The following is a 70,098-nucleotide window of genomic DNA, read 5'->3' as shown; positions in this document are numbered from 1 at the left end:
TAGTTGATAATTTCTGTGTCATTTTGGTCTAATGTGGAGTGTTGTCTCATTGGCAATCATACCACATCTTCGTTTTTATGCAAGCGGTAACACGGTGATTTCATCCCGTCGAACCAAGATCCATCTTCAAACATACGGACATAAAGCAGTTAAAAGGTAGAACGTATAAAAAACAAGTAAGGAACAAATGCGTATCGAACATGAAGTAAAAGGATCGGTTGAGCACAAACACATATAAATAAGTCATAAAAAGATCATTTTACCTCAACCAATTCAGAACTATTACCATATGTAAGACTATTAACAACTAGATTTGTAATTGCTAGCAATAACGGAAGGCACCCCTTCCCCTATTACCAGGTGAGCGACAGCCATTTTGACAATTCCAAAGTCAAAGAGAGCATCTACAGATGTCTAGTAACATTTTTGCAAAGTTTCATTAAGTTTGAACATTTTGAATTTTTGATATTTTTGCTGTTTCCATGGTTACGGCGGCCATTTTGAAAATTCTAACTTCAAAATCCAACTCTGCCTATGCCAGTTACCATTCCTGTAAAGTTTCATCCAGTTTGCGGAAAATTCTTATTTTTGAAATTTTTGACCTTTTTGCATTGTTTCCATGGTAACAAGACCTATTTTGGAAATTCCAACTCCAATGTTGCTCATCATTACTGTGAAGTTTCATGAAGTTTTGAGCATTTTTAGAATTTTGAAAATTTTGGTGTAGTTTCCATGGCAACATAGTAGTTCCAATGATCGCCAAAATCATCCAACACCTGTATATAGTGGGCACCTACATTGTTTTAAAATATGACGATTCTGAGTTGAAGCATATCCAAACAGTTCACCAAAAACCAAAAGCTCATTTTTTTCACAATTGTGCCGTTTCCATGGTAACGGCAGCCATATTAAACTATTCCATGCCATAATTAAAAAGGGGGAAGGATATTAAAAATCAAATAAGTAACGAATAGGTAACGAATAGGGAATAGGGAATAGGTAACGAATAGGTAACGAATAGGTAACGAATAGGCAACGAATAGGGAATAGGGAATAGGTAACGAATAGGGAATAGGGAATAGGTAACGAATAGGTAACGAATAGGGAATAGGGAATAGGTAACGAATAGGCAACGAATAGGGAATAGGGAATAGGTAACGAATAGGGAATAGGGAATAGGTAACCAACTTGACGCCCATATTTATCACCCGGAAACCTGAACTTTACAAACAATCAAGTCCATTAATCTGGAATGGTAAAAGAAAAAAAAACGATGAAAATAAAATTTAAATCTAGGTTCAAAAATATTTCCATCATAATTTCCATTCATTTCAAAAAAAAGATTCACCATTTGTCACTTAGAAACAAAAAGTGTGACCGTTGGACTAAAAGATAGATATACAGACTGCAATACGGACACCCATAAGCTAAAGAACGAAACTATCTCTTTCAAAACTAATAGATCCAGGTAGGACGGGCTATGTGACTGGTAGCATAATAACATATATTGTATTTACTTATGTTTTGTAATAATGTATTTATGCACTGTAATTTGAACTCCAAAAATATCAATAAAAGATCAAAACAAAGTATTTGAAATGTCACTCTGAATATGTGCTTTTCGCTTTAATTTGCCTTTTTAATAAGCCTTTCCTCTTCACCATCCTTGGTCCTTGTGCAACTGAGTGTGCACTGTTTCAAACAACAGCATGTCTGTGAGTCTTCGCTAGTTTTCGTATCGGATTTACAAAAGTTTATAAAATCATATAAACACTCACAGCATTTTTCGTTTTCCTCTTCTTGCTCTTCACTGTTATAATCGTTAGTATGATATATAATATCCTTTTTATGATGATCAATTATTTCCTGTGTATCTTTTTCAAAAAACTTGAAAAATACTGAAGGAGTAACCACAACAAAAACATATTCTAGTATATTCGTGAGCCGAGAGGTTGAATCAAATATATTGCTTTGAAACAGCACAGCAAGTGCCAGTGAGAAAAACATAATTGTTATCACTATCTTAAATACCACAAAGAAAAAGTGTTCTCTGATAGCATAACATTGATCTATGACGTAATTAAACCATTTTTCTGATATGAAAATAGGTCCCTTTTTACTTTCCTTTGTAGAGCCTTCTTGGGTTTCAATGTTATTTTTTTCATATTCATCAAACATAATCTTTAAAATTGCAGAATATCTGTCGATAAACCTAGTTATAAACACGCCAAGATAAGCAAAACACGATGTTACAACAATTACGATCCGCAAAAGATGTTCATAGTTAGTAATGGCTATGAAAACTATATAAACTATAGATCGTATGATAAGTACAATTACGCTAAACTGTTGGTACAAGAAGAACATACTTACAATATCAACAGGTAAACAAATTAATTGGCAGCACACATTTTTTATTGTTTCTTTGGGACTGTTTTGTTCCATTGTTGATTCCTCAGATTCTGACTTTTTACATTTTCGTATCAATATCGATAAAATCATTTTAACTCTATTTAGTAAGGGATACAAAATAAACCAGAAAACGGGAAAAGCGCACGTAAAAACGATTAAAATGAAATTTATTGGAAGTATAAAGATAACACCTATTAGGCAGACAATTGTTGAACAAATGCAAGATAAAATGTCTGTACCACTTTTTTGTTCCTTGTCTTCATTCGGCTTTCGATTTCTACTTTCGCTCTTTTCTATTGTAATGACTTCATTTGGCTTTGCATTGCTACTTTCGCTCTTTTCTATTGTATTGACTTTATTTGGCTTTGCATTGCTATTTTCGCTATTTTCTATTGTATTGACTTCAATCGGCTTTGAAATGCTACTTTCGTTATTTTCTAATGTCGTGACTTCATTAGGCTTTGGATTACTAGTTTCGCTTTTTTCTATTGTTATGTCTTCAATCGGCTTTGCATTACTACTTTCGCTCTTTTCTATTGTATTGTCTTCATTCGGCTTTGCATTGCTACTTTCGCTCTTTTCTATTGTATTGTCTTCATTCGGCTTTGCATTGCTACTTTCGCTCTTTTCTATTGTATTGACTTCAATCGGCTTTGCATTGCTACTTTCGCTCTTTTCTATTGTATTGTCTTCATTCGGCTTTGCATTGCTACTTTCGCTCTTTTCTATTGTATTGACTTCAATCGGCTTTGAAATGCTACTTTCGCTATTTTCTAATTTCGTGACTTCATTAGGCTTTGAATTACTAGTTTCGCTTTTTTCTATTGTATTGACTTCAATCGACTTTTGATTGCTACTTTCGCTATATCCAATTGAAATGACTTCAATCGGCTTGAGAATACTGCTTTCGCTTTTTCCTGTTATAGTGACTTCATTCGGCTTTGGATTGCTACTTTTTCTATTTCCTATTGAAATATTTTCATTCGGCTTTTGATTGCAAGTTTTGATATTTTCTATTGGTTTGAATTCATTTGGCAGATTGCAACCTACGCTACTTTCACTATTTTTGAATGGAATGACTTCATTCGGCTTTGAATTGATACTTTCGCTATTTTCATTTGGCTTTAGATTGCTACTTTTGCTATTTTCTGTTGTAACGACTTCATTTGGTTTTGCATTGCTACTTTCGTTATTTTTTGTTGAAATGACTTCATCTGGTTCTGGTTTTCTACCGTCGCTACATTCCAATGCTTTGTTTTGTTTTGGTTCCAAGCTAAAAGTGACTTTTGTCGATAGATTGAAGATATGTTTCCAAAACTCAAAAGAAAACAGTAGCGTAAAACGCTTTATGAATTTAGAATAAAACTCGTTCTCGTCGGTATTAGGTAGATGTTGATTGTTTTTAGATATACGATTTCTTCCTTTCTTCAGTTTTGCAGTCATACAATCTACGTTCTCACTTAATGACCAACTATAAGAACGTAACTTGCCATTTTTAGCTGTAGTGTTCTCGTCTGTCACAATTGGAAATTTAAGAAATATTACGAAGTCTGGTGATTTTACGAATTCGTAATAATTCCATAAGTTCGCAAGAGAGGTCAATGGTAGCAACAGTAAACAAGTTAACAATAATTGATAATCGTACTTTAAACGGTTTTTTTTCCAATGAAACACGGGCAGTCCAAACTTATAAATACTGTTGAAATCCTCAAGTTCTTCTGTATCATAGTAATGATCTAACATCATTGGTAAAATATTAAAAAACAAGTAGATAAAATAGTACAAAATACAAAGTTTGATTGCTGGGATTAATCTTTTATCTTTTGCAAACTTTTCGTTCGAAAAGAAAAACTTCAAAACCACTCTTTTATAGCCAAAAGGTTTATCTCCTTTTAAATAGTCGAACAATTTCATTCCCTCTTTTGAAAGTTCTACTTCTTTCAAATGATTTTTAGTATGTGGATTTGCAATTATTTTATTTGCTAAAGGGTGATATAAGGCAATAAAAAAACAGAATAAAGGAATAAGTACAGATGCAGCTGCATGCGACTTCTCCTGATAACTTTTGTCAATAGTTGGAGCTATACAGAGTAAGTCATATCCTATCCATACAGTAGTTAATGCATAGAATGTTGACTTCCATTCTTGATGGTCAAAATAGCGATTACAAAGTAGAGAGCCACTTCTGTTGCTAAATAAATCAGACCATAAGAGATCTCGTACTTGCTCAATGCCAGTATCGCTGATGCAACAATTATCCGATTCTATTGCCTCGATTTTTAGTCTAATTCTAGAGTCCCCGACGTATGTGACATGAAATGACGCATAATCAAGGTCAATCGGAAGATTAATATACCATGAATTAGAGCTCATTAACCACTGCCATTCACGCATCTGATTTTGTTTTTTCTGGTCATTAGCCGGGGAGAGAGTAAGATTTGAGTGCGGGTCAATGTTGACATAAACAAGCATTGACTTCGGCATATTAAGAAATTTCGCAAATAGTTTATGTGCATCGGATAGTGAACTTTCTGTTATCACAAAAGAACAGTTTTTATGACAATCGGACGTTGAAGTTATATTTGAATTTGTATTTGTGTCACCTTGATGCGATGCATGCTTGAATGGAGCCCCATGTAAGCAACTGGTCATTAACAGAAACATAAATGTGACTAATGACACCATCTCCATCTGAAAATAAGAGATAATTTAATAAATACGACTTATACAAATAAGATTATATAGTATAGGGAAACTAGGAAAAGAAAAAAACAACATTACCCACTCTCTTCCCACCCCTGCATAAAAAAGTCCCCAAATCCCCAACGCGAAATAAGAATGAGGAAGAAATGGAACAAATATATTAAAAACCAACTTACATATAAATTTGGAAAAACATTAAAAAACTTAGGTGCCATAATTCCCCCGTGGCGACAAAGAAATCTTAGACGAATTGGTTATCTTGCTTATCATTTGATTATGTCTTATACGTCCTTGGTTTTCAAATGTTTGTTCCTACGTGCTCCTTATGAAAGTAAATCCAGAGAATATCATTTTCATTTTGATATAAATTGTTCATTAATGTTGCTGAAGCTTTTGGTTCATAGACATTGTATGAAATTTATTTTGCTCTTTTATACTTAGCCACTTCCCGTATATCAAAAGTTTCCAAATGCTGGCCTTTCAATTCAAATTTTCCTATATCATATTTATTTCCATGTCAAATTTATATAATATTTTGGTTGAAAATTTTTTTAATTTTTTGTGCAATTATTCCCTTATTCCTATGTATGATTATTATAATGTTTTGGTTTTGTTTTCATGGTCATCAACATTTTACTGGAAGACGATATGTAAATGCCGATATTTACTACACTCTGCTTTTTTCAAATTATATTATAAACATAACATATAAATTCTAAAAGATAAATTATTGCAAAATCTTCAAAACTTAATGAATATTCAAAATCAAAATGTTTGCAATATAACGAAAAGGTTTGCGTCATTTCGCAAAGGTTACCGTTATAACGCAAACATACTAGGAAGACTTATAAAAATAATTGTGTTGTGCTAATCTACAGAAAGGCCTTGACATGTTTTAAGTTTAATTTAACTAATTCTTTTAATTCTTGTACCATACATACATTGTATTGATAACTACCATACTGTCACTGAAGATATCTTTAACCTATTGGACGCACAACACACCTCTTTTTATGCCCAACCTACGATAGTAGAGGGCCATAATGTTTTCTGGTCAGTGCGTCCGTTCGTTCGTCCGCCTGTCCTTCCGTCCGTTCGTCCCGCTTCAGTTTAAAGTTTTTGGTCAAGGTAGTTGTTGATGAACTTGGAAGTCCGATCAACTTGAAACTAAGTACACATTTGCCCTATGATATGATCTTTTAATTTTAATGCCAAATTAGTTTTTTTATCCCAATTTCACAGTTCACGGAACATGGAAAATGACAGTGCAAATTTCAGGTTAAAGTTTTTGGTTAAGGTAGTTTTTGATGAAGTTGAAGTCCAATCAACTTGAAACTTAATATACATGTACCCTGTGATATGATCCTTCTAATTTAAATGCCAATTTTTACCCCAATTTCACGGTCCACTAAACATAGAAAATGATAGTGCGAGTGGGGCATCCGTGTACTATGGACACATTCTTGTTTTATGTATATGTTTGGTTTTTTCGTTTTGGTAGGTGAACACTATGTAATGTTAATACACTTGGTAGATGGTGACGACTCTGATAAGAAGGTATAGTTAAACGTGTATAAATTATATTTAAATTTGATAAGACATTATCAAATAAACAAATTTACCTATATAAATACAGGTTGAACTCCACCTGACAATTTTGTCTGCATATATCAATCTAAATAACAATACACCAGCAAACATTAAAGTCATATGAAACCTCAAATAAAAAAATAAAAAATGATGCATATGTTTTTTTACAACAAAATTTATAGTTTTCATTATTAAACTTATGTACATATATTTTTTTCTGAAGAAAATTCTTTAATTTGTCCACATTTAGAAGAAGTTAACTTTTTTTTATTATAATTGCTTGCTTCCAGGAAGCAATTCGCAGACATATTTTCTGTATGCAAAGTGACATTAGCGTGAACTCTCTCAACTTGGTAGCATAAGGATAACATTTGTAAAGTTTATCAGACAGGCAGTACTTTGTCAAACTTTAACGAAGTTTTATGAAACTGAGAATGAATTTATTTATGTCCAATGGGACAGTATCATAATAAAAAAAATAAACATTTTTGCATGTTTTCGTACTTTATTGATAAAAGTTGTTATGCACATAACAATTAGACATAACATGGGGTTACATGGGAAAGAAATGAGGAGACGTGGTATGGTTGCCATTAAACAACTATCCATCAAATTTAAAATGAAGTGGATGTAAATAAGGCAACAGTAGTATACCGTTGTTTGAAATTCATAAATCGAAAAAGCGAGACATAGCGATTCTACATTTCGTCCATGTCATCGTCGGCGTCCACAAAAATTCGCTCTGTGGTTAAAGTTTTTAAATTTTAATAACTTTCTTAAACTATCCTTGATTTCTACCAAACTTGTTTATGATCAAAAGATAGTATCCAGAAATGAATTTTGTAAAAAACACCTTTTTATCCATATTTAACTTATAAATGAACTTAGTTTGTCAGCCAGTTTTTCCGTATGTTACTTAAGTACAGCTCTTTGTAAGAACCAGGCCGAGTGCCATATACATGTGATATATGAGAGTTTCAGATTTTATCTGTAACTGGTCTAGAAGAAGCAGTAACTGAATACTGCTAAAAAAATTTTTATCAAAAGCTAGTAAAAAGTAAAATCACAAAAATACTGAACTTAGAGGAAAATCAATTCGGAAAGTCCATAATCACATGGCAAAATCAAATAACAAAACGCATCCAAAACGAATGGACAAGAACTGTCATATTCCTGACTTATTACAGGCATTTTCAAATGTAGATAATGGTGGATTAAACCTGGTTCTATAGCGCTAACCCTCTCACTTTGATGACAGTCTCATCAATTTCCGATATATTTACATTTGATGCGTTAAATAAACAGACACAATAAATAAAATAGTCAAAATATGGGTACATTGATGTGTTAAATAAACAGACACAATAAATAAAATAGGCAAAAGACTTAGTTGGTCGGCCAGTTAACATAACATTCACTCTGTGGTTAAAGTTTCTAAAATGTTAATAACTTTCTTAAACTATCCTGGATTTCTATCAAACTTGGACAGAAGTTTAGTTATGATCAAAGGCTAGTATCTAGAAGGAAATTTTGTAAAAAATATATTTCCGTTTTTTTCCGTGTTACTTAATCATGTACGTATTTTTGTTCCAGTTAACATTACAAACAATCTGCAGTCTAAGTTCCTAAAACATTTCTTAGCTTCATAAAGTTGACGAGACACTGTGTTCCGTGGAACCCTTACACATTTTTACCGTCAATATTGCTAATATGAGGAACGTGACGGATGCCACCTGAGCCTGATATCACTCCCATTTTTTTTTTATAAGGTTCGTGTTTTGTGTACTGTTGTTTGTCTGTTAGTCTTTTTTTAGGCCATGGAATTTGTCAATTAATTTTTGAATTAGGAATTAAAATGTCCCTCTTATATCTTTTTGTTCAAGTTAACATTACATACAATCTGCAGTTTAAGTTCCTAAAACATTTATTTGCTTCATAAAGTAGACGAGACACTGGGTTCCGTGGAACCCTTACACATTTTCACCGTCAATATTGCTAATGTGAGGAACGTGACGGATGCCACCTGAGCCTGATATCACTCCCATTTGTTTTATAAGGTTCGTGTTTTGTGTACTGTTGTTTGTCTGTTAGTCTTTTTTTAGGCCATGGAATTTGTAAATTATTTTTGAATTAGGAATTAAAATGTCCCTCTAATATCTTTTGCTCCTCTTTTTCATTACTGTACCTTTTACCCAAATACATGTGTATTGCTGTTTAAATTAACAGAACAAATTATAATATTTAAAAAAATACTAATCATTAACTATAATGAAAATCCTCCGACTAGCTAATCAAGGAATATAATACTTGTAACCATGTGAGTCATCGTAATGCGTTAAGATATTTTTGTTAAAATAAACTAATTGTTTAAAATTCCACGAAAATTGTATTATTAAACTTGAGAATGGAAAGGAAGATCGATGTATTAAAGAGACAACAACATATTTGTTTGAATGTCCCTTTTGTATTTTTTGCCTCTCTGTCACACTGACAGAAGTAATCGCAGGCGAGACTCAGGGTTCCGTGAACCCTTTAGGATTTAAACAAAAATAAATATCAAATTATACTATTTCTATATTGCTAAAATCGGATGCAGTTTAAATATTTCATTATTTTATTTATTATTTTTACTGTAAGTCTGTTTTTTGTTATATCTACTTTACGTGAGTCTGCATTTATGTATGCCGTCATACGACAAAATTATTTTTATGTCTACCTGTGCCAATTTCAAACGCGCAATTTTACACCAGTAATGAAAACCTTCTATCATTTATGGGTAGACTTTACATAGATAAATTCAGCCGTATTTGACGTGAAACTGTACTTATGTGTCCCGTCATACTTTGAACCACACAATTATTTTATTTATTATTTTTACTGTAAGTCTGTTTTTTGTTATATCTACTTTACGTGAGTCTGCATTTATGTATGCCGTCATACGACAAAATTATTTTTATGTCTACCTGTGCGAATTTCAAACGCGCAATTTTACACCAGTAATGAAAACCTTCTTTCATTTATGGGTAGACTTTACATAGATAAATTCAGCCGTATAAGAAAAGCAAAATGAGAATGTTAAATTTGATGTATGCCTTTTTGTGCTACTTTGTTACATTTGTTGTTTATGTAGTGATATTAAGATGATAACACAATATTGACTGTTGTACCCCTATTTTTGACATTTTTACTCTTTGAGTATGTTTGTTTTGTTCATGCAATGTAATGGAATTTGATGCGACTGTCATACAAGTGAGAGGTTTAGCTAGCTATAAAACCAGGTTCAATCCACCATTTTCTACATTAGAAAATGCCTGTACCAAGTCAGGAATATGACAGTTGTTATCCATTCGTTTGATGTGTTTGGACTTTTGATTTTGCCTTTTGATTTTTGATTTTCCTTTTTGAACTTTCCTCGGAGTTCAGTATTTTTGTGTTTTTACTTTTTGCTACTAATTCATGGTAGGGGAATTTAATAATTTAAAAATTAAACTCGCTTCTTTTATCATAGATTCAGGTACTGAGATGACTGTGTATGTCAAATTTGAGGTATAAGTATAAAAATGTGGTGTATGTTATTTCTTTAAATTCTAGTTCTGGAGGAATATAATAATGGAACCCAACCTGAAAAATTGGATTGTTAATAGAAAAAAAATCATCAATATAACTAAATGTGAAATTAAATTACCTGTTTTTTTTATCGTCTTGTTTTTGACAAGTGTCTGACGAAATTCCAATCTATATGAAGTTTAAAAAAGATGTGGCCCAGAAGTTTCAGAAGAGAAGATTTCTGTAAAAGATTGTAAATGATAACAAAAATTTATGAAAAATTGGTAAAAAAATTACTATAAAGGAAAATAACTCTTTGAGTGGTCAATTTACAATTTTGGACATGACGGATGACGACAAGTGATGAGAAAAACTCATTTGGCCATTTAGGCCAGGTGAGCTAAAAATGAGGCAGGCAAAGAAAGCCATGTCTTTTTTTTTGGGGGAATATATCAATGGAACCCAGGCATACAAAGTTTGGGTTGTTAATGGAAAGAACATCATCAATATATCTGAATGTAAAATTAAATGACCTGGCTTTCGTTGATCTTGCTTTTGACAAGTGTCTGAAGGAACTCCAATTCATGAGAGGCGCACAGTTTATTCCCGTAGGAATGCCGACAATTTGTAGAAAAAAACAAATTCAACAAATATGTTGTCAATAAGAAACTCAAGCATACCGATCATTTGTTCTTCTGTGTAGCATGTTTTACCTTTTTGTTCACTATTGACAAAATATGCCTAATGGTATCGCAAAGTTTTAATTTATGGTGTATGCTAGTATTTTTATGTTGAAAAGCATTGTTGATTATTTCTTTAAGACAATTTTATCTTATTGAGAATGGTAGTATACAGGGTTGAAAATCAAAATTTCAAAAAGATCGAGATTTACAAGTTTTGAGAATTCACATATGCTTACAGGCGTATAGAAAAAAGTCTGTATAACTGTGATTTTCAACAATTTTCAAAGTACCATTATTATTGGAACAAAGTATATTAAAGATAGTCAAGCCTCTTTCCTATTTTGATCTAGCAATAAGGATTGAGAATTGAATTTTACTACATAAGAGTTGATTTTATAGTATGTGCACCAGGTGGTCTCATGGATGTGGGATGCAATCACCTGGAGTGCTGGAGTTTAACCCCCTACTCTGTCATATCCCATTATTATGTTCCATTCCTGAATATGCATTTAAGTTGGCAATGTTTGTAAAACAGTAATTTTTCATGTTTGAACGTAAAGCTAAAGTTTCTCTACTGTGTAATGAATATCCAGGTCAAAAAAAATATAATCAATCTAACTGATTAGTCTTATAAAGGATGAAGTGCAGAACATTTGGGTTTTCATTGGAAAAATGTGAATGTTGGGTAAAGATAGAAATTTTTCCTTGCAATTGGCCCAAATATGGACCTCTCAAATTAATGTTGCAAATGAGATTACCAAACAGAAATGATGAGAAGATCAACAGATTTATTTTTGAACCTTTGAACACCTTAATATAAATACCATTTATGCCATATTTTCATGTCAAATTGCAAGTTTGGTGTAAGCCAATGCTCTGTTTAGAAGGCTGTATTCTACCCATAATTGTTTACTTTTAACCAAGGTGACTTGAATAGAGAGTTGTCTCACTGACACTGATACCATATCTTCTTATTTTTATTATATAGAGAGAGAGTATGATGATGTATAAATAAAGGCATATCAAAAATTGTTACAAATACTATTAATTTATTTATCATCATCTATTAGTTTGTTGTCATTGAAAAATTTGACATCAGGTGGAATGAATAGTCCAGTTATTTCATCAAGCCTACAATTGGTTGGCTCAGGAGAGGAAGGTATGCTATCAGAACTACTATCATCTGGAACATAGACAGAACCAGACCCTGAGGATGATGGGATGCTGTCTTCTGCTGAATCTAAGTTATCTAACTTAATTACACTTCTCTGGACTTGTTGTGGGGCGTTTGCCACTTTCTGCATGTGACTTGTAATTGGAATTGATGATGATGATAATGTTGTTTTTGGAATCACTGCTGATGATGAAGATGATATTTGCTGTTTGCTTTCTGTTGGCACTGTGACCCCTATTGCCTTAGCAACAGAATATGTTGTTTTTGATTTTTTGAAGTCTTCTTCATCATCAGAAGAAGATATTTCTATCGGTTCAGTAATCTTAAGTGGTGGTTTTCTCTTTGTTATAACAATTGTTGTTTTGGTTTTTGGATCTTTTGATGGAATACTAAATTTCAAAGTGTCTGGACAAGGTGTATTTGGAGATAAAACTTCCAATGACCCAAACTCTGGTGAAACAATGTTTAAGCCTCCTTTTGAATCATCAACTTTACATATGATTGGTTGATTGCTTGACTTTGACACAACAATGGTCTGTTTCTTTGTATATTTATCTGTAACTGTTGAAATATGACCTTTCTTGGCTGACCCATCCACTTCATCAGGGTTTTTGACTTTCTTCTGACCTTCAGACTCATTGCCAAACTCATTTGCTAATAATGTTTCAAATATTGATGCATGATTGATGTCCTTAACTAAAGTTTCAACAACTGGATTTTCAAATGGGTTTGTTGCTGGTTTTCTTGACATAGGCTTTGCATCTTTATGCAGAATTGAAGAGGTATGTATGGATTTAGGATCTTTTTGCTGAACAGTTGGGACAAAGGTCTTTTCGGGGAGCTTTTTACCCAAAACTTGAGACTGTGTGATTCTCAAAGTCTCTGATGGTTTTGTTAAGTTTGCCAACTGTGGTTGAGAAGGTTTGTTGGAGCCTGATGTTCCAACTGAAGCAGACGGACCTTTTTTTTCTTTGTCTACTACTAAAATCTGAGTAGGCATGGTAGATGAAAGTTGTTTTGATTGTTGCTGGGGTGATGATGTTACGCTTGGACTCTGAGTACTAGGTGACTGCATTATAGTTGATCTGACTGGTGAATATGGTGAAAAAGATAAACGAGATGGTGAAAATAAAGATTCTGATCTGTTCCCAATATTCTGACCTTCCTGAGTAGCTTTCTGCATCTGCAAATAAAAAACAAAATGTTTTTTTATTATGTATGTAATTATCTTTTCTTGATAATATATATTTCATTATTCACTACTGTTGATTCATTTATTTTGAGTATACTAATTTTTGTGGATAAATGTAAAATAAATTTTTGGTGGATTCCTTGGTTTTGGCAAAGGCTTCAGACTTGAGGTGGCTCGTGGGTACAAAAATTTTAGCAAAAAATTGAACCTTTATTTTTTCATTACAAATTTTATTTATTACACTTTTAGTTATTACTTTATGATATGGTAAAAAAATCAACCCAAAAAATCGATTCGGTTTGGCCCCAGATGACTTTTAAAATGTTTATATCATTGAAAAAGCTCCAAATTATCTCCCTTTGGTGCAAAAATGCCATTTTTTGGCATTAAATTTGAAATATATTTTTTAACTCATGGGTGACCTATATTTTTTATTATTGTTTTCATATAAGCTGTACATAAACTAAATAATTGTAAAATTTAAGCGATTTCAGTAATTAGGTTATTTTTTTATTTCGATAGAATCTCTATTTCTCCTATTAGTTCAACAGAAAAAAAGGACATTAACTAAAATGTATGCTTCTTCCGGAGGCAGATTGTGAGCTTAAATGAACGGTGACCCCATTTTTTTATTTCATTTTTCTTTTAAGTATATGATAAAGTTCATTTATAAAAAAATATAGCGGAATCCTATATTAGGAAAAAAAATTGATTTATACCCAGGAGCCCCCTTAAGGGAAAAAAGTAGTTAGTAAAACATTTAAATTCACTGTTTTCCTAGGACTATACCCATCAAATCCATCAAGATTGGTATTCCATGGATAATAAAGAATTGACAGTGATAAATATTTATCATTGAAATCAATTTTCTTGCAAGCTCCAATCTCCCCTCACACGGCCTTTTCTTAGTACACAAAATTTTAAGTTCAAATTCATATGTATTTCTATTCTTTATCTGTTACAAATTTATAATCTATCAAATACTGTAATATTTTACATAATATGATCAACCATTTGAAATTGTAGCATTTTACTAGATGTTTCTTGATAATTTTTTTAAGTATGTTTCAGGCACCACAACTATCTTACATTTTTCTTTTTTAATCTTGTTTTGAATCAAATATAATTCCTATACTGTTATTACAACACTGATGTTGTGATTTTGAACCCCACTCTTGCAGGTGCACTTGAGTCTAATCTTAATTGACTAGGATTGTCAGTTTTCCTATCAAGGTCATGGTTTTCTCAAGGCACTCTGGTTTCCTCCAACGATAGAAACTGACCGTCAGGAAATAGCCCAAAAGTGGCTCTTAAAAGTGGTGTTAATACACCCAACAATCAATCAACCATTGATATTGTATGTCATTGTAAGCAATAAAATAGCAATGTTACCTGAATTTTCACCTGATTGTAGTGCTGACAGAAATCTACAGCCTGCTTAAACAGAGGGCGATCTGCTGCAATCTGTAAAGAAAAGATGTAAAATGGTAAAATGAAGAATAAATTTTATTAACAGCATATTACATACAATTTCATATATCCCTTGATATATGTTTCATTGTAAAGCAGTTTTCGAAACAGTCTTTCATAAATAAATTATTTAATTCGTTCTTGATTTGATGGAGTCTTTTTATTCTTGTTGTAAAGCAACTTTTTATACATTTTTTTTAAAGATTCTAATCGCTGCTAGAATTTATTATTGTTGCCACAACCTGAGTGCCAGGAATGTACATTTGATATAAAATGGTTATGTGGTGTCCCATTGCTATACAATGAAACAATATGAAGGAAATCAAATTGCTACCAAAATAACAAATTAAGTAAACAAAAGGCATAAATCTCTAAAATTAAATGCCAAATCAAATAGAAGTAATGTGTGCTGTACTTCATGAATACATAAATACTATGGAAGAACAAAAGATTATCAGGGTTGCATTCTGTACTTCTTTGATGTAGTATAACTTATTTTTATATAAAAAAGTACCCAAACACCCCATTTTGCTTTCTCATCATAATCCAAACTCCATAACTCCTATTCTTACCTTATCTTTCATAGCAGCTTTGTATGTCTCCCCAAATATCTTGTTTGTGTCGAGCCCTATATCATTCTTCATCTTGGATGAATTCCCATAATTCCATATTTTATAAACCTCCAATAAAATTTTCTCCAGTTTTTCTTGGTCCACCATTTTTGACAATTCTACATTTCTTTCTTCAATGATTTCCCAACATAATCTAAAGGACATCTTAACAAACAGAATTCTCTCTGAATCTCTTAAATATTTTCTGCCAAAAAAAAAAATATTACGTAAAAAAACTAAAAGGATAACAGGATAACAAAACCTTTAAATAGACTTATTGTTATGCGTTTACTTTTCTGCATTGGCTAGAGGTATAGGGGGAGGGTTGAGATCTCACAAACATGTTTAACCCAGCTGCATTTTTGCGTCTGTCCCAAGTCAGGAGCCTTTGGCCTTTGTTAGTCTTGTATTGTTTTGGCTTTTGGTTTCTTGTGTACAATTTGGAGTTTAGTATTGTGTTCATTGTCACTGAACCAGTATAAATTTGTTTTGGGGCCAGCTGAAGGACGCCTCCGGGTGCGAGAGTTTCTCGTTGCATTGAAGACCTGTTGGCGACCTTCTGCTGTTGTCTGCTCTATGGTCGGGTTGTTGTCTCTTTGGCACAGTCCCATTTCCATTCTCAATTTTAGGATTAACAAGTGAAACTGCAAGCTACTGCTCACTGATGATACCCCCGCCGCAAGTGGATAATATTAATAGTGTAAAAATATGCAAGTGTTCAGTACACAGGAAGTTGTCGAGTGATCAATCTGAAAACGCATCACACGGTATAGCTGACTTATATAAATCCTGAAACCAAATTTCAGAAATCCTTGTATTGTAGTTCCTGAGAAAAATGTGAGAAAAATTTTCCAATTGCTATCATGTGTAAAATCATACAAGTGATCGGTAAACAGGAAGTTGTCGAGTGATCAATCTTAAAACGCATTTCAAGGTATAGCTGACTTAGATAAACCCTGAAACCAAATTTCAGAAATCCTTGTATTGTAGTTCCTGAGAAAAATGTGAGAAAAATTTTCCAATTGGCTATCATGTGTAAAATCATACAAGTGATCGGTAAACAGGAAGTTGTCGAGTGATCAATCTGAAAACGCATTTCACGGTATAGCTGACTTAGATAAACCCTGAAACCAAATTTCAGAAATCCTTGTATTGTAGTTCCTGAGAAAAATGTGAGAAAAATTTTCCAATTGGCTATCATGTGTAAAATCATACAAGTGATCGGTAAACAGGAAGTTGTCGAGTGATCAATCTGAAAACACATTTCACGGTATAGCTGACTTAGATAAACCCTGAAACCAAATTTCAGAAATCCTTGTATTGTAGTTCCTGAGAAAAATGCGACGAAAAATATTCATGGGACGGACTGACGGAAGGACAGACAGAGGTAAAACAGTTAACCTTTTTTAAAGCGGGTGTATAAAAATAAATTTTGGACAATTTAATAGAGGTATAAAAATGAATTTTGGACAATTCAATAGATCACATAAACTAGCAACTAGATCCTATACTAAAATAGTTGTAAATATTAGCATTCCACATATTGATAGTTTTGGTTTTGGGAAATTCCTGTTATCTTGCATGATGATAATTTGATATTTTAAAGCCTTTATGCTTGGCAGTAATTCCTGCTTTACAACTTTATGTCATGTAAATAAATCTTCATCAATAATGAATAGAAGAACTGAACAATTTTAACACTTTTAAAATATACTCATTAAGAAATATTTTGACGATATTAAATTAATGTTTTGTCTGTCTAAATGTAGAATTATTCTTTTTAATGGATTAACTTAGCGAGAGGTTTTGAAATTTATTTCAGATGTTTGAATTCTTTGGTGTTTCCCTATGATGCAATGTAAAAATAGTTTCCCCTATAACAACAATTCAACATTTCTTTTAAGACACAATAGCTCACAAAAGGTTATATACCAAAATTTAAGCAGACTTGATTTCTTTTCTTTTGATTTGAGACCTAAATATTAACAACGCAAATATAAGGTAAAAGTCTTGAGTCAGTCTTTTCTTGCCATATTTAAAACAAATAAATTTTCTTCAAAAGGAGCTCCATGACCTATTAGTATTTTTGTCTTCTTTTGTTCCTTAACTAATAAAACCGAGAATGGAAATGGGGAATGTGTCACAGAGACAACAACCCGATGCTCATCCGGCTTATATTATAAATTTAAAATTCTTGATTTTTTAATCTAACCCAAATACATGTATCCTAAAGAATAAACAAAGTTTTCTTACTTTCCTGATTCAGGAGATCTGTTCATCCATAAATGTATCTGATACATCAGAGTTAACTCTCTCCTCTGCTTCAAGACCTCCAACAATAACATGACTGATCTGTTCATGTGAGAGGCAAAGCTTCCTGATCTGTCAATATCACCAATAGGTATCCTCCATATACCCTATATCAAATATATCAAATAATAAAGACAATTACTCCTTGAAAAGTATTAATAAATGTAATAACTGTGCTGTACAGGTTTTGTGGAGGAGGTCAAAATCTGGCAAATCTAAAAGATCCATGTTTACACTATCTACTATCAATATTACAAGGTATTACTAATCATCATTCCTTCATAAAAAATTGCCATTAGGACAATACCAGCAACTTAACTCCCCCACAGCTACTGGAGGAAATCATATTTTGTTTTATTTTCATACAAATATGTGCTGAAGACAACACTCAAAGTAAAATGAGTACACAAAATAAACTCATAAAAGAGAATTCTTGATTTTTAAAGTTATTATGTAATACATGACCTATATACTACACTTAAAGTAAATATTTGTAAGAAGAAAGACAACTTGGGTATAGCCTTCAACCACTTCTTGTGTACAATTTAAAGGCTAGGTATTGATTCTAGATAACCCTTCCAAAGCAAAGTACATCAGAAAGGTGTTGGCTCACACTGCTCAACCATATCTATATTAAACTTCTTATAATATACTTATCTTTTCATACCTGGAAAAAATTGTTCTGTTTCTTGTCCCCAAATAATCCCTGAGCAGGCATGTGACTTTGTTGTTGCCAGTTGGATGATCCTAGCAACAAGTCCTGAGCAAACTTCAAGTTCTGCAATAAACAACACAATTACATCTCATGAATGGACCTAGCTTGTGATAAAGAGAACAAAATAATATCTTCTTACAGGTAACACATATGAATACACCTATCTATATGTGTGATATAATTTAATGAAACAGTAACCCAACAAAACAAATAGCTAAACTGCTTCTTCAGGGCAACATACAGACTTCAACAGTAGGCTAGTAATCATATAACACATGTATGTCAAACTCTTCATGGTAAAATGTCTTAAACGTTGTGAACGAAAGATCTTCCATCAATACCAAGTTCTCCCAAAACATGTGATATTTCTACAATACTACAAATATCTGCTACTGAATTATATTTTTTCATGTAAAATCATTAATTACATTAGTTAGTAAATTAATGCTTTTATGATATTTTGAAGACTGACTTTTTGGCCTTATTTTTTCAAAGTAAATATCATTTATATTGCAATACACACCTAGAATCCCATACTAAAATCGTAAAACTTTCCTTTCAATCATAATAATTATTTTAAATAAATGTTTCCAAAGATTTCTTAATCAATAGTTGAACCACATACAAGTAAAGAATTACACCAAAAACACCCAGATATATGTAACCTATAAATACCTTATGGTATGGTGAGTTGACATAAACATCAGCCAATCTGTACATTGATTTATAATGTGTAGGAAATCTAGACAAACATAAATGTAAGGCTGCCATACATTTCTCTATCAACAATTTATGTAGTTGTTCTCCTGTTTTACCACTAAGTTTAACTTCAGTTTCTTTTTCTGTAATTTCTTCCATCTTCTTTTCAAGCATTTCTTTCTCTCGATCTTTTACATCAGTTTCTTTCACAATCTCTGAACCAGATTTTCTCTCTGCTGCTGTTTCCTTATTATCATCACTTTTATCAAAGGTGGTATCTTCACATTCCATCTTTTCAGTATTTTCTTCTTTATCTTTATTATTAGATGTATCCTTCTTTTTTTCTGAATCTTCCTTCATAAGCGAATCTTCAACTTTTACTTCAAGATTCGTTTCCATTTTATTTTCCTCATTTTTACTGCTTTCAGTAATAGTATTTTGTAGATGATCAGGTTCCTCCTTTACAGAGGTTTTATCAATTTCCATTCCAACCTCACAGTTTACCACTTCTTTCTGACCTTCAACACTTCCTAAACTTTCACCTTGGACAACCTTCCCAATATCTGACGATTTCTTTTCAAAAGGTTGTCCAGGAGTTTCTAGGTTTGTTTCCTTACCCTGACCTAAATTGTTCAACATTTCATCAATATCCATTTGACCATCATCAGTGTCTTTAATATTTGCAGTAGATTTGAATTCATTACCTTCGGATTGACAAGTAGGACTTTTCTGGTCAGTTTCCACCTTTTTTGCTTCATCATCCTGAGGCTTAACTTTATTGTCCTGTTCAGTTACATCACCACTTATTCCACCTTCACTGATCTCAAGAACATTAACACTATGATCATGTGACACATCATCAAATGAAGTACCAAGTGTTCTTACTTCCCCTTGTTTTGCCGCTGAAGTCTTTTTCCCTTGCTCTGGTTCTCCATTTTCACTGTCATCATTTTCTGAGCTAAGGGAGTCATAATCAGCACACAATGACACATTAGCTGAAAATATTTGGACTGTTGATTTTTCTGTACTCTTTTCACTGGTTTGTCCTTCATCTTCTGAACTTGTTGAATCATACTGACTCACAAGAGAAGTTGATAATGCCACAGAATCCTTCTTACTAGCAACAGTTTTATTCATGCCTTCCATGTTAGATTTTTGTACTTCCTCAGAACTTTGAGTATTGTCCTCATTTTTAGCCGGGATATTGTCGATATTGTCTAAATTCCTTACAGGGCTATGTTCTTCTGATTTTACTGTAGATATTTCACTTTTAACAGTTACATCAGACAAAATACTATCAACTGTTTCAACTGTAGATACAACATTCTCAAGTGCAGTGGCAACACTATCTTTGATATCTTGAGAGTTCTCCTCGATATTGCTTTGGACATCAACATCCATTTTGACACAATTTGTTTTCTTTGTGACTTCTGAAAATAAATGGGAACTAAATTTATAAAAAGAGATACCACTGCATTATTTAAACTTCATTAACTCATAGAAGTTTTGCTAAGAAAAATCTATACATTCAATTGTCTCTGATTTTGATAGACATTTGTTTTCTGCCTTTCTTAAGGGTTTTTTCTTTCTTTGAAATCAAAGAATACAAATTATATTTAATATTAAAGTATATATGAAAGTTACAATCAAACATTTGGCAATGAACATTTGTTATTAATTATCATAACCTTTAAAAAAGAGATAGGTAGATACTTTTGTAGATAACCCAAGAAACCAGAAAGTATTTGATAATCCAGTATTAATAACCTGAATCTTATCAATTCCCAGTTATTGCATTATAATTGCTGATATTTAAGTGTAAAAGTAATTCTGAACAAGCTACCTCCCAACTCTCATAGATGAAAAATCTATATATAGCAAGCAGAATAACCCATAACAATGTTATTTCAGGGCTTACAGGAAACAACAACAAAAAATAGAGAACATACATGTATTATTTATGTGTAGATACAACATTTGAAAGCATCATTGGAATAAAATCAAATGTCTTCCTGTTTTTGATTGTCATGAGAGGCTGAATGTCAGTGTATAATGTCCAAGAAACAAGAAAATGACTCTAAATAAGAAAAGATTTAACATTCTACATACCTGCTTCATCAGTAATCATTGGCTCAAATCCAAAACTCTGTCTTGATAAAACCGTTGGTATGCCAATATCAGCAACCTTTGATTTTGATTGGCTATTCTCCCCATCTGATGATGATGACCTTCCAATATTCTCTAGTTTAGCAGTCACAGTAATATTACCCTCATCATCTTCATAAATATCTGAACTGTCTATACTCAAAGAACTGTCACTGGCTTTGTCATACTTTTTTAATAATTCAATTTGGTTCAATTTGTTGACGATCTTTGTATCTGTTGATACAGAAATGTCTACTTTTTGCACATTAGTGATCTCCTCTCTCATGTCATTTTCTGATAGTTCCAACGTTTTAGTCTTTGATTTATTAAGATCAAAGTTGCTAACAGAACCCACAAAAGTGCTGTTTGAAAAACTGGTTTGGGATGATTCTTCTTTGTCATTCTGATTTGTAAGATCTAATTCCATTGGTTGAGAATTTGAATCTGCTGAAACATCATATGACACATCACATGACTGGCTAACTGGATCAGATGATATGTAAGTAGATTCTTGTGAGAATGAGTCACTGCATGAGTTTTCAAGAGAGACCACTCCTGATCGTGCCTGAAGAAGTGACATTTTCTGTTTCTGTTTTGAGTATGTATGGTCTTGTGATGAGGTAGGGGTAGATTTTGGTGTATCTGTAGTCTTATTTTCCATCCCAGTTGTTTCTTTACTATAATAAAATATCACAAGATCAAATTGCATTAGACTAAAGAGAACATAGATAATTTTATGATCAATATATAAATATCAGTCTAATATATTGAGCATATGGTTTAGCATGTATGATCAACTCTTAGAAATAATTTGGATTTTTAGCAATACAGTTCCCAATACGAGAAATATAAAGATTTTTTTTTAAATTACCATATACAGTCAGTCTCCTTTTTTTCTTTTTTTTTTTTATCTACACAAGTTTTTACCTACATGGAGTTTACTAAATTTTTCTTTCATTCTTCAAAAAATTACCTGATACTTTCATGGCATGAATAGACATGCAATTCAATATTTCTTCATCTTTTTTATTTTTTATTTTTTTTTTGTATTGGAATGTTTTGGTTCTTGTCAATTGCATAAAATGATCGATTGGTTGTTTCACACACAAGAAACGCAAAAAGACTACCGTATAAATCGTTAAATAAGCCGCAGGTTTTTTTCTCTGTCTTTGTCCCTGCGTGTTATACTCAGGTGCGTGTTATGTAAGTATTATTTTCTGTTTTCAGGACGACGGTGAAAGAAAAAAATATCTGGATTTGTTTTCTGGAGACAGTCAGATTGTCAAGTGCTTGCAGTGACTTGATAAATTGTTAATGTTGCATATTTTGTTATGAATAAATAAATATATTAACTAAATCGTTTGTTTTTATTTCATTCAATCATTGTTGGTTTACAGGAAGTCGATAACCATGTGTTTAGTGTTCATTTCGTAAACAAAGAAAGATAACTGTGTCCATACAGGATATTAATTGTGTATTTATCATAAATATGTAGTTGTTAGTTGATTTAATGTGTTTTAATATAAAATTTTCTAATAAAATAATAAAGAAAGTGATTGTGTGTCTTGCCAATATTACAAGTTTCTTTAAATGACGATGGTGATGCATGTGCTTAAATCGACACTTTAAAGTGCTTCATAAACAAAGAGAGATAATCGTGTTTGAGAAGAGGTACCAAACAGGATAAAATACTGAAGAGTAACTGTTTGTCGTTTTATTGTGTTTCAAAACGAAATATCTTTACGAAATATTATTGGATGTTTAACTAAAAAAAAAAGAATACTAATTTTTATAATTTAATCTGTTAAAACATTTATTTATTGCCGTCTTCTTTTAATCCCCCTTGTCATTGCTCATAACACTTTCATTTAAAAATAGACAATGACTTGCAAAAAGTAAATTGTTTTGTTTGTTGTATTCATCCAAATTAAAATTGAAAAATGTTTGTTACGTTCAGAACTTCAACTTTTATTTTATAGACAACAATAAAATTCTTAAGATTGATTTAATTAAAAAAAAATCTTGACTTTTGGGTGAACAGTTTTCACACGTGGGTACAGGTAAGTAGGTCATAATCAAGGTAAACAATGGCAGTTTTATGGCTTGGGTGACCTTTCATGCATACATTTTTAAGATTAATTTAAATCCTTAATGCCAATTCAAACAATAAACAAGCAATCAATACCATACTAATTTTAATCAAAACAACAAGGTTCAATGGACACCCAAGCTGTCAACACATGGCCATTGTTGACAAAAAACATCAAACGAAACTGGCATAATTAAAACAATGAGAAAAGTATAATTATTTTATTACGATTTTTTATTTTAATATGACACAAATAAATATATTCAAAAATACTCTCAACTTTCTCACCAATCTGAAAATAGAAATGAAACAAATTACGGTGTGAGTTACAAAAGGAGAAAATATTCATGACACTATCAGGTCAGTAGAATAAATATACGTTTTCTTCAGTGTGCGCTTAATATTCAGGTGCGTTTTATGTAAGGACAAAAACAATCTTCCCCCCAAAATACGGCCGTGCGGCTTATAAAACGATGCGCTTTAAATTCGAAAATATACGGTATATCAAGGTGATAATAACATAAAGTAATTGAGGTTGATATTGACAATAAAAAGTGTAATCTATACAATATAAGCATTTTTCTCAGATATTACCTGTCTAATAATTCTTCATTTTTCTGTTTAGCACTTGCAAATGGACTAGCAGCTGCCTTGTTTATAAAACGTTCAAATAACTGATAATCCATGTCAGCTTGATGTTTGTCTAATATAAGTTTTAAAATAGAGGAATGGAGCCTATAAAACATCTGCAATAAAAAATATAAGGAAATGTATTCAATTGGTCAGTTAGAGGTTTTCGTGGTATTCTTTTGAACCCCAGCTGTTGCTCAAATAAGCATAAACATGTACCAAGGGGGGATAAAATAAAAAATGTTAGTTGATATTCTTCCTATGTGATGCAGTTTTCATACAAAAAAGTAAGTGTTACTTGTGTGAGGATAGTGTGAAATATCTTGTTCCTTAGAAGTTTTCTGAAGTTTTTCTGTCAGTATTTTTGTTTGAATAAATTTATTGAAGATTTTTGAAAGACTCATATACCAGATGTTCAATTAGAAATAGTTTTTCCACACTAGACATGTTGTTTCTTCTACATCTCCAAGATATCGATGTTTGGATGTTTGTCCTCTGTTTAATAAAGATACAATATATATTTTTTTTCTGCCTCTATTAATTATATTGATTGATTGACTAATTGCTGTTTAACACATTTTGTATAAAGTGTAGGAAGCCAGAGTGCCTAAGGAGAAACACCAACCATTATCATAAGTAAAGTTTAGTTGGAACATTTTATTTGTGAAAATATGTACCATTATTTTGAGGAATCTATTTCCTAATATAATATCTACATTCTAACAACTTACCTCTAAAGCTTCCACAGCTAGATGTGGTGTTGAGTATGCATAGGCTATCTTCTTAGGGTAAGGTGCATTCTCTTCATATAAACATTCAGTTGCCTAAAATATCACAAATGTTTTAGCATAGTGTTCCATCAATATTTATTGGACTTATTCAGAAAATGAATTGCATTTTTGAAGCATTAATGTTTTTAGCACCCTGGTTAGTCCAAGTATCATTTACTAATACCTTAGACTTTTTAACCAACTTTTGATGAGGACAGATAATAAATTTCTGAATTGGTCCATGACCTAGACTTTAGACTTTAAACTGGGAGAATATGATTTATGTAATTGTTGTAATTGGCTAAGAACTACCTTTTAATAACTGCTGGTTTATTTCAGTGCTTAATGTTTATTGTTTTTATTTTAGTGATGGTCTATTTACACGACACCGTTAGTATCTAGCATGCTCAACAATATCAAAGTCCTAAATTGTTTAGGCTTTCCATATTCATATCATACCAGTTTTTTTAAAATAAAAAAAATCATTTTCCCATACTTGTTCATAATGTTTTAGAAAATCTCCAGGCGACTTCTTCATTTTCTCCAGACATTTGCCTATCATGTAATGTTGTAACCATTCCTCTTCGTTCTCACACTCGATGGCCTTTCTGTAACAGTTATAGGATGTCCGTAACATCTCCTGTCTACTATTGGTGGCTATCAGTTCCATCTCAGCACTTAATGGAAAGGTGTATTTCTGTAAAGACAAAGAAATATCCATGTGAACCAAAAGAGAAAATGAATTATTGTAGATCACTTTCAATGGAATGCTTACAAAGACAAAAGGACAGGACTTTTCCTATCAAGCTTAAATGAAATATAATATTGTAAAGATTTTCACTGTACTTATCCAGGTTAATTGTCTTGAGGAATGAGAGTGTAACTGATAGGCCAATGATCCGTATTCCATCCATAGTTTACCTTTACTCTCATCTATCTGTACTTACCCATGTGAGTTGTCTAGAGGAATGAGAGTGTAACTGATAGGCCAATGATCCGTATTCCATCCACAGTTTACCATTACTCTCATCTATCTGTACTTACCCATGTGAGTTGTCTAGAGGAATGAGAGTGTAACTGATAGGCCAATGATCTGTATTCCATCCACAGTTTACCATTACTCTCATCTATCTGTACTTACCCATGTGAGTTGTCTAGAGGAATGGGAGTGTAACTGATAGGCCAATGATCCGTATTCTATCCATAGTTTACCATTACTCTCATCTATCTGTACGTACCCATGTGAGTTGTCTAGAGGAATGAGAGTGTAACTGATAGGCCAATGATCCGTATTCCATCCATAGTTTACCATTACTCTCATCTATCTGTAAAGCTCTTCTGAAACATCTTAATGCTGCTATTGATTTCTTGTGTACAGGGAAATCCATTTTAAGTTCAGTCTACAATACAAAGAAAAGAAAAACAGTTTATTAAAGGGCAAGGCCTCTGTACCACCATAAAACATGGGGTCACTAAAAAGTTCTGGATGTACATTCAAAGTAAATTGTAAATTCATCAGAAAACTATTGGAAAAAAATATGACTCTTTTCACAAAAATCTTAAGACTTATGTAATTCATACAGAAAAGTTATCATTACTTCAATAGAGGACAGATATTTTGTCAGACTAAGAGCACAGATTTGTCTGACTATGTGTGTAACCTTACAAATCCTTCATTGCAGAAGTACTATGAATTCATTCAAATAAATGACTTGAGACATTGTCAGGCCTTATGAACTTATCATAAGAGACATGTTCATTTATATTTACTTGGTTCTTGCATGCACTTGATGTTACCTACATAAAAATAAATCTTGTCAAAACAATATTTTTATCATTTATTGCTAACTTTGCCTTATCCTGTCAATCTTTTTTATGAAAATACACCAATTTTGCAATACTTCTATCTAAAGTCTGAAAAATACCCTTAGCACACCTGTTCTTAATTTCTCTTTTCCTGTTTTTAGATTAAATATACTTACAGAATTAAGTTTTTGTTCTAACTGACTCATCCTTGCCAGAGCCATTCCCGCCCAAGAGTCTAAACGACTAGGATTTACACATATATCATTCATGTAATATTTTATGGCTTTTCTGCAATTAAAAGTTAAATGCCTCAAATAAATATAAACATTTTTTTCTTCACATCAATTTCTTTTTTTTGGGGTGATTGTATTGCATGTATGTTTCATTTGAATCTGTACTTTTAATTAGCTTAAAAAATAACAAGGCATTCACATTATATTTCTTCATTACTCAATAAAATCTTAACATTGAAGACTGCACATGCTTCCCATGACAAGTTTACAATAATTCTAATTCTCAGAGAGTTGGTCTTGTTCAAAGCAGATTATATTCATATCACATTATCATGTTTTCATCCTGAATACTTTTTTATTTTGCAACTTAATATAACTACTACAGCAAACACAGGAAGGTATCCTCTTCAAGCTTAATAAGCTACATTTTATACTCACGCCTGTTCATGATTTTTGAAGTAGTAGTCAGCCAACAGATAATATAGCTCTTGAGATACAGGCCTGAAATAAACATTGATAAAATAATTGATATCTGTTTCAATAACAACTTAACATTTTCAAATAACAGTCATTAGGGTAAACAATGACTCACAGCCTTATCAAATATTAAAATACATTGATGTAGATATCTATAATGTGAAAATTCAATTTTGGATGAGACAAGTCTTTTTATTGGTTGAAAGTTTTTGACTATCAGCTGACAGACATAATTTTGTCATGTGACCATGACATCATCATCGGTTTTCATGATATACTCATCAATCAAAGAGCTCAAAGAGCTAAAAGCTCTGAGGAAAAATGATGCCACTGTCTCTAATATTGGGATATTTTTTTATGCAAGTCTTGATTTTCACATATAATAATTAGTTTAACATTGCAACATGTCTTGTAAGCATATAATTGATATTCGTAGATGTGTGTTTGTGAAGTGATGAAGATGACAACTGACTGTTTTTTTAGTACAAATGAATAGGTCAAGACTACCTGAATGATCTACAGTATCCAATGACTACTGGTTGTTTGTTGTACAAATAAATAGGTCAAGACTACCTGAATGATCTACAATATCCAATGACTATACTGGCTGTTCTATTGTACATATAAATAAAGACTACCTGAATGATCTAAAGTATTCTAAATAATGTGATTTTTTTCTTGCAATTACATTTTTCTAAATCAAGAATACAGACTACTAGTATCCTTTTCAAACCAAATGATTATGAAGAGCCTGTTGTAACAAGCTCTTATACCCCACTAGTCCTATAACATATGACTTCGCATTCTTATTTAATTTTTAATGATTTAATACTAATACATGTATTTTCATTTTCAATTTTTTTTAATTCGAAGTGTGGCACATTGATAGTAAAAAAAATTTCAGAACAGTAATTAGAAATAGTAAATAATGCCCCCGAGGTCATATGTTATATGTTATAGGACTAATACCCCACATACTCATTAAATAAGTTACTAATGACATAGTTATTTCTGTTACTTGAAGCAAATTCTATTTCTGTAGATTTACACAATAGCATAATATTGTTATACTAGTTTTATTTCACCTTGAAGATAAGACAAATAGGGATACTCCTTCGATTTTTTATTTCATGTCATTCAGGTCGCTTTATATGAAACTTGAAACCACTTCTCTGCCATATTGATATTTTATAACAACTCTGCCCTTGACCCATATAATTGATATTCATTCTTTAACCATATATCATAAAAAGCTAGATTTTGATTTTGCACTAACCCACCATCTTTCATGTCAAATTTCTGTCTTCATTTAAGTTGATGCCATTGAACCATCATGGTATTAAACACAATTTCAAGTGAATATGCTGTTATAGTGGGTCACTATATATTCAACTTGGGTGGCATTCAAGTTATTGAAATTTTGTCAGATTAAAACAATGAACTAGACCTTTAGGAAAGGATCTAATAATTTAATATGGAGCCATAGTATGGGACCCCCACCCCCGGTAACAAAAATAAACAAGCTTGAAAGGATACAAGTCAAGTGGCAAAATTTATCATCAGAGATTACAAGTCAAGAGAGGACGGATACATCTCCAAAATGCTTGCCAAACTGGAACTACAACAAGATCTCCAGACAAGGACAAACAAGGCGTTGAAGCCAAAGTTAGTATTATGTAAAAAGTGGTTGAGGGGCTGATGCCAGCTATTGAACCAGACGAATTCCTCAAAAAAGCATGTCCGAAGAGAACCATAACTGCTGAGAAATTCAAAGAATACCATGCAACAATTATTGTGGAAAAGCAAGTGAAGAATAACTCTAACTGTGAATGTATTGACATTCCACCAAGTAAAAAAACGTACAATATTCAAACTCATTCTTTGTAAGACAATGATCGTGTGGAATCAGCTAGACAACACTGTTGTGCACGCATCAAGCGTAGAGAGCTACAAATCTGTTCTCTCAAACCGTTGTATTAAAGCCAGTATCTGTATCGACAATTTATTCACATGTCATACAGATACAGTTATAGACTCTGCTGCTGTAACTTTGTAACTAAGATTGAGGGCAGTCTGCAATGTTAACCACTAGCCCGATGCCCCAGACTAGTAATTTTCAGCTCGGAATAGTTTAATTATAATAGCCCGAACGGACTAGTAAGAAATAAAACGTCCTTTCTATGTTATTTGAAATTTGAACATATTTGAAGTTCAGATTGACAAGTAATGCAGAAAAGATCGTCAAATTAATGTGTAGGAAGCACAGGCACTTGTTTCTATCCATTGGAAGACCTACTATCAACGTGTATTTATTGTAAGTATACGTTGATAGTGGGTCTTCCAATCGATAGAAACAAATGCCTGTGGTACGAAGTCTAAACTATCAAGATCAATAATTATACATTTATCCTGAGAAAGTGAAACAGAAACGTAAACCAGTCGCAATATTTCTGGTACTTCGATCTGTCTTATAACGAGTAGAAAGTGGACCAACACAGACACATTATATTTTACTTTTTTAATGATTGCTAAGTTGAAATGGTAAGAAAGGCTGACATTATTTAGGAGAACTATTTTGTCTAGCGATTGTTGATCATTGGAGTGTAAAAAGTCCAACATCATAACAAAACGAATCTCTTTATATATACCTATTGTCTACGATTGTAAGACATGTGCATAAAAGTGAAAGCTTGAAAAGAAATGAAAAATATAACAAAGGGATAGCTCCAAATACCATTAATATTAAAAAAAATATGGACAGGTCAAGATTTTTTGTTTGTGTAAATAAAATAAAGTATGTAAACTGGTTCCTGCCGACTAAAACACTTTGTTCAATTGTAGCATAATACAAGCAGATTCCAGTTAGTATGTAAAATAGTAAATATGAAACCAAGTGCTGTAGGCAGAGGCATAATCGACTTCCATGGTATTGGAAACATTCCGCTGATAGCGTCATTTTCCAAAAATGGAATTTAGAATTTAATTATAAGGCATGACTTATAGTTTTCTGTCTATTCAAAATAAGCTCAAAAATGTGTTGCACTTTTATACAACCCACATTCTTCAGACAGATTTTTTTTATAGGCATTCCTTTATGAAATTAAGAAAGTAAAACTGATTGGAAAAATAATGCTATACTTACGATGGATTGTAAATAGACTCCTCATTAAACGTGTCAGTTGTTCCATCAATGTAATCTTGTAAGGAATCAATTACATATACTGAAATGTACATTGATCATATGTATTTCTGATGGCTAATTTATCTCATTGACATGTAACATCAGTAAATTTGTTCAGATATTAAAAGAATATAAGTAAATTGATCAATAAGGAAACATTACTAAATGTTATTGTATCAAATCATGTACACTAAAAGTACTTGATATGTTGACAGTCCAAACTATTTATGAACAACTGAAAAATACAGTTTAAATGACATGTGTATTGTAATGATGAATTCTTTTTTCACTAAATTTGTAAAAAGAATTGAAGAAAAATCATATTCTGACCTTGAGGACAAAGTTTGAACATTTGTTTTGCAATATTCAATGTCTGATAGAAAGAAGTCTCATATAAAAAAATTAAATACATTCTCCGTAGAAGATATCTTATTTTAAAGAGCAGAAAATTACCTGGCTTTTGTGATTCTGGTACCAAATTACAAATTCTTCTTAATAGATGCTCAACCTACAAAGGTAAAAAATATACTCTTTCAACACAATCATTTTACAATTACTTTACAGTCTTATTAGGTATAATAAATTTTAAAGAAGCTCTTACATGTATTGAGATGAGAAAAGTCTAATATTTCTTATATAATTACCTCTGCAGGTACTGCTTCTGTTTTATAACTATCAAATTCTGGCACTGATTTTGGTTTAAAATAGTTAAATAAATCATCAGTGCGTTCCCATGTCAATTCAATCTGTGGTGCATTATGGTCCATGAGATGACGATATCTGCCCTTCTTTGTTGGATGACCATATAAACAAAAGAAGCACTGCTCTACCGCTTGGCCTAATTCCTCGTTAAATATTTCTGACGAGGATTTTTCTGAGGTCAATATTCCAATGTAAAAGAGCAGGAACTCTCCTTCGGACTTTGTACACCAAGCATGTCTGTAACACAATTATTAATATTATCTGAGAAACAGTGAACTAAAACAAAGCAACTTAAATTTATATTCCAAGTAAATAATTTTTATGATATTTGTCATCATGTCAAGTGTTTTGCTCTGTTAATTTTATGATTTTTTTTTATCGTAAGTTCTACTTTTAGTCTGTGATTTCAGAAACATACAATCCTGGCTTACCATGCTTGCTGTAAAGTGGCTATATTCCCAAAAAATTAAAAAATTCTACAATTTTAGAGCTACACCTGATTTCTAAATCATCATTCCTCAGTAAAATATCAAATATCTTAATCCTATATGGAAATATAGATAAACTGCACTGAGGACTTTACTCTAATAACCTAACATTTATTATAACTATAAATTTTAAAATGTGACGGTGTTATGTCTCAAGACTCTGAAAAAACAGAACAAAACTTTTTTTTTTAAATCCTCAAATTGCAGAGTAATTTTCAATAAAATGGAAGAATGAAAGCCATTAAAATAACTTTTGAACATTTGATTGTAATCAAATTGAAAACTTCAGATAAAGATCTAAGAAAATGTAAACTGTACTTATCACTCACGACGTTCATTTTCACTGAACTAGAATACATATTTGTTTAGGGGCCAGCTGATGGACGCCTCTGGGTGCAGGAGTTTCTCGCTACATTGAGTACCCATTGGTGGCCTTCGGCTATTGTCTGTTCTATGGTCGGGTTTTTGTCACTTTGACACATTCCCCTTTTCCATTCTCAATTTTTTTAGTATAAACTATCATGTTGTTAAAATATATGAGGTCAAAATGGTGTATTACCTGCCAAGATATTCATGTGCTATATTTAGTAACATAAGTGATGGAGGAATAGAACTGTCCAATTCTTCTGGTACTGGACTAACTGGCTTTGGTGCTTCACTTTCTTCTCTGTTAATAAAAAGGTACCAGCATATCTTACTAATAATTCATTATTTAAGAAAAGTATGATGTTTGATTGTAATGAGATGGTGCAGGGCTAAAAAATATTCTTTTCTTTCTCTGTTCTTTAAACATATTACAACAGTTCATCCTAATACTGCTTAGAAATGAAACGATTCATATACTAAAGGTCTGTATGACCATGCAAATGTAAATCTAAGTATTTCATGCTTCTTTATAATATAAACAATTAGTCAAAACATTGGACTAAATAAATGCAAAATGGGCCCTTTAAAGCTTGCTGTTTGGTATGAGCCAAGGCTCCGTGTTGAAGACCATACTTTGACCTATAATGGTTTATTTTTATATATTGTGACTTGGATAGAGAGTTGTCTCATTGGCACTGATACCACATCTTCTTATATCTAAATATTGTTATATATATATATATATATATATGTAAGAATTATATTTGTTTATATTCTTATTTTTAATATTTGGTAGAAGATACATTTATATATAAGCACTAACAGTGTATAGATCGTCACTTGGCTGTCACTTTTTAATCTATAGGTAAGCTTTTTGTAAAAGCTATTTTTTCTTTGTAATAATTGACGTTTACGGCGCTAAATATATTTGCTGTATTTGCCGTCCGTCTTTATGACGTTATGTTTTCCTATGAATGTTATTTCAATTTGTTTACGGCAGTTTATTATTTGGATTTTATTTGGACACACAAGATGTTTTTTATAAGAGAGCATAATCGGTAAGAATATATTTAATCCGACTTTATCATTCATTTCTTTAGCAAGAATTGTAACAATGTTCCGTAAATGAAATATATTGATTTAATCATTTGTGCAAACTTTGTACTTTTATCAGGAAACATGTTTCTTTATATTTTTATGATTGAGAAGTAATTAATGCGCTGTATATTATTTTTATGGATAACGGAATTTAGTTTCACTGTTATTTATGATTTATAATTTATGTATTTGCAGAGAATCGTATCATATACAACGAAATTAAAGAACTGATTTGATACGCATACTTGACTTTGTTTTTGATTTACTGTGTGGTCCAAACAATATATATATACAACTCGTCTAAACATCAACCCAACAATGTTAGATCTGTAAATTTGCTTTCGCAAATTTTTGGTTCTTCCATATATATATATACATACTTAGAAGTATTTCAAATATATATATAAATGTATAAACGAACACTGAGAAACACAGCCAGCTAAATGAAACTATAGTTTTTACTCACTTTTTTATAAGTTTATATAACAGTATCCATGGCAATACTGTACCAATTGGCATATCTATACAAGTATCAGGAACTGACATTTCCACATCAATCATGTAGATCAGGTTATGGGACAGTCTAGCTTGGTTGACTTTAGGTAAACTAGAAATGACCATGTTGTCGTTCTTTATAATCCTGTGAATATAGTAAACGTACAATAAACAAAACTAACTGTATTCTAATATTGTGCCTGATGTAACAAGTGTTCTTTCGTAGCAAGTTAGATCAAAGCTGAAAGCAATACTTTGAACTGGTCTAAGACTTTGAGATGAATAACAGTAATCAATGTTATTTCTTTGTTTTTGTTTTCTTCGTGTGCATTTAGAAAATTATAATAAATTGATACACCATATCTTTTCTTTCTCATTAAGGAAATAGTTTACATGAACTTATCAAAGCCCTTTTGTAGTAGACAGAAATTGACCGTCAGATAGAAAGAACTTTTGTGATTTTACAATTTCAAAAAACAAATAGATGTGTCAAAGCGACACGAATGGCCCCATCCCAAAAAGTTGAAAAATCTGCAATTTCAATATAAACACATGTGGACACAAACCTGATGGTAGCCTCACATATCAAAATTCTGGAGGGGAATAGAGAAAAAATATGTATAACTGTGGTTTTCAATAATTTATCAAAGTCCAAAGCCTGTAATTTCAGCAAAAATTAGTGGAGCAGAAGGAAACTTAAACTTGATCTGTAACTCATCATGGTTAACTCACATACCAAAAATTAGCACAAAATCAAAAAGCGTTTAGAAAAAAAGTCTGTATAACTGTGATTTTCAACAATTTCTCAAAGTCCATGAAGTCCGAAGCCCGCAATTCCGGCAAAAATTAGTGGAGAGGAACTCATCATAGTTAACTCACATACCAAAAATCAGCCCGATATCTGAAGGCATTAAGTAAAAAACTCTGTATAATGGTTTGTTGTGGAACTTCGTTTCGGGGCCATAAAAAATAAACAACATTTTATTTCCATTTAAGTTTTAATTCTTAAAAGTCAGCATCTTACAGCCAATAGATCACTTTCATGTTTGTCCGTCACCAGAAAAACTCATCAACTATGTGTGCCTTTCTGATGTCATTTACCAGATAGAGGGGGTCGCCTGTATCCCTGTACTATTAACGTTCATCAAGCGTCTTAGTGATCATCATTGTGCAGGATAAACAAGAAATAATGTTTGTTCAGTAGGTACTTAATCACAATCCCCCAATGACAGCAGTGCTGAGTGTCTATTATGAGAATTCAATTTGCTGAATAATTTGTGCATTATAGCATCACAGCTTTCCAACCTATTGTTCAACATGGAAAAGGAAGTGACAATGCCCCTAAACGCACGAATGATGTTCACTAAAACCAGAGTTTTTTACGAAAATGCATCAAACTTGAAAGTTGTCTAAAAGCATGCAACTGGAGACACACATTGAATTTTACATTGAACTTTTTAAACCAATCGTAAGGCATTGATATCAACACAGGTTAATGAAGATAATTTGTCCAAATTTACCTAAAATTCACCAAAGAAATTTAACTCAAGGAATAATATTTTAAAAAAGCTCATGAATCAAATTAGGATTTAATTTACTACCATCTAAAACTATTTTTTAACACATACAAGGTTTAGGTGGTAAAAAGAAACTAGATTCTTCTATCATAAGCTACACTCACAATATCAAGGATTCACAGGTTTGGACCAATGTTTGTGCCCACTGCTCCTTCTCAGAGGACCCACTCATCTTATAAGCTTGGACTGCTTCATCTAAGGTTATCTCAGACCATAAGAATGCTCTCTGTTTATCAAAATTAAAAAAAGTTGTTCAAATTTGAAATCTTCAACTATGAAACTTCATTACAGTATCAGAACAAGCCTTTCATGGTTATTGCAGCCATATTGAATGGTAGATTTTCATAATGGAGGTAATAATGAATTCACAGTACATTATTGAATCAGAACAATGATTGGAAACGTACATAGGTTTTCCATTACTATCATATTATTTCCCCCTCTATCCAAAACATCTGCCTTATTAATATTAATTATAATAGCCCAAATGAAAAATATCATACTACATGTACTATATGTATTAAATGACTAGAAAAGTCACATGATACTGATAAATTCACATGACTGAAACTATGTTTTTCACACAAAGAAAATATGCAACCAAAAGTTTGGGTTTTTTTTCTTTCGAAGAGCTTGTTTTAAATAAACCCTCATTTAACAAGAATGTGTCCCCAGTACACGAATGCCCCACTCGCACTATCATTTTCTATGTTCAGTGGACCGTGAAATTGGGGTAAACCCTCTAATTTGGCATTAAAATTAAAAAGATCATATCATAGGGAACATGTATACTAAGTTTGAAGTCGATTGGACTTCAACTTCATCAAAAACTACCTTGACAAAAAACTTTAACCTGAAGCGGGACAGACGGACGAACGAACGGACGGACGAACGAACGGACAGACGGACAAACGAACAGAAGGACGAACGGACGCACAGACCAGAAAACATAATGCCCCTCTACTATCATAGGTGGGGCATAAAAATACCAGGTCAATACATATTGAAGTTTAAAGATATTTTTTACTACCTTATAATCTTTCAATTTTATCAAGGAATCCTGGAGCAGAAGTAGTTGTGATCTTCTTTCTGTTGCACTAGTTGTCATAGAAACTTGCTGTAAATAAAATGTTATAGTATTGTTTATTATATACTGCCTATGTGTATAAGGATTGTGCATCAACAATCAGATTAGATAGAAGTGTTATCATTTATCAGTAAAAAGTTCAGATTTTGGCAGTAAAACCAGAAAAAGGCAAGATAGAATAGAGATTCATATTCACACACAAAAGCAGTGATAAGATATCAATTTGAAGACAGAAAAGCTTACATATAATACCTACAATGCCATTATCATAGAAGTGTCTGATATCAATCTACTCAGGCATGTTTATTTGCAGTGTATTACCTTATAACGCCATATATATCAGCAGTGTATTACCTTATTTGGACTTGTATATCATCTGCGTATAACCTTGTTAAGACTAGTTTTTAGTAAGCAGTCCACCAGTGTATTAACTTATTTAGGCATGTTTATTAGCAGTGTTTTACCTTATTTAGACTTGTTTTCAGTAAGCAGTCCACCACTTTATCAAACTCTCCAGCATCATACCACTTTTGTGTTTCATCAAATGATTGAGATCTTTCTAGAGATTTCAACTGTTTCTCTACTTCCACTACAATAGATTTTGAAACATGCATTTCACATTTACAATTTTCTCATCAAAATGTGAAACAGCTGAAGCAAATTAAGAACAATAACGACAAATCATTATATTTTTTAGGCTTTTCAAATTTTTGGTCCATTGAGTACCAATAACAGGTTATTCCAGAAAAAATATATGTGGTTAAAAAGAAATTGGTATTATTATATATAACATTCAAGAAAGTGTATCTTGTCTGTAAGAGTGCATTTTTATTCTGTCCTTTGATAAAATAAGACGTAAACCTATAACTGTAAATTCATAAATGTTTGGAACAAATTTTGCAAAGGCATGGGAACCTCCTCGAAAAAAGCCTCATGTTTTGAATTTAAAAGCAAATTTTTATATAGCATTTTCTGAAATTGCATTAATAAATATTACAATTTTGTTCATTTTTCAACATTTGCATTAATATGCATAAATTTTTTTCTGAATTTACAATACTTACCTAGATGAGACCTTATGTATACTACAGTTAGGTATAACTATCTGTCTATCTTACCTACAGACAGGACTTTATGTATACTACAGTTAGGTATAACTATCTGTCTATCTTACCTACAGACAGGACTTTATGCATACTACAGTTAGGTATAACTATCTGTATGTCTGTATCAGTTTCTGCCTCAGACGATTCCTTTAGACAACATAATGCCTATAAACAAATCAATATTTTTTCAAAATTCACAAAATTCTTATGACTTGTATGATGCTTCAAAATAATAGTGAGCAATTATTTCTATTCGAATGAAGTGAGGCTGTTCAATAAGATTTGTGTAAAGACTTTGTAAAGATAAACACTGAAAACTTTATATGCTTTTAAAAAATAAAGTTTTCATTCCTTGTTGGATTTTCTATCATTCTTTACACTTTAGAATTAAGATACCTGTCTTTTTTGGTGTTATAAGGGGTTATGTGAAGTAGTTCTCTACTTGGTCTGTTATATTGATTGAATGGACAAACTTCATTTTCAGTATTGTTTAATCAGCATTCTGAGTAATGATAACATATTATAATAACGATTTCAGTGATTAGAATTCTTTATGTGAGTGTGATTATAGGAAATTATAATTGTTTCAATTAATATTGAAATCAATTCATTTTTATTAGAAAAATCTTTGATATTTCTCAAAACTAAACACTGCTTTTTTTTAACCAGGAAACACATTACCTTTTTGAAAAAGAAAACAGCATCTTCCATATTGTTTTGTAACATGTAAAACTTTGCCTTCAACCAATATACTGTAAAAAAAAATGTTCAATGAATTTATATTTAAAGTTATCATGAGGATTTTGTAACGAAATGGTATACTGTGAATTTATAATTATTCATAGGCTATATCATAAAGAACTAGCATGACAATACATAGTCTCCTATCAAAGAAAAAAATGATTGTCATGGAACAACATTCTAACTTGATCTATAACTTGTCATGGTGTAAACTATTTAAAAAAGTCAAGGCAATATCTTCAAGCATGACGAAAAAAAATGTGTGAAAAACTGATTATTAAAGTGAATTTTCTAAGTCCAAGGACCATAACTCTGGTTACCTCTAACACAATACTCTGACCAGAAATTGCCAAAGACATCTGGCCTTGAGATCATCCCTGATATGAAGTATTCATCGTCATAGTAGTAAGGTGGTAGGTCAGATTCCTTCACTGTAGGAACTCCTGGACTTTGTGGGCTGGAAAAGATCACACTCTTATTTCATTTTTGTAACATTGCTTCGCCATTACTTTGGTATTTCATTTATAAGCACATCACATTAGCCTCAGCACATGAATGAGTAAAAGCAGATGTGAAGAATACATAAATGAAATAAATAACTATTAAAAAAGAAGTCAACATAAAATCTGAATCAATAGACATGTGTCTGTGTCATATGTGCAAAATCTAAATCATCTAAATTGGGATGTTAAACATTAGAAGCATTTGATTATTTTTTTTTGTAATTTCACTAAGGATGAAAGTATATAATTCATATAATTCATATTTAATTTTAGTTCATTTAAATGTTTTGGAGTTTAATAAGGCCTTAACTATTGCTGGACTAGTACACATTTTTGTTGAGGGGCCAGCTGAACCATGCCTTTAGGTGCAGGATTTTCTAGCTGAATTGAAGGCCTATTGGTAGCCTTTAACCGTTTTTTACCTCTTCAATCAGGTTGTTGTCTCTGACACATTCCCCATTTCTATTCTCAATTTCATATTTTACATTACCACAATTCAGTATCAATTCTTCAAATAATGAATGTACAATGGTATATCATAATTATAGTGTTGAATTTGTATTACTAGTAAGGGGTCTCATTCTGGGGTTCCCAGGTCCCGCTTACTGTTTTGTCTGATTTCTGTATCCTGCTTACACTATGTACGTAAGCAATTCTCATTATTTTGTAATTTCCCGTGTCCAGCTGGACTTCATTTCCCTTTTTCACACCACAATAATATGAATTTCACGTGTCACACTTAAAATCTGCAATCCCACATCACACTTAGACCCCCTAGTAAGAGATGCTGGTGAAGGTATATTTCCATTTTTTTATTCAGTAAGTATCAGATAGTCCCAATAACTACACAACACAAACTCAACTTTCAGTATAATTGAATGAGTAGTACTAAATGATAATACATACTGTCTCGGAGAAGACATGAATCTAGATTTGGTCAAGGTCCAATTGTCAAGCTGTAGTTCTGAATATAACAGTAATGTCTACAATGGAGAACATCTGACTTATTTCAAATGAATTCAACAAGCTTAGATGACCAGTATTCATCACGTTGTAAACAGTTTGTATATTTATAGAAATGTAAATACAAGTATTAGCATAAAGGCACATTTTACAGAAATAAAATTGATTTATTGGTTAATTGTTGGTGTTAAATACCACTTTCTATTCTCCTGGCCAAATTGTAGCAGCCAGGTATTATTGATAGAGGAAGCTGAAGTGCCAAGAGAGAGCAACTGACCTTTGCCTGAATACTTGCAAAAGAATGAAACCACCTGTCACATGCAGGGTATGAACCCACACCCTTGGGTATTGACAAGCTAGTGATTGCATAAGACCACTCTGCTACAAAGGACCCCTCAAAATTCATTGAACTCATTGTTTTATCCCCTTATTATTTTATGACAATCTGTCACACAATTGTCACTTAAAGCTAAATTGTTTGTTCTAAATATGTCTTCTCTTGTATGATTGCATAAACATTAAATATGAAAATAGTGGAGAGGGAGGAATCACAACAAAATGAGCTAGAAAGGGTTGAAAGTATGTGGATTTACAGAATACATTCTATGAATAAAATCTAAAAATTTACTTTGTACTCACCTTTCCAAGTTCTATCAAATTGTCATCAATTTCATCATCACTGAAATATCATCAATTAACAACTATCATTGAAACATTAAAATTAAATTCTAAAAAGCATCATCAGATAATACATTTTGTAACAATATTTCCATGCAAAATTCAAATCATAGAAATTTAACATTTTTCATAAGTTCCTGTAAAATGCTTTGGATACCTTTAAGTAGTATCAGAATTCTATGTTATCTCAAGTAAATTTTGACAAAAGTAAAACTTCTTAATATGAAATTGAATAAAAATATTTTAACTGAAAAAGGTGTTTCAGATTACCTGCTTCATAAAATGGCAGTCTATTGAATGATATACTGTGGATTCAGTATTCGTGGTTATCAATTTTCTTTGATTCAGTAAACATTGCATTTTCATGGATGTCTAATTAGGTGGTTTTGCCAAAGTCTGTATACAAGTCTACTGAACATTGGAAATCGTGGTTCACCTTTACCCACGAAATCCACAAAAATTGATATCCCACAAATAATAATGATATATACATACCAAAATGTATCAGGGAGGTCAAAATGATTCCTGACCATCTTGTATACCCTCAGATAAACACCAGTCAGACCAACTGGCCTAAGGAAAAAAATTATATACATATAGATCATAGGTTCAGAGTAAGCAATCAAGAACTTTATATTTACACTTTATTAGTGAATGCTGCTTATTGCAAATAGTGAAAACTAAATTATTTGATGTATTACAGCTGATCTAAATTTGTAAAAAGTCTGAAAAACTTTCTGTGATTATTTTGCTTTTATCCAAAATTTGTTTGTAATCATCAAAAGAAGAACCTAAGTTAAACTCCATATGTAAACTTTTAACTATTATCAGACAAATTGCTGTGTACAATTTTGTGTGCAGTAAAGGTAAAGAAATAATGCCTTTTTTGGATGATAGTACTGCAGCAAAAAGTTTTATTTTATGGTACTATTAAAGGGTAAATTGTTGAATTCATTCAGAACTTTTTGTATACTAACCATTTAAGATTAGATTTCTCTGCTAATCTGAATATAAACTGCATCATGAGATCTAAACAGCCACCATTTTTCTGCATGGTCAGCAGTAACTGACGAATATCTTCCTTCTCTGTATCACAAAGACTTTTAGCAGAACATACAGCCTCAGGTTCTGTCAGAATGATATTCAATATATAATTTTATTCTGAAAACAACTTTTTTTAAAGATTTGAAAGTAACGACAAGATAACTAGAAAAGATATATGCAAAAATAGATTTGATCTACACTGAATGACTGTAGTAAGGAAATATTGTTAAAATATTACCATAGTTTTCTGAAAAACAGATCAAAACACAACCTTTTACAGCATATTGACTATTGTCTATTTTTGAAGTCTATGTTGACCTCCATATTTAGTTGTGTGGGTTACTATCTCATTGAAGTATACCCAACTTCATCTTTTTTTTTTTTTTTTTCTTAACATCACTCAAGCATTTACAGACCTACTGTACACATGGACTGAAGTGGTCAAATATTATTGATACACGTAAAATTTAAATGTATGCCTTCTAGACTAGTTTTTAGTCTGGCATATCATGTAAAGGTTGATATTTCCGTTCCTATATATATTCTTTCATTTTCTGTACATTTTGGTTAGAAAACATGATAGCTACTGTAAATTCAGAAATTATTGCGATATTTTTTATTATTGCGAAAAATGCAACAGGGTTATAATCGCAATAATTTGAACTCGCATTTCGATTTTTTTTACATGAATTGAACAGGTTTTTCACAATATTGCAAATATTAAAATTGCATATTAGTCCAAAATGACAAAATGGCAATAATAAATGCACACAATAATTGATGAATTTACAGTATTAATGTAAAAATTCATATCCATAGCGTGAAATAATTTAAAGATTATTTTTTAATTACCTGCTGGTTTAGCTGCTGATGTTTCTTCTATTGGCTGTAATAATCCACTACTGACTTCTTCATCAAAGTCCCTGAAAAAGATATTATTTCATCCCTTACTAATATCAACATGGTATCTTTCTAAATACAATTTAAAATTCTTTCCTCACATGTCCATTAGTAAAGAAATGGGACATGAATTGTTGAAAAATGGGATTTGAGATATTCAAATGAAATTTTCAGTTAAAATAAATGAAATTTCAGTTGTCCAACAAAGATGTTTATCAAGGCTTGTTCCTACATAGATTTTTAAAGCTGAATACTCAGGAGGTCCACTTCCTATATACAAGTTGATAGGACATGCCACTGGAATAGGTAACATTTTCCAGTTTTAAAATATGTGAATGGATGTAATAAATTTATCAAAAATATATGATAAAGTCAATCAAGTTACCATTACTTGTTATATGAAAAGCCCTGTCACTTTTTCACAGCCTAAAGTCTCACCATGAGCAAACATTACTTAAGAAATCTGAGCTCCAAGCAAACGTGGTATTTTTTTCATTTTTCTCGATTATGCCAGAATGTGATTCTCATCTGCTGCTGGACATAATTCAAATATGAATTATATATAAAAAAGGTGGTGTAAAAAACCCCAGTAACACCCCTTATCAACTCAGTATTGAAGTTCCTTCTTCCACCTTGGCTGAATGATGCAATGAGGAAGCTGGAGGATGGACTAATACCTGAGTGTTGATGGTAAGAATGTGAGTAGTAGTCCCTGAAAGTTAACACAGTCTTCTTCCTTTCTTTTACTGGTATTTCTTACCTGAAATATCATAGAGGTATACTGAATAACAATGGTACTAAACTCTAAGGAATAACTTTCCTGTATAAAACTTAAAAAATTTAAAATCACTTAATTTTGCAGTTCTTAAAAGTATTCGTAATTTCAAACTAATAATGGATCACTATAAAATATAACTTTTTTTCTGGTTATACAAGATCAGACTCTTTTATTTTCATCTGCATATATATGTAATCGGAAAACTTGTTATCCAATGTTTTCTCAAATTTACAATTGATGTAAAATGTCCATTATTACTCTTCTTTCTACCATGTAAGATTATTATCCTCTCTTTCTACCATGTAAGATTATTATCCTCTTGTAAGCAGTGTTCGTGTTTTTAATTAAATTAGGCCGTTAGTTTTCTCATTTGAATTGTTTCACATTGTCATATCTGGGCCTTTTATAGCTGACTATGCAGTATGGGCTTTGTTCGTTGTTGAAGGCCGTACGGTGACCTATAGTTGTAAATGTCTGTGTCATTTTGGTCTCTTTTGGACAGTTGTCTTATTGGCAATCATACCACATCTTCTTTTTTATATTCTAAAGAATTAAAACTGATAATGTTAATATTTTGTGGTAAACATGGTATATATTGTAATGTTTAAGATCATTAACATTAATCATTTGACATTTTATTGCTAACTTACCCTTGCTGATCGTCTTTTCCCACCAAAATCTTCCAAGAAACCTTTCTTTCTCTTAGGAGTTTTTGATTTTGACAAACTGTCTGCTGGAAATAGTTCTTTGGATAACGTATCAATAGAAGGATCAGCTTTTGTTTCCCCTGAAATGTCATCTTTAGACAACATTTCTGCTGATTCAGTGTCCTTATTTTCAGATACAGTGCCTTCTCTAGGGATATCATCTGTGATAAGTTTTGGTACACTTTCTGTCTGCTTTATGGCACTTGTTTCCATTGGTGATGCTACACTGGTGTTGTGATCTTGAACAGTTGTTGTTACTGCAAGAAAGTTAACTCCTAATCACTAGTCTATAACTAAGTACACAAAGAAATTGGTATAAAATTATAATTTCTGGATGTTATTGTGCAACTGGGAATAAAATATATACAAATTTACAAAATATCTAGGTCACATATGGACATATGTTTCAAGAAATTATGTGTGCTAATTTTTTTCTTTGTTTCGCAAATTTTTCATTACTTTAATTTGGTAGGTCTTCAAAAATTTTCAGACCTTTTTATTTATCATTCTAGTGTGAAATTACTTAAAATCAATTATGTCTAAATTAGGATGGAGAAATTTAAGGAACTTGCATAAAATATAAGATTTGTCAAAAGCTCTATAAAGACAACTTAAAATAAGATGATGTAGTATGACGGCCAAAGAGACAACCAGTGACCAAATAACATAACAGTTTACAACTATAGGTCACTGTGTGGTCTCAAAACAATGAGCAAAAATCATACCACATAGTCAGCTATTAAAGCTGAAAAGAAAAATTGTTAAACAATTCAAACAAGGAAACTAAAGGCCTATTATATATGAACAAAATAAGGAACAATCAAATATGGTACACAGTGACAAACAACAACCACTGAATAACAAAGATCATCTCATGCTACAATACAAAATAGAAATTAACCAATAAATTAATCTTGTTTTTATAACTGCAACACTGTACCTGAGCCTGGTGTTGGTGGAGTACTCTGCAGTAGCTCTGTCATTTGGTCAGCTGGTAAATTTGACAGGAACTGTTCAAGGGAGGTAACTGTCTTAGAATCAAACTGATCTGCTGCTTCATCTACATCATCTACTATCATGTCATTGGTTGCCATGGCAGCATCTGTTTCCATTGGCTGTTCTGCCTCTTTAACTTTCTCCTCTCCATTGTAAGCTGAAAAGTCCACACGACATCCCATACTCTGTAAAGTGTTCATATTCTGTCAAAATTATAACCTTACTTATTAACTGATTCACATCCAATTTGAAAACTTCATAAGAAAGTTTTGTAGAATAAGGTATTAACTTGTTCATTTTCAGTCTTTAGGTACATGAAGTCAACAAAAATATTAAGAGACTTTTATTTTGTTTTTAATGCTGCCAATATAGCAACAAAAAAAACCTCACATTTTAAATTGTTATTACTTAGTGTGCAGCATTTCCTGAAATCAAAATGATTGATCTAAATGATTTTTCTGTTAAGGTGGTACCCAACACTTTCGCTAAAATTAATTTGGCTCGTTTAATTTTCATAAAATTTTGTCAAAGTATTTACAAAAATATAAAAATTTTAAAAATTTTGAACCAACTGTTTTGTCAGAAAAATTACAATGGTTCTATAGCAGTTTGACAAACACCAATTTAGATCATTGAGAAGCTTAATATTCCTTTTACAACACAAAGTAATTAAAACGTTTAGCTGACTTTACAGAGTTATCTCCCTGTAGTGTTAGGTACCACCTTAAAGCAATACATAATTTTCAGGACTAAGTTAAATCAACTTATACATTATGTTATTTTGTAGTGGAGATGCAGAGTTACTTGATATCATAGGTTGCAGTATAAAGACATTAGTGTGTGTAACAAGCCAACATTACAATCCAATTAACAAACTGTGACATGTATATTTTATTGTGTACATCCATAATTAATCTTACCACTGGGGGATCAGAAGATTTCAGCATCTTGTATAATGCCAACAAAGCTTCTCCTAGGCTACACCACCTGTAAAATCAAAATTATATCTCATTACATCTTCTAACTTATAGTAAAAGCATTAAAATTCACTTAGGAAAAAACAAAAATATGTGTTCTTTGGACACCTTGCCTTACTAACAACAAATATGCAGACTATACTGTGCCATTTTTCTTATTATACACCATTCTCATTTTGTATTATAAATAAGTGACACCTGTTGCATGGGGTTAATTGGAATCAAACATGTCGTCAAACAATCGGTTTTTACTGTGACATAATAAGATAATCATAAGTAAACTGTATAAGCATATTTACAGGTTAGTGCATAAATTTGAAAGTCGTCTACTGAAGTTCAAATGGAACCTTATATTGACGATATCTTATATTGCCGATACCTTATATTGCCGATATCTTTATCCACTCTGGTAGATGATTGTCGTATATAAACCACATCTCATTGTTCTTATGTTAAAAGTTAAAGTTGACCACAATACCATTGTAAAAAACTTTTAATCATAACGCATATCAGATACGATAAGTAATAATTGCACAAACAGAAAACTTAAAGCTTTATTGGAAAACTGAATTAAATTTTAATTTTTTTTTTTTCTAGTTTTCCAAGTTAGTAAATGCAAAGTTTTACAATGACATCAAGATAAATTTTATCATGCATCTACATATTCTAACTTTACACTGTAGGGCTTATACTTTTAATAAATTTATTTGTCTAATAAAATGAGTTTTAAAACTTACGTATATAACTGTATAGGGACTGGTAATTTGACCATTTGTAAGATTTTAGGCTTTGATAGTTGTCTTCTTTCCTCAGCCAGCTTTAAACACTCATTGATAAACTAAAAATAGAATCATAAAATGTCATAAAATTTCATACATTAAAATATTATTTTAATAAAATCAAAGGCGAAAATTTAGCCAAATACTATCTTAAACAAGGACTGAAATATTATTATAAAAAAAAAAAGGAAAAAAAGAAGGACAAAAATATATACAACTGATATCTATCTCATTTGATTTTGACACAATAACTTCATGATAGTGGTAAACGGCAAAATGCTGATTCTTTCTATGCTCAATTTATCATGGGTAGGTAATATACTTGTGAAAAAATATTTAAACTGAGCATAAGGAAAACCTTCAAGTAGCACTTAAATTACACCAAATTCACAGTTTTATTGATAAGTTGGTTCACATGTAGTTTTCAGTATGAGCACAAGCTAATTGGGCCAGTCATCCATAGCCTTTTTATGTAACAGGTTGCCCCTCTGCCTATTATCAGGAGTAATAGACTTACCTCTTCCTTATCTTCAGCATCAATCTCTATGTTATCTATAGCAGGGTCACTGAAGAATCATAAAATAAAATGATACTCTAACATAGGACGTTCATTAATACTAACTCACACTATGTGTTGCATAGTTTTTAGTTTTTTATGTTGTGTCTTGTGTACTATTATTTGTCGGTTTGTCATTTTATTTTTTAGCCATGACGTTGTCAGGTTATTTTCGATCTATGATTTTGACTTTTTCTCTGATATCTTTCACCAATTACAGAGAGTTGGACTAGACCTATACATAGAGCTTAGTGCAAAATGTGGCATAATCAATATGTCAGAAACCTATCCAAAGCAGATCCCCTAAAATTAATAATGAACCAAAAGGTAATTACTAGTAAACATGTTTTTTTCTTATACATGTATATGTTAGACTCAGATCGTCGTCCGTTCCCTAATCAACTCCAGTCCCTAATCGACGTCCGTTCCTCAAATCGACTTCCAAATCTGATGTCAGATTCTCTAATGAGGGGTGATAGGACCTTTATCGGGACTCCAGGATCGGGTGTTTTTAAGCTCGGGAATCAGAAATTTCGAATTTCAGACGTCCGGATTTAATTTTTTTAAAATTCGGAACCTCAAGATTTCGTGTTTTTAAGCCCGGGATTTCGGGATCTGGACCCCTCCTACTCCACTCTCTTATCAACGTCCAACATTTTGAAACACTCTAATGGACGTCCAATGAACACCTGCCTCATATTAAATGTAGAGAAGAAGACTTAACATTAAATGCTATACATAAGAACTTACCAATCTTTGAACATGTTTATTGTAGTTTCTCTAAGTGATGGATCCTCTTTGAAGATCTGACTTCTGAGAACAAGACCTTTAGTATATCCATGGTCTTTCACAAGGGACTTTGATATGTAATAAAGACAGTCTGTAAAATTTAAAAAAGATAATTCATCAAATGGTGTTAAGGCACTTAGGTCCATACAGCAGTTAATTCAATCAACCCATAATGAATCAGATGTTTTGAGTACAATTCATACATGAATACTAAACTTTGGTGAGTTTTTTTATACTGTTAGAAAGCATGCTTGACACAAAAGTCGTATATTCCAAAGAAGTTGGTTGTTTTCATTGTTGGATTGCTGTATAATTAGCTTATACTCTTCCTTTTCTTTTATCGATATCTAACAACAGTAAATACTTCAAAGATTTATAGCATCATTTGAATCTTCCCCAACTGAAGATTTTTATCATTAGACACATTATAAACACCTTTCTGTTTAATAAATTTAAGGTAAATGCATGGTATACTGCCATCTTGGATTGTACAATTCCAGTACAAAATCAGAATAATTATTTGCCCACATCTGCAAATTTAGAGACATATTTGCAATTTATTGGTTAGACTATTTATTCATATAAAGACAACTTGGTGATTTATCGTATAACTCCAAATATTATAAGGAATATCAAATTTTGTGTTTTTAGAATCATTTTTTTCAAATAAGTCATTTAAGGGGAGATAACTCTTTTTGTAAAAAATATATACCAGACTAATGTGGAAATTTTTACTTGTAGGAAGAAAAACAAATGTTTTTTCATGAACAATCTAACCAAATTTAGGCAATTTTCAACGACCTATAATTTGAAAAATAACAATGGTGACCCATACTTTTATCATATTTTTGATAAAAGCATAGTAAAATATTCATTTTGGAAAAGTATAAGAAAATTCTATTTCAAGGAAAATATTCCTATGACCTACCTTTAGTGTGTTTAAGGATGTTTTTAGGTGAAATTAAAAAATTAATCATCAAAATTGATACAAGAAGTCAATAAACCATTAGTTAAGGAACAAAATAAGCTTAAAATATTGATAGGTTATGGAGCTCCTTTTCTAGATCTTTGATTAAAATAAAATGGTTGATAAATGCTGACTCAGACTTTTACCTTATATTTGCATTGGTATAAATTATCTATCCAATCTAAAGAAAAGAATCTAGAATCTATTTACATTTTGGTAAAAGACCTTTTATGAGCTATTGAAGTAATATATGAAAAGAAAAATGGATGTTTTGGGTCAAAATATTTTACCCAGTTTCGTAGGGAAAACCAAGGTGTTTGACATCTTACAAAAAATTTTTAAGCATCACCATAGATCATCCTTAAGATTCTATAGTAAAAACTTACACCAGTAATCATTCATAGCATACAATAAAGTGATCACATTATCTAGACAAGGCCAGTGGTTAGGGTTACACTGTAGACCCTGAAATACAAATATAGACATGTCAGAAAACTAATAAAAAAAAATATTGCTTTATCATTTTTTTCTTTTTACCGGATAAAACATTTAGTTAATCTTTCAAGACCTAAATATTGATTCAAATTGATGTGGTGTATTTCTACAAACGAGATTAAAGTCATCCTAACAATTGATAATCAAATTAAAACAGATTCTTGTTGTAAGTTTACAGCGATTACATGCATCGTTGATTAACAAGGTCAGTTGTTTGCTAACCTTCCTTTTCATTTAGATAACTTTCTTACCAATTATCTGTTATAAGAAATCATGTTTCAGTGTTGGAATTCTTACAAACTTTTGCATATCAATTCTATGCAGGTATTCATTGGAACTGACACATACAGCTTCAAACCTGAACATTATTACCTCAAATGTTTTTGAAAATAAATAATTTGTGTTCTACAATGATTGTAAGTGATTGTGGAAAAAGACGTCTGTTGTATTCCTGATCTTTATAACTATCTACCCCAAAAAGGAAAGGAATAGGTTGATCAATCTAATGCATTGTTAATCGTTAGTATCATTACTATTAATTAAAACAAGACATATAATTACCATTTCAAATCCCATTCTAGCTAAAGGAAAGTTGTATATCTGTTTAGCTATAGTTCCTATCTTATACCAAACTGTTACTTCTGTAGTATCTATCTTCACAGCCTGAAATACATCAATGTTGTTCATTAAAATCCGTTTCATTTTCTTTTTAAATAATTCATCTAAATCCTTCAAATTTTAAAACTACAAAAATAAATTTAAATTAAAAAACAAATAACTTCTCTCTTTAAATATCATGTGATTACTAAAAGCAGACTAAGGTCATATTTTTATCAGAAAAGTTTTAACATATTGTCTGAGAGGATCAATATAAAATATTGCTGAATTTTCCCCTTATTATTCTCATGACTCCCATTGAGCTAAAATTCCACTGCAAAAATTTTCTGTAAACATCTAGAATGGCAAAAAAGTCTTGCCTCCAGTAATATTTGTAGCAGACAAGACATATATTGGCTTAATATTTACATATATAAACATTTTGTATTTAAGAAGATGGTTGGGTTTTTCTTCCCTGATATTGTTAACAATTTCCTTCTGATAATCTTGCTTTGTGCTTTATATTTTAACAATACCTCAATGTATGACAGAAGGGCAGCTTTATAATCTTTTCTATGAAGAGCCATGTTAGCAATGTTTTTATGTATGGAATACAACAGCTGTAAAGCCGGATGGGTAGATCCTTCAATATCATCTCGAACCTGTTCTAATGCCTAGAAATATAAATGACAAGTTAATCTAGAGTCGGTTTCACAAAAAAACTTACGACTAAGAATTGTCCTAAGTATACTGAATTGTTCATGACTTACGATCAATTTGGATCGTAAGGTATTTTGTGAAACCGACTCCTGAATCTTAAACCTATATTATTTATACATTCATGAATAAACAGACTAAATGTCTCATTAACACTATCAACATATGCATATATAGTATCAATACTGTTAACAGAGAAATTTTTGCTATTATTGGTCAAGAAATCAGAAAAATTAACAACCACTGTATATTTATCAAATTTCAACTATTGACAAAAAAATATATTTCTATCTCTTACTGCTAGCTCAAAACATTGTACCTGTGCACAGAAAACATTTAACAGATAATATATTTGTAAAAGTTTAATTCCACCTAAATGACCTGTAGTGATTATGAGAATGAGATTGAAAGATTTTACCTCAGTTATAAATGGATGTTCTAATAGTTCTCTAAAAGCTTCCTCTGTCTGTTCATTATTTCCTTGTCTCTGTAAACTTAAGGCTCTGTTGTACAGCATAAAAGCTTCAGACTCCTACAAAAAACATTTACTGCATTGTATTAATAAATTAGTGAGAATGAGAAAGAAAAACACTTTGAATACATCTGGTACAATTTAGCTGTTCTTTATCTGATATCAATTGCTCAATGACTGAATAAAATCATAGTATTTTTTATTTAAGTTATAAGGTTCTCTTTTCAGCTATTAATAGTAACAACTGCATTTTGCTTACTATATATACCAGTTATAAAAGAATGAATATGTAAACAATTTCAGGTCACCATACAGCCTTCAGAAAAGTCCGTGCTGTATAGTTAGCTTTAAAAGACCCTGACTTGAGAGAGTGTGAAACAATTAAATAGAGATAAGGAACACCCCCATTTAAATTATGGTTTACCGGTACATCTCAGTCAGAAACAGGACACCTGACAGTGGCCTAACTTTCATGGTTTTTGATCAAAATTAAGATTCATGATTAGGTAATGCTGTCATTTATTATGAGTACTTAATGGAACTATATTTGATCTACAATTATCATGATTATGTACAATTTTTTTTACACGTAAAAGAAAATTATTATTTTGCCAATGTCAAGTTTAATTCATGCAAAGACCCTGACATCATAGATAATCACCATGATGTTATTCATTCAAAATCAATTACAAGGGCGAGGTCAAGTCTTGTTCTATTAATTATATCCCATGTCTTGATATTGGAAATCAAACTTGAACTGAATTGCTTATTTACTTGACCTCTAGCCTAAAAATTATACCTCAGCTTCTTTTGTGGCTGCTCTTTCTTGTGCATCTTGGCTGTCTTCTTCACTAGAACTGTAATTTAATGCAGCAAATCTAATCTGAAAATAAAACAGGAATTGTGAAAAGTCCCCTATTCAATAAAAAATACAGGAAAAAGCGGACAGGGAATTTCAAAATATTTTCCATCAAGTCCAACACTCATACAGGACAGGTGAACTAACAATTGCAAAAAATCTCAGAGCCAAATCAACATATATGCATGTTCCAAAAATTCAAAAGTCTCTAGCAAATCTCCCTTCCAATCAAATAAATACAGAAAATCATCAGAGAATTTGTTAAATCTTCTATCCAATCAAACACTTGGGACAAATCAACAGAGAAATTATGTCAATTCAAACTCTTATTAAAAAGTCAGAATAGAATCGAGGAGAATCTTCTATCCAATCAAACACTTGGGACAAATCAGAAGAGAAATTATGTCAATTCAAACTCTTATTAAAAAGTCAGAATAGAATCGAGGAGAATCTTCTATCCAATCAAACACTTGGGACAAATCAGAAGAGAAATTATGTCAATTCAAACTCTTATTAAAAAGTCAGAATAGAATCGAGGAGAATCTTCTATCCAATCAAACACTTGGGACAAATCAGAAGAGAAATTATGTCAATTCAAACTCTTATTAAAAAGTCAGAATAGAATCGAGGAGAATCTTCTATCCAATAAAACACTTGGGACAAATCAGAAGAGAAATTATGTCAATTCAAACTCTTATAAAAAAGTCAGAATAGAATCGAGGAGAATCTTCTATCCAATCAAAATCTATATAAAAAAAAAAAAAAATCAGCAGAGAACCTCATACCTAAGTAAAAAATAAAATGGGAATGGTCAGATAAAAAATCTCCAACCCATCAGATTCTTGTGGAAATAAGTGAGGAATAGCAGAAAATCTCTCAGCTAGGCTTTTTGTATACTTTTTAAAGGTATTAAAACTATAAAACTGCAAAAACAATCACTTTAATAGTGCTTAACCAATTTATAAATGACCTTCATGAATTCTTCCTCTACCATTTGATATTCTTAAATTTAAATTACCATTTTCCTTTCCTCTTCTATGACATCACAATATGCAACTTATCACATTCTTTCTACCTGCCATCCATGGGCAACACTAGTACTAGTGCCACCTGTAAATATATAATGTTTCTCATAAGTGTTATTATATACATGTATACATGGTATATAATATGTTTCTTGTAAAAGGTTCATACATGTGATGGTATTTTTACGCTACTCTCATTGTCATGTCATGAACTGATCTAAACAATTCAAAAAAAATTTAAAAATTAAACCCGAGATTTGTCATGGCTGTGAGCATTAAGCATGGTCTTCAGATATAATTCACTTGTTTTAGTTTCTACCAATCTTGGACAATTGTAATACATGCTCAGCTCTCACAAATTATACAAAATGTACTGTAAAATTTAAAATAAATTTGATGAGGAGACTTCAAGAAACCAGTTGAAAGAGTTGGGTTTCTTTGTTTCAAGAGTTCCAGACCTGCCAACTATTGAAAATCTCCATGGGGTATTTAGTGCGCGACCAGATTTTTAAGGTTACAATTTTTTCTGCGTTTCCATGTGCACTGTTTTTTACTCTTGAAATAATCTCATATATCTGCTTTTTTTCTTTTGGTATACTGATGATGAGCTAATTATATAATAAGCCTTGATTTTTTTTATATGAATAATTCTTATACTTTTTGATTGGCAGCTCATTACAGTTTTTGTCTTTCAGTAAATTATGATTTTGCCATGAAACTACAATAAAGATACGTTACAAATTGTGATTGTAATTGATAAAATGATTTCACGCATGCCTTCTAAAAATAGGTTATTTTGTATAAAGGAAAGATTTTATCATGTTTATAGTTCAAAATATAGTTGAATTAAAAAATATCAGGGCCGTTACTACATTGAGGCAAATGAGGCAAATGCCTCATGTTAGAAATTTCAAAAAAAAAAAAAAAAACTTAAACAAAAGTTTGTCTTAATATCAAATTTTTTTCACGGAAAGTGTCTAGCAAGAAGCAAGTTCTCTTCACTCTCTGGTGTCGCCCCTGCATGTTTTTCGTGATCCATGTTTCTATTTTACTTTTAGTTTTCAGAGTTGATGGTCTATTGATTGTACTACTGTGTGACTGTTCCGGTTTGTCTTTTGTTCATTTATTGTCCTACTTTATGAGTTGACTATAGTCTAAGTGATGATTTTCATTTGTAAACGTGTGGTTTTGCAATGTTGCATGCCCACCGAGGTCACTGATTTCCCCGATTCAAATAATTTGGAAAAAGTTGCTGGAGGGTCTTCAACAATAAAAGAATCAATAATACCGTAAAACAGGGTCAAGATAGTCCCTCAGTAGTGTCGACTGAAGCAGTACTAGTACTTAAAGTACAATCTGTCACTATATTTAAATCTAGTCATAAAAAATAACCATAGTCTAAGCACAATACGATTAAGACAAAAACAGACAGATCCTGTATTAATGATTATGAGAATTACGATTTTTGCTTTATCCTACATATCCATCAAACCTAAAAGTCTTAAATCACAATGAATCTATGTTTTTGCTTTGAGACCAGATTGTCGGAAAATAGCAAACAATTAATTGCGTTTTAATGTCAGAAAGAGTCCGGGAAACTTTCAGAATGCACGATTTTTCGTAATTATTCTCAGAGCATTTTTTCTCCTTGAGCGGCCCCAAATCCCTAGTCAAATTTTTTTTTCGCCTCGCTCCGCTCGGCGAATATATTTTGCCTCACTATTAGAAGAGGCTAGTTACGGCCCTGAATATTTGAACCAAACAAACTGCCAAGGATGCAGATTCAAATTTTATTTCAATCTGATCTAAATTTGACTTTAATGAAATAAATTTTGTGATGTAATTGTTTTAATAGAATATGTCTAAATATGGTTTATCATCAATTGCAGTTATAAAGATAATCTTGAACTTATCAATTTTAATCTTTTCTGTCTCTTCGGAATACTAAAACAAGAAGGATTCTATTTTTGTTACATTGCAGATGTGTCAAATTACAAAAAAAAAGTAGGTAATGTTTGATATCAACAGCCATACGGACACCAAGCTCAACTGTACATAAGCGATCAGTATCAAGAACAACATCTACAGAATTATTATGATTTTGTCAGATATTTACTTATCAATAACCTTGGGGTAATATGACAGGTGTTACTAGCTAAATTCTAGTCAAATTGGCACCTGCTTAAATCGGCACATAGTCAAATTGGCACCTGGTTAAATCGGAACCTGATGTAGTCATTTCAGCACCCATGTTAAATATGTTTAAAATATATTTGTTTACAGTATTCTGAGCAAAATGATTAAATAAAGAAGTTGTTGTCCCAAAATATTGATTAATTTACATTTGTGGATGGGGGGTGGGGTGTCACATTCTGTAGGTAATTTTTTCTTTCAACTTAATGTATTTGTGTTTGAACTTGACACACAGGGAAAGTAAATGTATGCATTGACGTCACTACGCTACTTCCAGCATAGAAAATTAGTTCTACTCTTTTGAATAAAAAAACATGTCTAAAGGTAAGTTTTCATTGTTATCATGGTTATTCTGAAGTACATGTATTGCTCAAACATGCAAATTTTCTAATGGTCGTTTCAATCCAGACTTCCGAATGTCTAAAAACATTCTAGAACTTCACAAAATCCCACTTCTAGCCTCCATTGCTTTGTTTTCATTCCATTCAGCGTCGTAAATCTTGTGGCAGGCAATACAGCTAGGTCAAGTAAATTGTATTTTTGAATTGAATTTCAAAATGACAAGTTCTTTATGTCTTTTGCGATTTTCCCATGAAAAAAGCCCATCCAAAATGAAAGGAAAACTATATGAAAGAACGATGTCCATGCCATAATTTTGTGCAGGAATATAGAGTAGGTTAATAAAAAACAATTGACATTTATTTTGCCATTGCTGAAAAATCACCTAATTGACAATAGAACAATTTGATTGGGTAGAACAATTTAATACATCACATGATTTTGACCCCATTAGAATTGAAAGTAAACAAAAAGGTCAGCAAGAAAAGTATGGGACAGCATCGTACATTGAGTGACTGAGACACAATAATGAGTAACCATGGTAACCAAGCTTGACAATACATGGTAATAAAAAATCAAAGCTAAGTCTACAGAAAAATAAGAAAAAAATAGCCTTAGATGAACTACTTATCAACATTCCTGGATACTTTAATATTACTACATGTATATCAAATATAATTGGATGTTGAATTAGCTTTGAATAGGTGTTGATTTGACTAGATGTCAATTTAACCAGGTGCCGATTTGACTTTTTCTATGGGTTCCGAATTGACCAGGTGCCGATTTGATTTGTACCCTTTAATACTAGCTGACTAGTGGAGCAGGAATTCTTGAAGCTTCATTGCTACTTCTTCTTCTTCTTTATAATTCAGCACTTCATCAACATACTGATGATAACGTGCCGGGCACTGATTTTACTATGCCACGCTTGCGTGGGATCTAATTTTTATTTACAGTGAATAATATACAAAAAAAATAAAAAATAAAAATTCAACGTAATTTCTTTTTCTTCTGTTTTTGTACTATACATTTTGGTTCAAACTATATACATTGTAGGATTTATTTAAATTTTTAGATGTTTATTGAGAACAGATATTGGAATTTGTTCTCGGAAGCTTTCAAGAGTAGTACATTGAACAGCAGCTACTGGGAGAAGGTTCCATTGTAAGATTGTTCTGGGGTAGAATGAGTACTTGTATGAGTCTTTAGTGGTTTGTATTGGTCTGAAAGAATAAATATGTGAATGTTGACGTGTTCTTGTATCGGATTGTGTAAGTAGGTCTGTCGGGTATATGGCTACAAGATGGTGTATAATTTTGTAGAAGAAAATGATGCGGGTTCTAATTCGCCTTTTCTCAAGTGTTGCCCAATTTAATGTTTGCAGCATTTCAGTGACTGAGCTTGTGTTATGGTATCTGTTGCAAATGTACCTTGCTGCTCTGCGCTGGACCATCTCAAGTTGATGTGTTTGTGAGTTGGTATGTGGGTCCCAGACGCAGCTGCTGTATTCTAGCTTTGGTCTTACTAGTGCAATGTATGCTTTTCTTTGACTGTTTTAGAATTAACTTTTAAATTTCTTTTGATAAAGTTCAGCTTTTGCAGTCTGCACGGTTAGCCACTAGTCCGATGCCCCAGACTAGTGAAATTTCATTCGGACTAGGAAGTTTTTGCAAAACTTTGTTTTGACCAATAAGAAAAATGTCAAAATATTGGTCTTCGGACTAGTAGTTGAAAAAGTTTTTGGTGCACACTGCTTTTGTGTGGCTGCAGCTGTAATATTGTTTACATGTTTGTTCCATTTTAGGTCAGTTTGTATAGTTATTCCCAAATATTTTGTGGATGTTTCTTTTTGTAATACATGTTGGTGGAGAGTACAGTCAAATTTTATTGGGTTTTTCTTGGTTGTTATCTGAAGGACTGAACACTTGTCTGGATGGAATGACATGAGCCAGTCCTTCTCCCATTTTGCTGCTGATGTGAGGTCTTCTTGCAGTTTTTGTGTGTCTTCTTTGTTTCGAATTGTTTTATAAATTATACTATCATCTGCAAATAATCTGAGGGTACTGTGTTTCATGTATTCATTGAAGTCATTAATATATACAAGGAACAGAATCGGACCCAAGACTGTACCTTGGGGAACACCAGATGTTACTTTAATTTTGTCTGCCTGAACACCATCAATAATGACCGTTTGTGTACGGGATGTGAGAAAATCTTCTATCCATTTTAGAGTGTTGTGATCAATGCCATAATGTTTCAGTTTGTAGAGAAGTCTTTTTTTCGCTACATGTAGTGTTTGGTAAAGAATCAAAGTTTTCTGGACCATTGTCTTCAATTTGACTATATATAATATTGTCTGTCTTTCTACTGATGTTATCTTCTTCATTCAAAGAGTCATATGTATTACGCATACACCGATTCTTATACTGAAAAATCATATCGTCTTGGTACCTGTTTTGACGCGGACCAGAAATGACGCACCAATTTAGTTTTGGGTTTTATATTTCTAAACAAAAGATGTGACGTCATCGATAATTACTATTCATAACATGATGGTGAAGGTCATATGACTACAACATAGATGCCTCAAACTCTGTCCAGAAATGTTATTATTGCTTGAATTAGTAAAGATAATGCAATTTCTGCCATTTTATTAAGGTCAAAAACAGTCTACCCTTCCCAGAATGATTATCAGTCCTAAATCCACTTTGGCCGGCAAAAGTATGTATGCACATGCTGCCCCAGTTTGTGTTTTTCAAATCATATGACTGTCATGTGACATGGTTTTACATTTAAGCGGGAATCACTGTAGAACAAATGATCGTCGCTTATATAATTTTCTATTGTTTATCGATTTTTTTCATTCATTGTACGAAGTATACATTGATAAATGTTTTAATGTCAATGTTGTTTTATGAATGCAATTACTTCTTATTTTCAAGTATATGGAATATATATGTCACTTTGATAAATTTTGAACAATTTTATATAAAATTTGAAATAAAATAGGTTACAATTAAATTAATGAAAAAAATTGTGTTGCTATCAACATGATCATAAAAGTGACTGTAAATGTCAAAATTTGTTATTAAAATTAAATTTGTTGAATAGTGTTAACTTTAAATTATCCGGATTGAAGCAATTTTTCGAACATCAGGTACACTGCAAGTGGTTTTTACTGGTTTGTTTATAGTGCGTCATTACTGGTACCCATCATAAGTTGACAGTCCGTTTGTAATGTTAGCAAACATGATTTTTATTGCTTTTACTGTTTCAAAAATCAACTGTTTAATGATTGAAATACATTAACAAGTGATCAATCTTTCATTCTATTCCGTGTTTCTTTTTCTTTTAAATGGTAGATTAAATGCAGAGACAAACACAACGTTAGGTGCGTCATTACTGGTTCCTCGGGGATATCCTCAGGATAATTTTGCAAAACAAGAGAAGGTCCAGGGGTTCTGTCTTTCGATGAATATGATATCCATGGTAAGTACAAATACCATATCAAGGTACTAATTTGTTCAAAACTTACACATTCTAATAAAAAAAAAGCATGGTTAAATAATCTTAAATACATTCTCACCTTATTTCTCGAATATCAACAAAATGAAAATTCGCGCGCATTCAAAGCAAAGAAAGCTCAGGAGCCCTTCCGAATATGACCAGAGGACTTCCGAATATATAAAAATACGGACCCGTTCGGCCTAAAACATTGTTCGACCTATTTTCTCTTCGCCCTAATCAAAATTTACAAAATCAGTTGACAAAAAAAAAACCATCAAAATGTGATTAAACTTTCTTATATTACACACCTTCCTATAGTTTTTTTTTCAATTTTGGTTTATTCATATTGGTCCACTTCATCTTTATTGAAAGCATGAAAAATGTTGTGGAACTGTGATATATCACGATAATAGCCAAAAAAATAGTAAAAATTGATGAAAAATTGGAAAACCATTAAAAATGCGTTCTTTCAAAGGGCTATAGCAAAAAAAAAAGTGCACCACCATAGGTTTTTTCTTCACCAACTACCCTTTTACAGTCATATAAACCCCAAAAGCGGGTTAAGAAAAAACGGTTTAATTCTCTTAGTAGCCAACGTTCGGACTAATGATTGTAAAAAGTAAATGCATTTATCATATATGTAGATCCATATAGCAGATTTAGCCGGGAGGCATGATCCGCGATATCCCCACCACCTATGTGGGGAAAAAATGGTTGATTATATAGGAAATCACTGAATCATGACTGGCGCGGTTCCCCTCTTCAGTTTAAATATAGCCTAAAGTTGATTGGGAACAAGCTATTTCAACTTAATATTAATCCCTTTCCACTATGCTGTTGCGAGTGCTGTCTTGTAGGATTTTGTAGCGGCATTAGCTTGTCTACTCTTTTTCGAAATTTACAAAGGTGTATTTTACTTGCAAGAGATATTGTTCTTTCTTAACACGGATTAGCCATATATCGTCCCCTTCCGACGGACTATCAACGTATCTCAAGCCCATACTCGAAATTAAATGGTGTCAAGGGAGAGCCGAAAATTCAGTCCCTGACATTTTCTCCCCGAAACGGGGATCGAACAGGAACCTTTGTATAGTGCTTTTGCTAACCACCACATTCACGACCCTCCCCTCTTAGACAGATAAAATCCCCTTTATGGACTATCTGGATCCCGCACTGACTACCGTAGGTGGCCGGAATCCCTGCCCACATAAAACATTATCTGAACTTCATTACAAGTGATTTTGAATGGTAAAAACAATAACAAAAATATGGGTACATCAGTCATCATCGTATAACAATTTTAAAAGGAACAATTTAACAGAACACAAAAACATCTATCTACAAACACATTCATGACATTCATTGATTTGTGTGTCTGACGTCAGAAAATTTTGGAAAGAGAAACGTATTTTCTGTTTATTTAATAAAACATTTTTAATTTTAGTAATATACATCTTTCTCTACGCATATCATTGAGGGAAAGAAATTCAAACGCAATTAATCCAAACTCAATAACCCTTTCCGTTCCTTTCAGTTATGATTTTATCAGACATCGATTTGAAGGTACACAATTTGCAGTGGTGGATTCAAGGGGGGACGGGTGAATGGAACCTCCCGCTTTTTTTGGACGGTCAATGCATTTGAATGGGAGCATATAGTTTGAACCCCTTTACTCTGGGTTGGGACCCCCTTTTAAAATGGCTGTATCCGTCCCTATGATAAATTTTGTCAAAGTCTTAATCGTCAGTAATTTAATAAAATAAAATGAATAAATTAAACATGTACAGAAACGATAAAAAATAATCTACCATTTAATCGAAATTTTAGAATAAGTCTAAATAAAAAAAAAGTTATTAATTCAAAACTTACCAAAGTCGTATTCTTCCCCTTTTTTATCATACCTACAAGAAACTTTCCTAGGATCCGTGGATTGCGGAATATCGTCCACATTTCTAAAACGTTCACGTAAATTGATTGTGTCATGTGTTATTGGGAACACATTTATAAAAGTTTAGCATTTGATTAAGACTTTGTCTAAATTTTGCAGTTTCTTTTACTGTCAGATTACTTTTCACAGGTATAGTTTTTAAAGGTATCATATTGTTGGGCATTTAGTTCAACATTTTTTTCATGATCTTATGCAGAGGATCATGGTGTAGAGAAGTTACTACCTGAATTATTGTCTCAAATAAGCAGAGTGAAGATTGTTCTTCCACTTTGAATGTATGATTGTCTCCTGGTATTTTCTAATATTCTAAATAATATTAATATGATAACCAAATATCAATAGTAAGAAACACAATTTAAATTTTGCTAATAATAAGAGGGGGGAGGAATTCCCTCTCCATAAGTGGCAACAACCATGCTTTTATATTAAATAAAGTCCGGAGATTAGTCCGCGGGTTTTCGAGCGATTGATAGTTCTAAACCGACCACCGCTGTCAATTTCTAGAAATAAGTCAATATATGAAGTAGAGCTAAATGTATTTGATGTATCCAGTATTCCAGTACATTGAAGTAGCTGATATGCAAAATAGTCAGCAAATTTTAAACTACCCAGCCGGTGAGAAAACATCATCTTGCATGTGGAACTTGAGTTCAAAGGTTAAAGCTGGCTTGTTCCACTCTTCCTAAAACACATTACCTATAGAAAATGTGGTTCATACTAAAAGTTATAAATCGGCGGGTTAGTTGGCTCTGATGAAAATTTCGACTGTCTGTTCAAAATTTATAAGGGTTCCATCGAACTCAGTGTTTTGCCTACTTTTGCTGTTAAACACAGGCTAAAAAAAATGAGGAAAAAATCAATAAAATTATTCCTGTTGATACTATCTTTTGAATGTAAAAAGCTTCTGTCCAAGTTTTGTAAATATCCAAGATAGTTTATGAATCTATAAATGTTTTAAAACTTTAATTGCAAACTGTATGTAATGTTAACTGGAAGAAAAACTAAGTCCTTTATAAGTAAAATACAGATACACAGATACAACATTTTAACAAAATTTCCTTCTAGATACTACTATAGTAGCTTTTGATTATAAACAAGCTTCTTTTCAAGTTTGGTACAAATCCAAAATGGTATAGGAAAGTTATTGAAATTCCAAAAACTTTAACCACAGAGGGAATGTTATGCTTCCTGGCCAAAAATTTAAGTCCATTTAAGAATTGAATGCTTCTTTTTGTAACTTCATTTGTGTGTAAAAGCGTTGACCGAAGTACATTTTGTATGAAGCGCGGAAGCAGTTTATTGTTGGACCACGTGTTATCATGAATGAAAAGTTTTATTGAGCAATGCAATTGCTTACGGAATAACACGTAATGTGCAGTTAGCCAATCAGAATAAAGTATCATAATGAAACATACATCTAATGTAATTATTTATAAGTAAAATATGGAAAAAGTGGAATATTATTTTTATAAAATTTACTTCTGGATACTATCTTATAATCATAAACAAGCTTCTGTCCAAGTTTTGTACAAACCCAGGATATTTTTTAAAAGTTATTAAAATTTTAAACACTTTAACCACAGAGTGAATGTAATGTTTCCCGACAGAAAAACTAAGTCCATTTATAAGTAAAATACGGAAACAAATGGAATTTTATTTTATTTTCACAAAATTTACTTCTGGATACTATCCTATGATTATAAACAAGCTTCTGTACAAATTTGGTAGTAAAGTATAAGAAAGTTATTAAAATTAGGAAAAAACTTTTAACCACAGAGTGAATATTTGTGGACGTTGGCGACGACATCGACAACGACGACGACAGAATGTAGGATTGCTATGTCTCGCCTTTTCGACTTAAGTCGAAGGCTCGACAAAAATGGACAAATTAGAGTTTTCAGTATTTCTTCTTCATTAACTTTTACACACAAACACTATGTTGTTTAGTACTTTTCTGTATGTGAATTTACTATTATATCCTCCTACTGGCTATCAGTTTTAAAAAAGGTTGATATATATAGTAAATTTGTTTAACAATTTCTTATGAAGAAACTAACACTGCAAACTAAAAATATAATGAACATTTAATTCTTAATAATAATCATTTGAAGTAAAAAAAAAAAAATGAAAAAAAAAATCACAAGAAAAAAAATCACAATTTTTAGATAAGTCACGAAAGAAGATACATATTTACTTATTCCATTTAGAAGTTGCAAGGATTTGTATAGTAATTTCTTACTATATACAAATCCTTGGAAATTGCAATTCATTTTTTAATTTCCGATCAGCAGTATATAAATATAAATCTTATTTAACAGATATATACATCTTACGATAAAAAGATTTTTTTTGTATTTATATTAAATTCAATATACGTTTTTAAAGAATAGTACGAACGCGGAGCTAGGGCGAAAGAACCTTTTATGTTTGAATAAATTATCAAAAATTATGGCTACACCCTCATATATACAGCAAAGTTAAGGATATCAGGTATTTAAATATTTATTATTCACTTAACCTTTGAACTTCCTAGGTGGTAATCAACTAATATAGACATTTAAACTTTATCTTTAATCGTTTAAATTTAGGACAACTCGTCCTATGATAGACATCCAGTGTGTCGGACATAATTTCCCTAATAAAGTACGTGATTTTTGCACTGAAAGTTTCATGCAATTAAATTTTACACAATCTGATTTTGACATATTAAACATGTATGCTTTTAAACTGTTATTTTGGCATATCTTCCAATGTTTTTAGTGTTAATCGGACTTAATTGAATATGTAAAGACAGTACATGTGTATATATACAATAACACAGGCAATGTGTAGATAGCTGATTAAAGTCAGTTTATAATCAACAAGTTTAATAACCGTCGGATGAATTGTTTCTTATAAACTTAGCATTTGAATTTCCATGGACAAAATTTGGTTTATAATCTTGAAAACTGTATTCAATTATGCATTCAAAGAAAAAAAGAAATGTTTTCGTGGTTAATCATATTTATCATGTATGAGTCACATAAAATACACAAGATTAATCGATCCACCAGATTTGCAATTTGGAAAGATTTTTGGACGGAAAGCAAGATAAAGTAAAACGATCAACTCTAAAATCGTATTGCAGTATGAATCTATATAATTGATATCGGCAGTTACTTTAACATAACTTACATTCAGATGGAAGAAATAATAGCTTCTTAGGGAATAAGTCAGATATAGCAATTTAACCTATAAATAAACGTTAGGTTAATAATAATACTTATGTTGTTTAATTATTCCTATGTTTGGTACCATTAACATGATTAAAACGTTTAAACCCGCTGCAGCAATTTTTTGCACCTATATCCTAAGTCAGAAATCTGATGTTTTGTTGATGTCATTGTGGTTCTTAAGTGTTTCTAGTTCCTCGTCTTTTATAATATAGTTTATACCGATGGTTTTCCCGTTTGAGTGGTTAAACACTAGCAATTTTGGACCCTTTATAGCTTGCTGTTCGATTTGAGCCAAAGCTCTATGTTGAAGGCCGTATACCTTGACCTATAATGGTTTACGTTTATATTTTGTTTCTTGGATGGAGAGTGTTGTCTCATTGATACTCATATCACATCTTCCTGTATCTACATGATACTAGTATCTGGAACTTGAAACTGGCTCCATCTTCGATAATCATTGAAAATTCTGTATTTTGTCGTTTCAGGGACGGCTGTTACACCGATTGACCACGCCACTCACAGTAATTCATTTCTGTCAGTATGGGAAAATCATCAAGTAAAGTATCATTCTCGCCATCATGTAAGTTATGTGAAGACAGGAAGGCCAGTAAACCGGAACCCAGTATATGGAGCTGCAAAGAGTGTTGGATATTGATGTGTGACAGTTGTAAGCAGAATATTCACCCTGAGATGATGCATCCAGAAACACATACCGTTAGAGAAATTGGAAAAGAAGATGATGATTCAGCCGTAATCTCGTCGGTTGTGAACACCTACAAAACAAAATCTAAAAACATTATGAAGGTGCTTTGTTCAAACGATGACATTATTTATTATCGCCACTTTAATTCAGAAAAGTCGGAAAATAGGGTCGTTAAGTCAAAAATATCGAAATCAATGAAAATATTACAAAAGGTTGACATTGAAATTATTGACATTGCCCTATCATCTACTGACGACTTATTATTTTCATCTTTGCAGTCGCCATCTGAGCTAAAAACATTTGCGAAATCTGGTGAAACTAAAACTCTGTTGGATGTTTCTCCAATGGCCATATTCTGTATCCATGTAAACAGAGAAGATGAGCAAATACTTGTTTTGGTTGAGCAATCGGAACCGTACAATCAGACCATTGCTGTTTTTGGTACAGATCATGAAAAGAAAGTAACAATTGACAATAAAAGTAAAATCTTTAATAAAATTCGTCGTATCGTTTGTGATTCCAGAAATCAAATGTATGCAATTGATGAGAAAGCCGATAAAGATGGCAATAGACGGGTGGTATCGTTTGATATGGAAGGCAACATAATATTTAGTTATGATGGATGTGAAAGAATAAAAACTGATTTATTTGCACCAACTGATATCGTCGTAACTGCGGATGACAATATTATAATTGCAGACATGTTTAGCAATGCTTTACATGTGCTGAATACTAATGGAGAATTAATTGCGCTACAGAATACCATGGAATATGGGATAGAGATGCCAGAGAGTCTAAGTATAGATAAAGCAGGATATCTACTGATAGGTTGTGATACATTTGAAAAGCGCAAAGACCCGTTTGCAAATATATACAGGGTGAAAACATCAGAGAACTATCTATAGGCGATTCTTTCAAGAACATGATTGTGTAGATATTAGTACTGGTATTTAGTATTTACAACTTTGATTGAATGTGTTTCAAGTCACATTGAACATATATGTTAATTGGCATATCCAAACGGAGAACATGGCATGGTAATGGAATCAATAGTAAATGTGAGCCTCTGGGTGATAACCGAATTTATCACATATTTTGTACTGATATGTACGTTTTTGCATGGCCAATAATAGCCGGAAGTCAAGGTTGGTTATCAGCCCTCGGGGCCGATATCGATATCAGCCCTCGAAATCCATATCAAGCCCCCGAGTTTAACTTCCGGTAATCTGTCAATCAAAGGCTATTTGTTAACAAGTTGAACACAATGAAAAGAAATTTAAAAAGTTACAAATGTGCTGTAGAAGAAAAAAGTAGAAATCACAAAAGTTCCCGTAAAATTTTGACTTCATGAAGAATTTAGAAAATAAATGACGCCACACTGGAATGAGTATCGATATAGGATTCTTCCTAAGCATTTTTTAACATTTGTAATTTAACACTTTAAAGTCGTTTAATATTTTCAATTCTTAGAATTAATATGTTTATTGTTAATTATTTCTGAAACTTTTCACAAAACGTTGTTAACCTACTGTGATACGAACTTTTTTTTAACTCACATTGATACATTTATTTTTTTGTTTTCGTTGAATATCTTTTGATTTTTGATGAAATATCAAACATAATTTGCTGTAGGCTATTTGTTTTCTCCTGCTTAAAAATATGTGATAAATAGATTATAACATGTCATTTTCCATATGGTCCATGGTATCAGCCCACGACCCATATCAAGCCCTCGGGCTAAAGCCCTCTGGCTTGATATGGGAGTCTAGGGCTGATACCAGGGCCATATGGAAAATGCCATGTAATAATCTATAAATACAACCTTACATGATATTGGAATTAAACAGTAAATGTGAGCCTCTGGGTGAAAACTGCAAGGACAACCTTACATGATATTGGAATCAAACAGTAAATTTGAGATTCTAGATGATAAATAAACTCATCATAGATACCAGGATTAAATTTTGTATTTACGCCAGACGCGCGTTTGGCCTACAAAAGACTCATCAGTGACGCTCGAATAAAAGAAACGTTAAAAAGGCAAAAATAAAGTAAGAAGTTGAATAGCATTGAGGAGCAAAATTCTTAAGGTTTTGCCAAATGCAGCTAAGGTAATCAATTCCTGAGGTAGAAAAGCCTTTGTATTTCAAAACTGTATAACTGTATAACCGATAAGCTGTACATGGAAATGGAATAAAAACTGGATATAATTCAAGCATAGTGACATCAAACTTTCTTTTGCTCTTCCACTGATCATGTACGACCATGCATGCATGGAACAAATACAAATATGAAAAAGGGGCCAACAAAGATGAAATTCATGCTGTTGTTAACTAATCTGTAGAATCCTTTAACTAGAAAACCTATTTACATATCGGCCACATTTGGTGTTATTTCAAAGAAAACACCATAAAGATTATTGATCAGAGAGTACCAACAAAGATTAAAAATACAAACTTCACCCAACCTCAGATAATTATAAAAATAAAACGTCTTATTAGAATGAAATACAGACATACAAGATACCAAAGAGAACAAAGAAGAAATGATTTATTTGTTATTCCTGGCATAAATTGACTGCATGTCCGGCCATATTCTACCCTGTATACCACATTGCCTCACATTCTCATTAAGAAAAAATTCACACACCTAATTAAATGGGCATTTAAAAAGTCAGAATGTGAATATATATGTTCAAACTCTTTTAGGTCATTTTTTAGTAGCAATAAACAAAAAACTATGTCAATTGGACAAGCTTTGATACTATATATGCCCTTGAATTTTTACTAGATAACATTTTTGTTCGCTTTGGGAATTCCGTATATCGTCAGATTATCGGAATTCCAATGGGGACTAACTGTGCACCACTTATTGCGGACCTGTTTTTGTATTGCTATGAGTTAAAATTTATGACAAAAATAAGCAAAGACCCATCGAAACAACATCTGATAAACAAATTTAATAATACTTTTAGATATTTGGATGATATTTTGGCTCTCAATAATGACGACTTCAGTATGTATATTAAAGAAATTTATCCTGCTGAACTTACTTTAAATAAAGCTAATACTAACAATGACCACTGTCCTTTCCTCGATCTTGATATCTATATCACTAACGGAAAGCTGAATACTAAAATTTATGATAAAAGAGATTTTTCATTTCCTATCGTTAATTATCCATTTTTAGATGGTGACGTTCCCTTGTCACCATCTTACGGTGTTTATATATCTCAACTTGTACGATTCGCTCGTGTATGTAACAATGTTTTAGATTTTAACGAGAGAAATTTATGTATTACTGAAAAATTATTACACCAGGGTTTTCGATATCACAAACTAGTCAAAACATTTACTAAATTTTATCATCGGTATAAGGACATCATTCGTAAATATAGCTCAACATGCAAACTTCTTATACGTTCAGGTATTTCACATCCAATTTTTTATGAAAATATTTTTTATAAAGCACAAAGGTGTCAGTATTCACCTCAAAAACTAACAAATAGACTTATTAAGAAGGGATATAGTTACGATACTGTTGTCAGGTCATTAAAGATTGCATATTTTGGCGTTAATATTGATTCACTTATAGGGTCTTTGCATCGGAACTAAACACATTTATTCAAAAACCAGTTGTTGGCATGACACGGGTCATGTTCTTCTCATATATGTTATGATGGTATGATACTAAACCCCTAACGGGAAGGATTGTGCCTGATGTTCATATGATGAAATCATAATCTTTCAGTCAGTTTAATTGAAGTCTGGAGCTGGCATGTCAATTAACTGCTAGTAGTCTGTTGTTATTCATGTATTATTGTCATTTTGTTTATTTTCTTTGGTTACATCTTCTGACATCAGACTCGGACATCTCTTGGACTGAATTTTAATGTGCGTATTGTTATGCGTTTACTTTTCTACATTGGCTAGAGGTATAGGGGGAGGGTTGAGATCTCACAAACATGTTTAACCCTGCCGCATTTTTGCGCCTGTCCCGAGTCAGGAGCCTCTGGCCTTTGTTAGTCTTGTATTATTTTAATTTTAGTTTCTTGTGTACAATTTGGAAATTAGTATGGCGTTCATTATCACTGAACTAGTATATATTTGTTTAGGGGCCAACTGAAGGACGCCTCCGGGTGCGGGAATTTCTCGCTACATTGAAGACCGGTTGGTGACCTTCTGCTGTTGGTTTTTTTCTATGGTCGGGTTGTTGTCTCTTTTCCCATTTCCATTCTGAATTTTATACTCAATATGAAGTCCTACTCGTTGCTGATGGCATTCCATTGTGGGGAGAATTATGCGACTCAAAACATATAGGCCAATTGCATTAGAAACATTGAGATTTCATTGTTAATAGTTTTAAACCAATAAAAAACAATGATATCAATATTCTACCAAAGCACAAATATTTTGCCTGTACAATTTTCAAACATTGAAGGTTGGTGGTAACTGACTTCATATAAAAGGTGTTATCTTGTTGAAAAAATCCCTAAAACAAAAATTGTCCTTTCATATTAAATATAATCACTTGCCCTTGATTTTAAAATGATTTTTATCAAAATTTTATATACATTTAATGACACTTACTTTTGTGCTAATTTAATCTTTGAATTCCAAGATATATATTTTTTCTTGTTTATTTAATGAGGCTTGGTAAAATATTTAAAAAAAAGTATTTTTGCAACTTGCCCACAAGGAAAAAACGCCCATTTCTACCTTAAATCAATGAAGTTATATGCTTAAATGCTTAAAACATTGCATTAAAAATACAGATGATCAACACCAACCCCACCAAAAATTCTTATGCAAGATAAGAACAAATTGTTTTGATCATTTTGATTAGGAGTACTGGAAACGGTAAAACGCAAGCTCTGTTATGTTTTAGTATTAATTCGATTTTGTTGACAGAGAAATTATGCTTTATAAACTGTTAGTTAATAATATAGTTGGTAAAATTTACAACTCTATAAAGAGCATTTACAATAGTTCCGAATCTTGTGTAAAAATGAATGGAAAGTTAACTGACTGGTTCCCCTGTACAACTGGTGTAAAACAAGGAGACAATTTATCGCCTACATTATTTTCAATTTTCATCTCAGACAGGAAATTATCGGCGTTACTTTATGCAGACGATATAGCTTTGTTGGCTAAAAGCGAAGACGATCTACAATTAATGTTAAATAAGCTCGGGGACTGGTGTAAACGCTGAAGAGTTTTAATCAATACCAATAAATCAAAACGTGTTCACTCCAGAAAGTCAAAATGTAAGCGGACTGATTACAATTTCATGATC

At 31.9% G+C, this 70,098-nt stretch overlaps 2 protein-coding genes across 4 annotated transcripts; both read right to left on the bottom strand.

Moving 5' to 3' along the window:
- Window positions 1-1,600: 1,600 nt before the first annotated feature.
- LOC143084157 (uncharacterized) lies at window positions 1,601-5,103 on the bottom strand. Its single transcript, XM_076260564.1, has one exon. It carries the CDS (start codon window positions 5,101-5,103, stop codon window positions 1,627-1,629), a length of 3,477 nt encoding a protein of 1,158 aa, XP_076116679.1. The 3' UTR covers window positions 1,601-1,626.
- Window positions 5,104-11,961: 6,858 nt separating this feature from the next.
- On the bottom strand, window positions 11,962-59,088 carry LOC143082571 (calcineurin-binding protein cabin-1-like). 3 transcript variants are annotated; one of them, XM_076258302.1, is made up of 34 exons: window positions 59,017-59,088; window positions 52,892-52,983; window positions 51,814-51,897; window positions 50,961-51,074; window positions 50,362-50,499; window positions 49,790-49,891; window positions 49,120-49,198; window positions 47,728-47,857; window positions 46,939-46,987; window positions 46,380-46,480; window positions 45,586-45,652; window positions 44,610-44,868; window positions 43,613-43,926; window positions 42,862-42,944; window positions 42,137-42,207; window positions 41,218-41,368; window positions 40,736-40,813; window positions 40,202-40,241; window positions 39,506-39,582; window positions 38,417-38,553; window positions 38,037-38,107; window positions 37,424-37,520; window positions 36,714-36,838; window positions 36,193-36,279; window positions 35,267-35,388; window positions 33,557-33,730; window positions 32,186-32,293; window positions 31,081-31,375; window positions 30,890-30,944; window positions 30,398-30,476; window positions 27,217-27,279; window positions 26,722-26,833; window positions 25,881-26,139; window positions 25,304-25,436 (listed from the first exon to the last, which is right to left on the bottom strand). In XM_076258302.1, exons 2-33 carry the CDS (start codon window positions 52,892-52,894, stop codon window positions 25,960-25,962), a joined length of 3,645 nt encoding a protein of 1,214 aa, XP_076114417.1. In that variant the 5' UTR covers window positions 52,895-52,983; window positions 59,017-59,088; the 3' UTR covers window positions 25,304-25,436; window positions 25,881-25,959. The 3 variants fall into 3 exon arrangements, with proteins under 3 accessions (XP_076114416.1, XP_076114417.1, XP_076114418.1); XM_076258303.1 differs by having other exon boundaries at window positions 44,610-44,850; XM_076258301.1 differs by lacking the exons at window positions 25,881-26,139; window positions 26,722-26,833; window positions 27,217-27,279; ... (28 more) ...; window positions 52,892-52,983; window positions 59,017-59,088 and adding exons at window positions 11,962-13,291; window positions 14,693-14,764; window positions 15,343-15,586; ... (5 more) ...; window positions 24,701-24,793; window positions 25,687-25,797 and having other exon boundaries at window positions 25,236-25,436.
- Between the last annotated feature and the right edge of the window lie 11,010 nt (window positions 59,089-70,098).

Source organism: Mytilus galloprovincialis, chromosome 7, assembly GCF_965363235.1.
Source record: "Mytilus galloprovincialis chromosome 7, xbMytGall1.hap1.1, whole genome shotgun sequence".
In the NCBI taxonomy this organism is placed as follows: domain Eukaryota; kingdom Metazoa; phylum Mollusca; class Bivalvia; order Mytilida; family Mytilidae; genus Mytilus; species Mytilus galloprovincialis.
This window is presented reverse-complemented; position numbering and strand designations above follow the sequence as displayed.

What these genes read in the sequence shown, in the direction of transcription:
- LOC143084157 (XM_076260564.1), bottom strand. Translation starts at nt 5,103, where the DNA reads ATGGAGATGGTGTCATTAGTCACATTTATGTTTCTGTTAATGACCAGT.
- LOC143082571 (XM_076258301.1), bottom strand. Translation starts at nt 25,746, where the DNA reads ATGGAATACGGATCATTGGCCTATCAGTTACACTCTCATTCCTCTAGA. An exon ending in TCAACTCACCATACCATAAG is followed by an intron (nt 18,470 to 19,081) that starts GTATTTATAGGT and finishes TGTTTATTGCAG; the next exon opens with AACTTGAAGTTTGCTCAGGA. An exon ending in AACAGAACAATTTTTTCCAG is followed by an intron (nt 17,799 to 18,358) that starts GTATGAAAAGAT and finishes TATTTGATATAG; the next exon opens with GGTATATGGAGGATACCTAT.